The 69,520-nt window shown below is 57.5% G+C and overlaps 3 protein-coding genes across 4 annotated transcripts in view; 2 read left to right on the forward strand and 1 right to left on the reverse strand.

Annotated features, from left to right (window-relative positions):
• Positions 1 to 5,672: 5,672 nt before the first annotated feature.
• Positions 5,673 to 49,318, forward strand: PEMT (phosphatidylethanolamine N-methyltransferase; the record flags this gene model as incomplete). Of its 2 annotated transcripts, XM_080712569.1 has the most annotated exons (7): positions 5,673 to 5,744; positions 12,561 to 12,668; positions 34,451 to 34,566; positions 44,275 to 44,420; positions 46,381 to 46,492; positions 48,929 to 49,003; positions 49,261 to 49,318. In XM_080712569.1, the coding sequence occupies 6 exons, from the start codon at positions 12,576 to 12,578 to the stop codon at positions 49,316 to 49,318; spliced, it is 600 nt and encodes a 199-aa protein (XP_080568695.1). The 2 variants fall into 2 exon arrangements, with proteins under 2 accessions (XP_080568695.1, XP_080568694.1); XM_080712568.1 differs by lacking the exons at positions 5,673 to 5,744; positions 44,275 to 44,420; positions 46,381 to 46,492 and having other exon boundaries at positions 12,576 to 12,668.
• Positions 49,319 to 55,165: 5,847 nt separating this feature from the next.
• Positions 55,166 to 56,136, forward strand: RASD1 (ras related dexamethasone induced 1; the record flags this gene model as incomplete). Its single annotated transcript, XM_080712660.1, has 2 exons — positions 55,166 to 55,451; positions 55,580 to 56,136. The coding sequence occupies 2 exons, from the start codon at positions 55,166 to 55,168 to the stop codon at positions 56,134 to 56,136; spliced, it is 843 nt and encodes a 280-aa protein (XP_080568786.1).
• A 2,825-nt stretch (positions 56,137 to 58,961) lies between these two features.
• Positions 58,962 to 69,520, reverse strand: part of MED9 (mediator complex subunit 9) — a gene marked incomplete at both ends in the record, with an annotated part of 13,641 nt that continues 3,082 nt past the window's right edge. The window contains one exon of the mRNA XM_080712900.1: positions 58,962 to 59,178. Within this exon, the coding sequence (XP_080569026.1) occupies positions 58,962 to 59,178 (217 nt within the window). The remainder of the gene's footprint in view (positions 59,179 to 69,520) is intronic.

Raw genomic sequence — 69,520 nt, forward strand, 5'->3', positions numbered from 1 at the left:
GAGACTGGGATTTTTATTAGGCAAAGAGGCTTGTGATGTGGGGAGGGGAAAAGTCTCTGCTCAGGTGGCCATGTCGCGGGAGGCTCACACGGCGGGGACAGGCAGAAGAGTCAGGGCCTCGTCCCTCAGCCCTTCTGAGGGTGAACGGGCTTTCTGGGGCGGGGGGGTGTACCTCGGTGGTTAGCGCTTGCCCAAAGGCACGAGGCCTTAGCTTCTGCCCTCAGCGCTGCAAAACAAAAAGAAAACAAAAATAAAAACCAAGAACGAGCTCCTCACCTTCGGCGCAACGCTGGCCGGGCTCCATCGCTCTCGGCTGCAGGTCCTGTCCTGCGCGTGGCAAGATGGCAGCGGCGCCCATAGCCTCTGCCCACAGATGGCCGAGCGGTCCCCACCCTCCACCCAGTTGTGACACCCCACGGTGTCTCCACACGTTGCCCAACGGCCCTGGGCGGGGGTGAGTGCCAAAGCACGTCCGAGTCAGTGCCACGGGGCTGCGGGGCCGGCGCGGGGGGGGGGGTGGTGGTGGCAGGAGCTGGAAGAGAGGCTCCCATTCTCCCCCAGAAAGCAAGCCAAGACGGAGGCGCCTTTTGCAGTACTGGGGATGGAACCCAGGGGCATTCTACCTCCAAGCGACACCCCCGGGCCTATTTTTTAATTCTTTATTTTGAGTCAGGGTCTCACTGAGTTGCCAAGGGCCTCACTAAGTAGCTGAGGCTGTCCAGAACCCGCGATCCTCCTGTCTCAGCCTCCCGAATGCTGGGATCACGCGCATGCGCCACCACGCCCGGCTGCCCCCTCCTTTCTGATCCCGTTGTCTCCCTGCAGCTCCCACAGCATGCTGGCCACCCTGTGAAGCCGTGCTTCTCCTCAAAGTCCTGTTTTTTAACCCTCCTGCATCCCAGATCATATCATATCATAGAGATTCCAAAAAACAAAAGAAAGGAATGAATCTGGTTCGTGGAGGGGGTGTCATATACCCGCCTGAAAAGATGAGATTTGGGTCTGGGCCATAGGGAGCCACGGCAGGGTTTTGAGCAGGGGAGCTGCCAGCTCCCCAGGTGGCGAGGGCCCGAGGGGAGCTGATGAGGCCTGGGCAGGACTCTTTCAGAGGCACAGTTATGGGAGTTGAGGACTGATAAGTGTTGGTAGGCCAGAGGGACCGGGCGTGGCGCCCTGCCTGGGCCTCTCTACCGGATGGGGCAGGGGCTCCGGAGGGCGGGAGGAGCTGGAGGAGGCTGGGGCCTGGCAGGTGGTTGGAGCCTGGAGGGCAAAGGATAAATCTGCCGAGGACGTGGAAATTGGAAGGCATCATTCGCCCCCAGTGACTGGAAGAAAGCCTGGGTCGTTCTGATTTTAGGGTTTGGGAAAGGCACCTCATCCCAAGGGGTGCTTTGGAAGCCCCGGGCTGGGTGAAGGACAGGCCTGGAGGTTGCCTGCAATGAAGGCCATGAAGACCAAAGCCCAGGTCTCCTTTGGTGACCCAAGACAGTTGCCCTGAAGTCTGGCATCCAGTTGAAATGATACCAGTAACCAGGCGTGGTGGCGCATGCTTGTCATCCCAGCATTCGGGAGGCTGAGACCGGAGGATCGCGGTTCGCGGCCAGCCTCAGCTACTTAGTGAGGCCCTCTGCAACTCAGTGAGACCCTGTTCCAAAATAAAGAATAAGCCGGGTGTGGTGGCGCACCCTTGTAATCCCCGCGCTTGGGAGGCTGAGACAGGAGGATCACACAGGTTCAAAGCCAGCCTCAGCTACTTAGTGAGGCTCTCAGCAACTTAGTGAGACCCTGTTTCCAAATAAAGTATAAAATAGGTCTGGGAGTATAGCCCGGAGGTAGAAAGCCTCTGGGTTCCACCCCCAGTACCACCAAAATAAATAAATAAATAAATAAATAAATAAATAATAAAAAATAGGGCTGGGGGTGTAGCTTGGAGGTAGAATGCCCCTGGGTTCCATCCCGAGTACCAAAAAATAAATAAATAAGTAAAAATAAATGACACCAGTAACCGAAACCTAACTAGCCCGGTTGCAAATGGATAAGACAATCGAACAGATGTTTCTCCAAAGGTATGCAGGTGGCCCCAGGAGGGCAGAGAGTAGTGTAGGGATGGCTTGGGCCCAAAAGGCAGATAGATGCCTATAATCCTAGTACTTGGGAGGTTGACACAGGAGGATCGCGCTGGTTCGGAGCCAGCCTCGCTGGCTTAAGAGACCCTGTTTCCAAATAAAAATATAAAATAGGTCTGGGAGTGTAGCCCGGAGGTAGAAGGGTTTCCAGGAAACCCAGTACCATCAAAGAATAAAATAAATAAAATAATAAAAAATAAAAAGTAAAATAAGGCTAGGGATGTAGCTGGGAGATAGAATGTCCCTGAGTTTAATCCCTAGCACCACACACACACACACACACACACACACACACACACACACACCAAGGGCAGAGGGTAGGCATTCGTGTAGCCCTTATGAGACCCTGGGTTCCATTCTCAGTGCTATAAACCAACCAGCCAACCCTGACAAATAGATCGGGGAGTGTGTGGAGCTGGAGGCCTCTTCCTCGCTCCTGTAGCTCTTTACAGAGCATCCTTGTGTGAGCCTTTTGTGCACAGGCAGGATAAAACCGTGCGGGCACCATGGAAACCAGTCCACAAGTTCCTACAAGGACCAAAGAGAGCTGTCATCTGACTCAGCAATCGCGCTCCTGGAGAGCAAGAGAAACGGAAACATCTGTCTGTACCAATCCCGTGGGCGCCGGGCGCGGTGCCCCTCGCCTGTCATCCCAGCATGTGGGAGGCTGAGACAGGAGGACTGCAGGTTCCATCTCCAGTAAAATAAACAAACAAACAAACAAACAAAATAACACCGGGGGTGTAGTTCAAAGGTAAAATGCCCTTGGGTCCAATTTCCAGTCACACACACACACACACACACACACACACACACACCTAGAAGCCGAGCTAAGCCTGTGGCAGATCACAACAGATCCTCTGTGTGTGTGTGTGTGTGTGTGTGTGTGTGTGTGTGTGTGTAGGGGTCCACAAAATCCCAGCTTGTACTCTCTCACACCAAAAAAAAAAAAACACCACCTGTCAGTTCTTCCCTCCCTCCCCCTCCCTCCTCTGGGCTTGAATGCAGGGCATTCTACCTCTGCACTACAACTCCAGCTCTTTTTAGTTTTTGTTTCAAGACAAGGTCTTGTTAAGGCTCTGAGGGTCTTGCTAAGTTACCGAAGCCGGCCTTGAGCCTGCAAGCCTCCTGTCTCAGCTTCCTAAGTCCTGGGATTACAGGTGTGGACCATCATGCCCGGCTTCAGTGTCTTTTTCAAAGCACAAAGACAGATAAGACGGTGTTCCAGAGTGTATTGTTCCTAAAGGAAAAGGGAACGGTAAAAAAAACATCATGTCCCTGAAGGGCCTTTTCTTTCTTTCTTTTTTTTTTCCCAGTACTTGGAATGGAACCCAGGGGCATTCTACCTCTAAGCTTCACTCCCAGCTCTATTTTATTCTTATTTGGAAACAGGGTCTCACTAAGTTGCGGAGGGCCTCACTAAGTAGCTGAGGCTGGCCTCGAACTGCGATCCCCTGTCTCAGACTCCTAGGTTCTGGGATTACAAGTTTGCACCAGCATGTGGGGTTAAATGTAACTTTACTATGGGAGCCTGTGGCAAAATTCTCCAATATCCTTGCTCAAGCCAGGCCTATTAACTCCTCCCCCAAACCAGGCCTGCTAGCCCCACATTTCTGCATAATTTAGAGGGCTTTACTAATTACCCTGAACTCTGTTGACTGTCCTCAAAGGGGTAAGTACTGATCAGGCAATAGAGAGGATTCAGAAGATCCAGAAGGCTGGCCCGATACATACTGGAAATTATAAAAGACCTTGAAGCCGGGCATGGTGGCGCACACTTGTAATCCCAGCACTTGGGAGGCTGAGACAGGAGGATCGGGCAGGTTCGAAGCCAGCCTCAGCTACTTAGTGAGGCTGTCAGCAACTCAGTGAGACCCTGTTTCCAAATAAAGAATAAAATAGGTCTGGGAGAGTCTCCGGGTTCCATCCCCAGTAGTAACACACACACACACACACACACACACACACACACACACACACCAAAAAAAAAACCACAAAAAAAAAAAAAACAACCCCAAAGACCTTGAACTGTCAATGATCCAGGACTAGTTAAGCAAGAGAGATAATCTATTGGTCAGAGGACAAAGGTCACACAAAAGCCCAATCTCCTTGGACATTGCTAGCCATTACACCAGTGCATTGATTCAACAACAGAAGTCTACTCTCCTTGGGCCCCATTAGCAGTCCCCCAAGAGTTGGAACAAAAGAGAAAACCTATTTTTTTTTTTTTTTTGCAGTACTGAGGATGGAACCCAGGGGCATTCTACCTCCGAGCGACACCCCCAGCTCTATTTTTTATCCTTTACTTTGAAACAGGGTCTCACTGAGTTGCAAAGGGCCTCACTAAGTAGCTGAGGCTGTCTGTAAACCACCTGATCCTCCAGTCTCAGCCTCCCGAATGCTGGGATTACAAGCGTGCGCCACCACGCCTGGCCAAGAGATAACCTATTGATAAGAGAGTGCTGGTCTCATCAGCACCCAGAAAAACATCAGGACACCCTAAATTGTGCGGTGTCCTAAACTGTCTCGTGATTACTGGACTGATTTCATCCTCACATACCTCCTGCTATCCACCCATCATGACTGTCTCTTATGAAGAGCCAAGAGATGTCGCCGTCCAAAGGCACTCTTATTCTGGACAGGCCTGCAACCGCCCTTGGGGGTCTTGAGTCCCCCCCCCCCCCACCTTCCCCTACTGAGAATTCTTCTGGACCCATTTTCGGTGACAACAGTATGAGTTATAATCCTTTGTCTTTTATCTTGTTAGAAGACCAGTTAAGAGCCGGGCGTGGTGGCGCACACTTGTAATCCCAGCATTCGGGAGGCTGAGACCTAAGCATCGCGGTTTGCACACAGCCTCAGCTACTTAGTGAGACCCTGTTTCAAGATAAATAAAAATAGAGCAGGGGGTGTAGCTCGGGGGTCAAAGGCCCCTGGGTTCCATCCCCAGACCCGCAAAAAAAAAAAAAAAAAAAAAGACAGGTTAGGGCTCATGCATCGTTCACCACCCTACCCCCAGCACATAGAGGTGTTTCAGCAAACGCGGGGAATGCATTCAATGAATGAATGGACGAATGGAGGAAAGGTCTCTGGCTGAGCAAAAATACCCGGGGCCAGCTCAAAGGGGGAATCTCAGAACTGGGAATCTCAGGCGTTTGCCGGGGAAGGTATTTATACCCATGACCCCGCGGCCGCCCGCCTCTAGCCCAGGACACGGAAGCCAGATCAGTCGGAGAGTCTGGAGCAGACGCTGGGGACCAGAGAGAGACACCGCCGCTCGCCGCTTGGGGACTAGCCGGCTCTGCAGTGATGCACCCTGGGACTTGTAGTCCTCGGCTCCACGAGACGCCGCGGCGAGCCCCGCCAGGCGGGGACCGGAACTACATTTCCCAGAAGGCCGTTGCGAAAGGGAAACCGTGAAAGCCGTCCGTGCGGCCGCGCATCCCGGGCGCGATGGGGCCGGCTCCGGGGGCCGGCGGCTGCGCGAGGCCCCGCGTGGTCCCTCCGGAGTCGGCCCGACGGGTGGGAGGGTCTGCGGGCCCGGGGGCCGAGCCCAGGAGCAGCTCGGTGGCGGGGCTGGACTGCTGCGGAGGCCTCGGCAACATCGACTTCAAGCAGGTACCGCCGACGTCGGACAAGCTGCGGGCGGCTGGACCAGGCTGGGGAAGGCCGCGGTGGGCGGGGCGCCGTCCCCAGCGCAGTGGGCGGGGCCACGCCGTTGCCAGGCAACGGGGGCGGGGCGCGGCCGCCCGCGAGTGGAGGGCAGAGGGCAGGGGTTTCCTGTGGCTGCGAGTGTGCAGACCTGTCTCTGGGGTTGTGAGTCTAGGGCTGCGTGGTCGCTGCAGCCCTGGAAGTGTGTCCGGGTCTGAGGCTGTGCCAGGGTTGCGCAGCTTTGGGAACGCGCTGTGTAGACAGAGCGTGTGGATGTGTGGGAACCATCGAGCAGTGTTGGGACCCCAGCCCTAGGGCTGTGGCCCAGCTCCTCCTTCCTGGACCACAGGGATGGCCGGCGCTCTGCTGGGATGGGTGGGTGGGCCCCGGTGCCTGGGACCCAGTTTCAAAATAAAGAATAAAAAATAGGGCAGGGGGTGTAGGTCGGAGGTCAAATGCCCCTGGGTTCCATCCCCAGACCCGTGAGAAAAATAAATAAATAAAAAATAAATTAATAAAAAATAGGGCAGGTAGTGTAGCTTGGAGGTCAAATGTTCCTGGGTTCCATCCCAGACACACACACACACACACACACACACACACACACACACACAGAATAAAAAATAGGCCTGGGAGTGTAGCTGGGGGTAGAATGCCTGGGAAAAAAAGATGATCACGTGGTCTTGTATTCCATGAATCCTTAGAATTGGCTGCAGTCAGGAGCTCTCAGGGGTCTCTCGACCCAGATGGCCGGGGCGGGCCTCTGATTCATGTTCCCTCCTCCTCCTCCTCTTCTTGTGCTGTTGGGGGTCAATCCCAGGTCCCGGAACTTGCTGAACAACAGCTCTACCCCTAAGCAACCTCCCCAGCCCTGCGATTCTTGTTTGCTACCCTCAGCACATGTTGGGTAGAAGGGGTGCTGGCCGGAATGGCGGGTCGCCATGAATGAGGGGCGGGGAAGCCTTGTGATCCTCTGCCATCAGGGCAGTAGAAGGGAGGCCTGTGTTGCAGATCTGGACCTCAGCAGGAGGAGGTGCTGCGGTGGGGAAGGCCCCGCAGAGCTGAGCTGAGCAGGTGCACCGGGGCTTTCCCGCCCTGGAGAACCGGAGCGCTCAGGGTCAGGTCAGCGTGACCCTCTGCACTGACCTTCTGCTTTTTTTTTTTTGCTGTAACTAAGGCTCCTGCTGCCAAGGAGTTTTTCCTTAAACAACGAAAACCAGTAACGTATAACGTCACATATGTGAGATAGCTCCTTTAATAAAAATCTCTGGGTTTAAAATATGTCCTTTCTAGCCAGGCATGGTGATGCACGCCTTCTGATCCCAGTGCCCGGGAGATTTGGGGTCGGCTTAGACAATGTGATGAGACCCTGTTTGGGAATAATAAAATAGGACCTGGGGGTGTAGCTCAGACGTCGCACGTCCCTGGGTTCAGTGCGCACACAAACTTAGTTCCTGGTCCGAGGGGAGTTTCAAGTTTCTTCTTTCCCCCGTGAGCATCTGAGCTGCAGATTCTCAGATCTGTGCGTGGAAACATCACGTGTCCCGTAGATAATTTTGTTGGGGTGGTGGTACTGAGGATTGAACCTAGAGGTGTTCTACCTTCAAGCTACATCCCCAGGCCGAATTTATTTCTTATTTGGAAACAGGGTCTCACTAGGTTGCCGAGAGCCTCGCTCAACTGCTGAGGCTGGTCTCAAACCCAAGTACTAGGATCACAAGCGTGTGGCACCATGCTTGGCTCTGGTAAATGCTGGAGATCAAACCCAGGTCCTGGGTTTGATCTCCAGCACTGCAGACCAACAACGCTTTTTAGTAACCACACTTTTTTTTCTGGGTTTTGGGGGATGGAACCCAGGGCCATTTGACCTCCGAGCTACACCCCCAGCCCTATTTTTTATTCTTTATTTTGAAACAGGGTCTCACTGAGTTGCAAAGGGCCTCACAAAGTAGCTGAGGCTGTCCGCGAAGCGCGATCCTCCGGTCTCAGCCTCCCAAATGTTGGGATTACAAGCGTGCGCCACCACGCCCAGCTAGTAGCCACATTTTTGAAAAAGAAATAGAGAAACGATCTTACCTATACACAGTGAGCCTTATGTACCCGTAATTTCCGCATCCACGTACTACACCCACTGCGGATTGGGAAAATATTTCGTCCATGCTAAATGTGTACAGGCTTTTTTTCTTGTCATGATGCCCAGATCAATATGTATAACAACTCTTAACATAGCATTGACATTACCGTGAGCAGAGACCATGGGAGTCATGGGAGATGTTCATAGATTCTTCATAAATACTACAACATATATACGGGACCTGAGCAGCCAAAGATTTTGATATTTTGGGGGGATCTTGGAACCAACCCTCTGTAGATACTGAGGGATAGCTCTGTTTTACTGCTATCAAGGTATATATGGGCTGAGTGTGGTGGTGCACGCTTGTAATCCAGTATTTGGGAGGCTGAGACAGGAGGATCTGGGTTCTCCGCCAGCCTCAGCTACTTAGTGGGACTCTATTTCAAAATAAAGAAGGGTTGAGGGTGTAGCTCAGAGGTAGAATGTCCCTGGGCTCCATCCTCAGGACTACAAAAAAAAAAAAAAAAAGGCCAAATAAACAAAAAAAATAAAATTTTTATAAATATAAATGTAATGTATATATATACACACACATTCATATAGAAAAATATATGTTTTCAAGGTTATACATTTTTGCCTGTAGAATTTAATTTTTTTGGTACTGGAGATTGAACCCAAGGGCGCTCTATAGACTCTGAGCTACACCCTTAGCCCTATTTTATTTTTTAATTAATTAATTTATCTTTTTGCGGGTCTTGGGATGGAACCCAGGGGCATTTGACCTCTGAGCTATACCCCCTTCCCTATTTTTTTTTTTTTTTTTTTTTTTTGGTGGTACTGGGGGTGGAACCCAGAGGCGTTCTACCTCCGGACCATATACCCAGACCTATTTTTATATTTTATTTTGAAACAGGGTCTCATGGAGTTGCTGGGTCTCTCTACATGCTTCATTGTGAGGCTGTCCTTGAATTCGTGATCCTCCTGTCTCAGCCTCCCAAGTACTGGGGTTATAGGCATGTGCCAGCACGCCCAGCACCATTTTGCTGTATGGTGATTTAGGACGGCCTCACGACATGGGTTCTTTCCAGGAACCACTCGCAGCTGATTGGTCTCAGAGACCTGTCACATTTTGACCTTCTAGCCAATGGCTTCACACCTTCCGCCTTGAGATTATAAAATGATCTCTGCAGCCCAGGGGTCACCTGTGGGCTCCTGCTTCCAGATGCCCGAGGGGGGGCCCCCAGGAAGCCAGAGAAGCGCCACCCACCTCTGTCTTTATTTGTTAAGACAAAGCCACCAAGGACGGGACCTGGGCACCCTGAGGGTCACCCCGCAGGCCCCAGCGCCCCATCTCAGAGGCGGGAAACCTGAGCTCAGACCTGTCAGGAGCCGCTTGCCTCCGGTCGCTTGTTGGGGTGCCTGCTCCCCGCCCCGACTGTGGCTGTCAAAGTCCAGAGCCCTCCTGGGAGCCAGGCGGCCCCTGAGGCGGGAATAAAGGGTTGGAGGGGAGCCCCCGGGGGTCACGCCTGCCCTTTGAGATGAGTGACCCCTCCGTCAGTGGCCGGTGGCTGGCGAGCCGGGATCGATGCGGTTTGGCTCTGGGGCTCCTCTGTTTGCTCGGATTTCACAAGGTGGCCTGCGCCCCGCCTGCACACAGGACCTCGCCCTGCGGACTCCCCGGGCCCCTCGGTACCGCACGGAGCTGCCATGAGCCCCTTCCTTACCAAACCTGCGGGGTGTCGGTAGCTGAACCCGCTCCTCCGTGGTGGTCCCGGGTGACCTATCACCCCTGGAGTCAGCCGACGTTTGCTCCTGGCCCTGGTAGGTCCCGCCTTCCCTTCGGGGCCTCTAGGGTCCCACAGCCTGCGAGCTGAAGCTTGGGGGGTGTGTGGGGGGGTCCATGCGTAGCGTTTCCTGGCAGCAGAGAGCTCAAGGGAGGCAGAGGCAGGGAGAGGGGTCCTCTCCTTTAGTAAAGGTTGATCATAGGTGTGGGAGTGACCCAGGGAGCTCTTTGGGGCGGGTACTAGAGATCAAACCCAGGGTTCTGCCTCTGAGCTACACCCCCAGCCCTTTTTACTTTGAGCGGGGTCTCGCTAAGTTGCCGAGGTCAGCCTCGAACCCAAACCCAGGGTTCTGCCTCTGAGCTACACCCCCAGCCCTTTTTACTTTGAACGGGGTCTCGCTAAGTTGCCGAGAACGGGGTCTCGCTAAGTTGCCGAGGTCAGCCTCGAACCCAAACCCAGGGTTCTGCCTCTGAGCTACACCCCCAGCCCTTTTTACTTTGAACGGGGTCTCGCTAAGTTGCCGAGATCAGCCTCGAACCCACGATTCTTCTGCTTCCGCCTCCCACGGACTGAGATTCCAGGTTTGTGCCAGGCTTGTACCACTGCCCCCCAGCTTTGAGTTGAACATCTTTTTTTTTTTTTTAATTTGCAGTACTGGGGATGGAACCCAGGTGCATTCTACCTCCGAGCTATACCCCAGCCTTATTTTTTTTATTCTTTATCTGGAAACAGGGTCTCACTGAGTTAAGAAGGGCCTCACTAAGTAGCTGAGGCTGTCCGCGAACCGGATCCTCCTGGCTTTCAAGCCTGGTGCACCACCACGCCCCGCCGAGTCTTTAAGATTGTGAGGCAGCCAGGCGCGGTGGCGCAAGCTTGTAATCCAGGAGGATCCGGAGGCTGAGACAGGAGGATCGCGCAGGTTCGAAGCCAGCCTCAGCTACTTAGTGAGGCTCTCAGCAACTTAGTGAGACCCTGTTTCCAAATAAAATATAAAAAAGGTCTGGGAGTATAGCCCGGAGGTAGAAAGCCTCTGGGTTCCACCCCCAGTACCACCAAAAAAAAAAAAAAAAAAAAAAAAAAAAAATTGTGGGACAGCAGCATTCTCCCCAGGACCCTGTGACTAAAGAGGGAAGAGTCCCCTCCTGTTTCTGAGGTGGGGGAGAAGCCTAGGGGTTCCCCTTGTACCCCTCTCTTGTCCGGTCACCGGTCCCCACCTGGCTCCCCAGGCCAGCACTTCTGGGGAGCCGCAGCTTCTGAGGGCCCCCAGATGCAGGGCGGCCCAGTGTCTCTGGCCTTCCCTTCGGTCCGCTTTCTCTGGAGTCCACTTTCCCCGCCCAGTCTTCTTTGTCTTGGCTCAGAGCATCCTGGCCCTGCGGCTCAGGGTCAAGGTCCTGGAAACCCCAGGGACGGCCTAGTGCCCAGGGCCCAGCCCAGTGTCCTCTGTGGGGAGTTTCAGGGAGGCTGGCACAGGTGCCCCCGGTTTCTGGCAGGAAGGAAGGTGGCGGCACTTGGAGGCAGGCAGGTCTAGGCCCCGGGCTCGGGGGTCAGCACGACAATTTCTGTGGGTTCTCAGATTCCTTCTGTGATGAAAAGAATTTTCTTTTTTCTTTTCTTTTCTTTTTATCTTTTGTGGTAGTGGAACCCAGGGGTATTCTACTCTGAGCCCCAGCCCTATTTTTTATTCTATATTTTGGAATGGTCTCACTGAGTTGCAGAGGGCCTCACTAAGTAGTAGCTGAGGCTGGCCGCGAACCACGATCCTCCGGTCTCGGCCTCCCAAGCGCTGGGATGACAAGCGTGCGCCACCACGCCCGGCGCATCCCTCCTCTTGCTTCTAGAGCAGAGGGTCTCACCGCAGGAATTTTGCTGCAAGGGGACCCTGGGAAGTGTCTGGAGACCGTTTGGCAGTCATACTGGGAAGGAGCCGCTGTCACCTAGGGGTCGAGGCCAGGCGTCCCAGAATGCACAGCTCAGCCCCAAGGGACCATCCAGGCCCCGCTGTCAAGCACACCGGGCTGAGAGGCCCTGCTTCCAGGGCTGCTGGTTTCATGATCCTAGCACATTGCAGGATTTTTGTTTTTTGGTTTTCGGTGCTGGGGATGGAACCTAGGGATACTCTCCCTCTGAGCTATACCCCCAAGCCCATTTTATTTTTTATTTGGAAACAGGGTCTCGCTAAGTTGCTGAGGCTAGCTTTGAACCAGCCATCCTCCTGTCTCAGCCTCCCAAGTACCGGGATGACAGGTGTGCACAACCATGCCTGACTTTTTTTTGGTAGTGCTAGGGATGGAACCCAGGGCCTTGCGCGATGCCAGGCACGCGCTGACCACTGAGCCACAGCTCTGATGTCTCTGACTGCCCCTGTTTCGCTGCAAGCTGGCACGAACAATCTAGCAGGATCCCCTGGCACTGTGTGCAGGAGACCAGGACGCGGGGTCACACCGCAACACCTCAGTTCCTCAGACTCCGCACACAGCAAGACTGGAGAGGGTCCTCTGCTAAGTCTTGGCACGTTTCAGTTGCTTTTACCTGGTGTGTAGTAAAGCTCAAAGCTCTTCTACGCAGGGCGGCTGCAGGAGCTTTTTCCTTGGGGCGTCTGGGAACCCTCATCCTGGGGGGCCCCTGGTCACATCGGGTCTGATTGTCGTTTCCCGCCGAGGGAGCCGGATGCCGGTCTCCAGCATCCCCGATGCCCGGTCTAGCACCTGCGCGCGCCTCTGCGGCCGCTGGACACAGCTGATTAGATTTCAAAAAAAATTTTTTTTTTAATCTTCCCGCCTGTGAGACCTCATCTGGCCTCAGATGTTTCTTTCTCACGCCTCCAGTCCCCGGAGGGTAACTTTGTCTCCGAGTTCTGGGGCTTCCAGGTCCTGGCAGCCTCCGGGCTCTGCCAACAGACGCCAACCCTGGACTCTGTCCCCGCAGGCCGACCTCTGCGTTATGACCCTGCTGCTGGGCTCCGTGGACCCCTGGGACCCCAGCTTCGCGGCGGCCATCCTCACCATCATCTTCAACCCGCTCTTCTGGAACGTGGTAGGTCTGCCGGCCCCTGGCACCACCCAGCTGGGTGAGCCTGGCGTGGCGGGCTCAGCTGCCTGGGAGACGGACAGATGGACGGGTCACGGCAGTAGCCTGCCCACGTTGGCGCCCCATGGAGGCACACGGTGGCAGGTTTCTTATGTTGGGGGTCCGGGCCAACAGGATGTCCTGGGCTGACATCAGGTGGCGCAGGGTGGCGGGGGTGCCCGGCTACTCCTGGGTCGTCTTCATTATGTCCACTGCCTAAGGGGTGGGCGTGCTGCCCTTTTTACCTGTCACACCAGAAGGCTGTTTTTTTTTTTTTTTTTTTTTTCATACTGGAGATGGAGCCCAGGGTCATTCTACCCCCGAGCTATACCCACCAGCCCCATTTATTTATTTATTTATTTATTTATTTATTTATTTATTTTTGCAGTCCTGGAGATTGAACCCAGGTGCAATCTATCTCCAAGCTACACCCTCACCCCCGCAGCCCTATTTTTTATCCTTTATTTTGTAACAGGGTCTCACAGAGTTGCAAAGGGCCTCACTAAGTAGCCAAGGCTGGCCGTGAAACGTGATCCTCCTGTCTCAGCCTCCCGAATGCTGGCCACTGTGCCCGCAAGAATCTTTAATTTTAAAGATTTAATTTTAAAGATTTAATTGCAAAGGGCCTCACTAAGTAGCCAAGGCTGGCCGTGAAACGTGATCCTCCTGTCTCAGCCTCCCGAATGCGCCACTGCGCCCGCAAGAATCTTTAATTTTAATCAGGACCTCACTAAGTGGGTGAGGGTTCTGCTAAGTTGCTGAGGCTCGCCCGGAACCCGTGATCCTCCTGTCTCAGCCCCCCAAGAACTGGGGTTACCGGCACGTGCCACTGTGCCAGGCTGGCACCTGGGTCATTTAAGGGCGCAGGCGATGTCTGGAGGGGTCTGTGGTGGTCAGGCTGTGTGGGCAGTGGTCTGTGCAGGGGCTGCCCGTGCCCCCTTTGACACTGTAGTTAGGTAAAGCCCTTGGGGTCTCTGGCTGGCTCTGCCATGGCCATCTCTGGGTCCTGGGGCCCAGGCCGACAAATGGACACCCTGTGACCACCCTGGAGGCTAATGTGCAGAAGGCCAAGGTCCGTGTCAGCAACACACTGTCCCCGCTGTTTACTCTAAAGGTGAGCCTCGGTCCCGGGCAGAGCCCGGCCTGTTCTTGGCTTGGGTTTTTCTCCATCTGGAGAGGGCGGCGGTGCGTGGGAGCAGGTCCACCCAGCTCAAAGTGACCGCGTTCTGAATGTGCTGTTCCTGCCGCCCTGAACATGCCGGATCTGCTTCGGGAGACAGGCCAGCAAGCGGGGTGTGACCTCCCTCTGCCTCTGGAGCCTGTGGCCCTGACCTCCCGACGCCCCGGTCAGGGTGGGGGTGCTGCGCTTTCTCTCCCCATACTGCGTTCCACCAGACCACCTGTGCGCGTGCGGCCAGCGCACCCGGGTCCCGGGCTCCGGAGGGGAAAGATCCCCAATTCAAGTTTCTGGCATATCGAACCACCGAACCCAGGGGTATCGTACCTCTGAGCTATATAGCCTCAGCCCTATTTTTTAGTCATTTTATTTTATTTATTTATTTATTTATTTTTGCGGGTCTGGGGATGGAACCCAGGGGCATTCGACCCCCAAGCTACACCCCCTGCCCTGTTTTTTATTCTTTATTTTGAAACAGGGTCTCACTAAGTTGCAGAGGGCCTCACTAAGTAGTTGAGGCTGGTTGCGAACCGCGGTCCTCAGGTCTCAGCCTCCCGAATGCTGGGATGACAAGCGTGCCCACCACGCCCGGTTTAATTCCTGTCATTTTTAGTAACCACATTTAGGGTGGTTTGTCCAGGAAACGCATGCAGGATAGTTCAAAAGGCTGGTAAGGCCTGTCGTGATGATTATGCCTCTAATCCCACAACTTGGAGGCCGAGGCAGGAAGATCACAAGTTCAAGGCCACCCTCGGCAATTTAGAGAAAGCCCCAGCAACTTAGTGAGACACTGTCTCAAAATAAAAATTAAGACGGGGAAGCCAGGCGTGGTGGCGCACGCTTGTAAGCCCAGTACTTGGGAGGGCTAAGACCTGAGGCTTAGTGGCCAGCCTCGCAGTTTAGTGAGGCCTCTACAACTTAGTGAGATCCTGTTTCAAAATAAAGAATAAAAAAATACGGCTGGAGGTGCAGCTTGGAGGTAGAATGCCCCTGGGTTCCATCCTCAGTACCACAAGAAAAAAAAAAAGGGCAGTTGGTTGGGGGTGTCGGTCAGTGGTAGAATGCCCGAGTTGAACCCTAGTACCACGCACATACTAAGTAGGCTTGTCGAGCCCGGCCAGGGGGAGCCGCAGTCCTAACTAACGGGTACGGGGGTGTGGCTGCGTTCCTGGCCATGGCCTCTCCCGGGTCCCCATGCTGGACAGGACCCGTCCACTGGCTCCCGCAGGCCTGGCCTGACCCACACGCGGACCTCCTGGCCCTGGGCCCGGCTGGCTGAGCGCAGAGCGCATCCGGGGTCCCCTTACCCACGCAGAAGCCCCCGTGGCCACTTTCCCCCGCTTTCCAACAGGGAGGCCCTACACGCTCCACTTGGGAGTTGCGGCTGGTCCCCGCGGACACCCAGAACACCCAGGGGCTTGGGATGCAGTCGACTTGGAGGCAGGTGGCTGCATCTGCATCTGTCGAAATTGGTTTTCTTGGGGGAGGTCATTCCTTTTTTAGATTTGCCTCATTTTGAAAGAAAAAGAAAAACACTTAACTGGAACAGCTTGTGGTCCTTAGTGGGAGAAGGAGCCAGCTCTTCGGAGCTGTTTCAGAACAAGAAGTGACGCTCTGCGGAGGTTCCGTGGGCTGCTACCTCGGGAGGGCCGCTGTGTGCCGGGCGGAGGGCGCACCACCGTGGCCCTCGGGAGCGGCGTTCTCAGAGGGACAGCGGGTGGGAAGGCACGGATAGCACTGTCCCTCGGTGACGAAGCGGGTGAGGGAGAGATGGGGGGCGTCGGGGAAAGGGGTGACCTTGACCAGAAACCTGCCCCGCACGTGTCTGTGTAGCGCTTCCCAGTTAGAGGAAACAGCACGCGTCCCAGGGGCGGCGTCAGGCAGGGGGCTATAGAGGGCAGGTGGAGAGCAGTGGGGGGGGATTGGGGTGCCCCCCGAGCTGGGACCCACGGCCCAACAACCCAAGTGCGGGGTCCAGCGTGCCTGTGGCCCAGACGGCGGCCTGCACGAGCGCCCCACAGCCCCACAGCCGCAGCTGATGGCAGCGAGTCTGGGGCCAGCACGGGGCCTCCAGCTCTTTTTGTCAGGAGCACCGCGGTGGAGCTTTGGGTTCTGGACACTAGGTGGTGCTGTGGACAGGGGCGCGAGCCATCCTGGACCCAGGAGTGGGGGGAGGCAGGCGCAGGAAGGGGGGGCGGTGCTCCTGGCCAGCTAGGCTCGGCTGTCCTCCCTGGGGCGCTGTCAGTGTCCCGTTCGCCCTCCCTGCCTCCAGGGTGCTGCGGCGGCCTCTGCTTGAGGCCTCAGACCCTGGCCCTCCAGGGATCCTAGCAGGTGCGGGGACCGCTCACCCTGAGTGCGCTGCAGAGGTCAGATCTGCACCCCCAGGTCCTTCACAGCCCTCCCCAGGCCTCCCTCAGCCGAGGTCCTGTCCAGCTCCGACACCTCGGAAGCCCTGGCTTTACCACGGCTCAGCCTGGGGTGGGCGGCCTGGTGCAGGGACAGCCCTCTGCCCTCCTGGAACTGGCGCTGGGTGGGCAAGATGGGACATCAGAAGTGAAGTAGGACAGGGAGGACTGCCGATGAGGGAGCACCTGGGGAGTTCAGGAGAGGCTGTATCCAGGTGCCAGGCTGGGAGGGGAGGCTTGGAGGGTTGGTGGAGGGCAAGATGCAGGGTGGGGATGGGCAGCCTGGGAGATAAAGGAAGGCGGTTGTGAGGTGGCCACGTACCCACTGGGCTCGCCGCCTATGGCTGGGCCAGAGCACAGCACCCCCACCCCCCGCAGGGCCTGTCCTGAGCTGGGTGGACTGCCCGGACCCCGAGCAGGAAGCTTCCTGCCACCCGAGGGAGCTGGACACTGGTCCCTTCGGACCGAGGTGTCCCCGGGGTGCGGGGCGCCTCTCCCTGCTGGCCTGGCTGGGCTCACAGCTGGCTTCCCCCAGGCTAGGGGCAGGTCCAGCTTGGCCCCATGCTGGGCAAAGGGCCCAGGCTTGCTCCCCTGGCCCGGGGGGGGGGGGTGGCGTCAGTGGAGCCCCTGAGCCAGGCCGCGGGGCAGTCCCCCACTGCCCTGTGCTGGGCCTCCTGCGTCCATGTGGGGCGACAGGTCCCGCCCGCCAGCTGGGTTCTGGTCCTAGCTGCTCACCTGGGGGCGCTCACGAGGCAGGTGGGCCTGGGGAGGCGTTGAGAGCCGCGGGACCCTGCCGACGGGGCGGGGCGCCAGAGGAGGTAATCGCTTTTTACTTGGAGTTCCCAGCAGATCCAGCCTTCCCGCTTCAATCTCTCCCCCTCTCTCCGCTCTCCTGTTTCTTGTGGTGCTAGGGATGAAACCCAGGGTCACACAGATGCCAGGCAAGCGCTAACCACTGAGCAGCACCTGTACCTACCTTCTTTCTTTCTTTCTTCCTTTCTTTCTTTCTTTCTTTCTTTCTTTCTTTCTTTCTTCCTTCCTTCCTTCCTTCCTTTCTTTCTTTCTTGTGCTTGGAATGGAACCCAGGGGCATTCTACCTCCAGGCTATGCCCCCATTTATTTACTTATTTATTTATTTATTGGTACTGGGGATGGAACCCAGGGGCATTTTACCTCCAGGCTATACCTCCAGCCCTACTTTTTTATTCTTTTTTTGGAAATAAGATCTCGTGGAGTTGCGGAAGGCCTCACTAAGTAGCTGAGGCTGGCCGCGAACCCCGCTCCTCCTGTCTCAGCCTCGCAGATGCTGGGATCACAAGCGTGCGCCACCACGCCCGGCTTTTATATTTTGAAACAGGGTCTCACTGAGTTGCAGAGGGCCTCAGTACGTAGCTGAGGCTGTCTGCGAACCCGCGATCCTCCTGTCTCAGCCTCCCCAGCACTGGGATAACAGGCGTGGGGCACCACGCCCGGCTCCAGGGCATTACTCTGTCCACCATTGTGGCCCCTACTCCTGCTACCATGTGTCCATCATCCCTGAACCGACTCCTTGGCTGGCCCTGGGGGGGGCACCCCGGATTTCACACAAGTGGCTGCTGAGGGTCAGAGAGGTTCCTTGACTCGCCCAGGCCACACAGCTGCGAGCACAGAGCTGCCCCTTACACACCCACTGGCATATCCACACGTGCACACACACACGTGCACGGGTGTGCGTGGGGTTGGGAGGAAACTGGGCCCCTGCTGCCCTCGGAGCACCTGCCGCCACCCAGGCCGGCTGCCCTCTCCCAAGGGCGCCCGGGCCCCACCTGCCCCGCCAGCCTCCCCGCAGCTGGGCTTCCGCCCGGCCGCGCCTCCCGTGTCAATATTTTGACTGTGTGCACGTGCAACTTCCTGTGGCCAGGACCACGTGCGGGCGGCCACGTGAGGCGGCCCCGTGGCGGCCGAGTCTGTGCCCTCAGCTCCCGGATCTGTGTAGGCACTGTCCATCCTGACGCTGCCCGGGGCCTTGGTCTTCTCATCCATCAAATAGGCAGGTGGCCTGCCGGACGCGGTGGCCCACGCCTGTGATCCCAAGTACTCGGGAGGCCGAGACAGGAGGGCCGCAGGCTGGGGGCTGGCCTCAGCCATCTAGTGAGGCCCTCGGCAGCCTAATGAGACCCTATTTCCAAATAAAACATCAGCCGGGCGTGGTGGCGCACGCTTGTCATCCCCGCGCTTGGGAGGCTGAGATAGGAGGATGGTACAAGTTCAAAGCCAGCCTCAGCTACTTAGTGAGGCTCTCAGCTACTTAGTGAGACCGTGTTTCCAAATAAAGTATAAAAATAGGTCTGGAAGTATAGCCCGGAGGTAGAAGGCCCCTGGAGTTCCATCCCCAGTACCACAAAACAATATATAAAATATAAAGACAAGTAATATATATAAAATATAAATACATATAAAATATAAATACAAATATAAAATATAAAAGTAGATCGGGGAGTATAGCCTGGAGATAGAAGGCCCCTAGGGTTCCATCCCCAGTACCACAAAACAATATATAAAATATAAATACAAATAAATATATAAAATATAAAATATAGCCGGGTGTGGTGGCACACACTTGTAATCCCTGCGCTTGGGAGGCTGAGACAGGAGGATCGCGCGGGTTCGAAGCCAGCCTCAGCTACTTAGTGAGGCTCTCAGCAACTTAGTGAGACCCTGTTTCCAAATAAAATGGAAAAAAGGTCTGGGAGTATAGCCCGGAGGTAGAAAGCCTCTGGTTTCCACCCCCAGTACCACACAAAAAATAATAAAAATAAAATATATAAATATATATAAAATACAAATACAAATATAAAAAATATAAATACAAATAAAATATAAAAATAGGTCTGGGAGTGTAGCATGGAGGTAGGAGGCCCCTGGGGTTCCATCCCCAGTATCTCACACGCACACACATGCACACACATGAAGGGGTGTAGCTGAGTACAGATAAAAAAGTAGGCGCGTGGCAGGTGGCCCCTTGGGAAGGGTCCGGCTAGAACGTGCCTGCAGCCCGCCCGCAGCCGCGATGCCCGCCTCCCTCCTCAGACGGGTCCCCCTCGGGCTTCTGCTGGGCGACCGGCCTGTGGCTTCCTCTGTGAGCCCCGGTGGGCGCAGGCCCTCTCCCTATCCTGGGCCTCACCCGCCTCGGTTTCAGTGTGGCGGCCACCCGTTCTGCCAACCGGGCAAGGCCCTGAACCTCGGCCCCGGCCCTCAGTTTCTTCATCTGTGAAACAGGCCAGCCGGGCGCGGTGACACACGCTAGTAATCTGAGTACTTGGGAGGCTGAGACAGGAGGACCTGGGTTCACAGCCAGACTCAGGTGCTCACTCAGTGAGGCCCTTTGCAAATCAATGACACCCTGTTTCAAAATAAAGGAGAAAAATGGGCTGGGGGTGTAGCTCGGAAGTAGAAAGCCCCTGGGTCCCATCCCCAGTAACCCCCCAAAAAAAAAAACCCACCACCACCACCAACAAAAAACCAGGCTGCCGTGGGGCTGTGCTGAGGGTCACTGCGGTGCCTCGAGTAGCACCCACAGAGTCCAGGCGTCAGGTGGAGCGAGCGGTGGCCCCGGGCAGTGATGTTCCATTACTGGGGCCCCTGGTCCGGCCCATCAGGTGATGCTCCTGGGTCCTGGGGCAAATGGTGTAGGACTGCGGAGTCCAGAGGTGTGCCAGGAAGTTGTACAGGGAGGGAGGAGAAAGGGGAGGGGAGGATGCAGGGTCCAGGCCTCCTGGGTCACGGAGCCCCGACAGCGCCGGGCGGGGCCTGGACGCAGGGTGCGCAGAGACAGCCAGCCGAGGGGCAGCTAAGGGGCAGCACCAGGCGGAGCTGAGAGCCCTGGCGGGAGGCGCGTGGGCTCCCGGGGCGCGCTGGAGGGCCCCGCCGGGTGGTGTGCTGGAGACGTGGGGCTTACCGCAAGGGCTGTCCTGGGTAACAGGTGCAGGCCTCTGCGCGGATGTGACCCCGTGTTCACCGCTTCTCCTCCTGCCCGTCCTCCCCGGGAGGAGAGAGCAGGGCCGTGAGCCTGCATGGGCTGGCGCTGGTCCAGCCTCTCCTGCTTATTAATCTTATTTATTTATTTATTTATTTATTTATTTATTTATTTATTTTGGTACCAGGGATGGAACCCAGGGGCATTCTACCTCTGAGCTACAACCCCAGCCCTATTTTTTTATTCTTTTTTTTTTTTTTTTTTTTTGGTGGTACTGGGGTTCCTGGAAGCCCTTCTACCTCCGGGCTACACTCCCAGACCTACTTTTACATTTTTATTTGGAAACAGGGTCTCCCAAGCCAGCGCACACGGTTGGCTTCGAACCTGCGCGATCCTCCTGTCTCTGCCTCCCAAGCGCGGGGATTACAAGCGTGCGCCACCACGCCCGGCTTATTCTTTGTTTTGAAACAGGGTCTCACTGAATTGCAAAGGGCCTGTCTCAGCCTCCCGAAGGTTGGGATTACGCCCGGCTCCCCCGGCCCTATTTGTTATTCTTTATTTTGAAATGAGGTCTCTCACTAGTGGCAGAGGGCCTCCTAAGTAGCTGAGGCTGGCCACGAACCTGCGATCCTCCGGCCTCAGCCTCCCAGGTTCTGGGATCACAGGCGTGCGCCACCACTCCTGGCTTATCCGCCATATCTATGCCTTTGACGCTAATGATCCGCTCCCCAGCAGGACCTGGGGGTGTGCAAATGTCTAGGGTGTTGATCTCCTTGGCCCTTGGGGGTTGCCTGCCCCTCACCCGTTTATGAACAGTGGTGGCCTGGCTGCACACGGCGCTGCAGCTGGATGCACCCCAGGACTGTTTCTCACTCTGGAGGCTGGGCCCCCGGGCACCCGAGAGAAACAGCCCTGGAAGGCAGCGAGGGTACCGCAGAGGGCACCCGCTGGCCCTGAGCCCCTCCCATGGCCTCTGCCGGCCTCTCCTGGCTCTCCCTGGACCGGCTTCTGCTTGGAGGGGCCCCATGGCAGGCCCAAAGCCCCTTCCCAGGGAAGCTTCTGGACCACCCCGCGTAGAGCGGCCCACCTACGGCGGGGCTGGGTGAGTGCTGGGTGGGAGGGAGGGGCGAGCGGTTCCCCACCTGGGCTGTTCACCTGCCTAGCATTTCCAGCACCAGCAGAGGAGATTGGGGCGGGGGGACCCAGAAGAGGCCCCCACAGAAGTTTCTAGATGTACCGAGTTGCAAGGGCCCCGGGGCCCTGCTGGGTGGTGAGGAGCGACGGAGTCTCTGGAGGACACACGAGGGGAACAAGCCGTCAGGAGGACATGGGCCCTTCAGGGGCCTGGGGACACCTGGGGCTTAAAGGGTGCAGGATCGGGGTGTCCCAGAGTGGGGGACCGGGGCGTGGTATCATTTGAGGGATCCCTGGGAGACAGGGGCCCCAGCAGGAGTCCCAGGTGGAAGCCAGGCGTGGTGGCGCACGCTTGTAATCCCCGCGCTTGGGAGGCTGAGACAGGAGGATCACATAGGTTCAAAGCCAGCCTCAGCTACTTAGTGAGGCTCTCAGCAACTCAGTGAGACCCTGTTTCCAAATAAAATACAAAATAGGTCTGGGAGTATAGCCCAGAGGTAGAAAGGCCCTGGGGTTCCATCCCCAGTAACACACACACACACACACACACACACACACACACCCTCACAAATAAAGAGTCCCAGGTGGCCGCGGCACAGTGCTCACTTCCCCAGTGCTCACTTCCCCGGGGAAAGGGAGTCTGGGTGGGAGCGCCCAGGGCTGGCCTGGGGGTGGGCTCAGGCCTCAGTGGAGGGAGGTTGCCAGTGACATTAACTCCTTCCTGGCTGTGGGCGCCTTTGTAATCCCGGTCCAGCACCTTCGCGGCAGAGCCGGCCACCTGCACCTACCTGGCTGCTGTGGGGGCTTCCGGGGGACAGGCGGGGCCGGGGCATCGCGGGGGCAGCGCCCCCCAAGCCCGCCGTGGGAGGGCCGCCAGGCAGGGAGCAGCATGTTCAGAAGCCGCTGTCCCCGAGCAGGGATTGACACCTCGGCCCAGAGGACAGGTGTGATGTGGAGTGGTCTAATTTTAGACCTCGGGTCTCCATGTCAGAGCTGCAGCAGGATAATTACAAAGTAGGAAGAGGGGGCGCGGGCAGGGCCTCCACCCCTCCGTAGTTTATGGGTCAGGACGGTTCCGCGACGGAAGGGTGCGTGGGGGGCCGTGGCTGCCGACTGTGGCGGGGTCTCACCTCCGAGCGACACCCCCAGCCTTATTTTTTATTCTTTATCTGGAAACCGGGTCTCACTGAGCCGCAGAGGGCCTCGCTAAGTAGCCGAGGCTGTCCGCGAACCGCGATCCTCCGGTCTCAGCCTCCCGAGTGCTGGGATGACAAGCGCGCGCCACCTCTCCCGGCTCCAAGTCTTTTTCTTAGTTGATAGTCTTTTTATTTTATTTATTTATTTATTTATTTATGGTGCTAGGGATCAAACCCAGGGACATTCTACCTCTGAGCTAAGCACCCCTAGCCCCGTTTTTTGTTTTTGTTTTGAAACAGAGTCTCTCGCTGGCTGAGAATCTTGCTGAGACCGTCCTTGAACGTGTAATCCTCCTGTCCCAGCCTCCCAAGGACTAGGATGGCGGGTGTGAGCCACCATGCATGGCTCCTTTGAAAATTTTCTATTTTAAGCCGGGCGTGGTGGCGCACGCTTGTCATCCCAGCATTCGGGAGGCTGAGACCGGAGGATCGCGGTTCGCGGACAGCCTCGGCTACTTAGCGAGGCCCTCTGCGGCTCAGTGAGACCCGGTTTCAAAATAAAGAATAAAAAACAGGGCTGGGGGTGTCACTCGGAGAGAGAATGCCCCTGGGTTCCATGCCCAGTACTGCAAATAAATACATAAATAAATAAATATAACCATAAAACCCAATTCAATCAGTGGCCCGGGAGTTACCCAGAATCTTCTTGGAGCCCGTTCGGCTGGGCCCCTGGGACCAGAGAGGATCATGCCGTCCTGTCTTGTCCCTTGGGTCACAGAGAACCGTGAACAGCCCCGTGCGCCAAGGTCACGGGGAGCATTCGGGCTAATGAGCCCAGAACGTGGTATTTTGAATCCAGTCTGTCCCCAGAGAGGAGCGAGCGTCCCCGTGCCCAGGCGGGCTGTACCCGCGCCGGCTTCAGGGACAGGACAGTCACACCACCCTGCGAAGCGGGGCGGGAGGGGCGGGCTTCTGTGGGCGGCCTGGGGTGACGCGGGTGCTCCCCTCCACCTGCGGGGCTGCGCGCCCCCCGGGCCCAGCCGAAAAGCACCGCTCCCCGGAGGGCCTGCCTGGTGGTCACGGCTTGGGTGCCCAGGGGAGCCGGGTGGAGGCAGAGGGGACGCTCCCTGCCCTTCAGCTGCTTTTCTGGACATCTCCAAGTATTCCAAAATAAAAGCTGTGTGTGCGTGTGGGGGGATGGAACCCAGGGGCATTCTACCTCCGAGCTACACCTCCAGCCCCATTTGTTTATTCTTTATTTTTAAACAAGGTCTCAAAGGGCCTAAGTAGCCGAGGCAGGCTTTGAACCTGCACGATCCTCCTGTCTCAGCCTCCTAAATGCTGGGATCACAAGCGTGCGCCACCACGCCCGGCTTTTATTCTTTATTTTGAAATAGGGTCTCACTGAGTTGCAAAGGGCCTCACTGAGTTACTGAGGCTGGCCGCGAACCGCGATCCTCCTGTCCCAGCCTCCAAGGCTATGTTTGTTTGTTTGTTTATTTACTTTTTGCGGGTCTGGGGATGGAACCCAGAGGCATTTGACCTCTGAGCTACACCCCCTGCCCAATTTTTTGTTCTTTATTTGGGGTCTCACTGAGTTGCAGAGGGCCTCACCAAGTAGCGGAGGCTGTCCGCCAACCATGATCCTCAGGTCTCAGCCTCCCAAGCGCAGGGATTACAAGCGTGCGCCGCCACGCCTGGCTCAAGGCTACGTTTTTAAAAAGCGCCTTAGTTGCTCATCAGCCCAGGGCCTGTCCAGGGCCCGCCTGGTCGCCTGTCTCAGCCTCCCAAGGACTGGAATTACAGGGGCGCGCCACCACGCCCGGCTTCCTGCTCTGTCTTTGGTGGCCGACTGTGTTGAGTAACTGCGGGCTGTTCAGATCTGTCGCCGCGGAGCAGCGGGCTGGGCCATGGCGCAGCGTTCGCACCGTGATGTTCACACAGCGGCGAAGTCAGCCGGTGGTGCCGTGTGGCTCAGGTCTGGCCCCCCTTCAGTGCTCGACGCCTTGCTTGGCTGTGTCTCCCCGCAGCGTGTGAAGGGCGCCCCCCCCCCGACCACCCCCACCCCGAGCGATTCTCCTCCCAGCACCCCGTGTTCTTCTCAGCGCCCGCCCCGGTGGGTGCACGCTCGCTGCGCAAGACCTTGCCGCTACCCTGCCGGCTTGCGAATGTTCCCCTGCCTGCTCTGCAGGTGTGAATAGCAAGCTGGATGGAGCCGGCGCCTGCTTAATTACTTCCCATTGACTTAATTATTTTGCATTAACCGCCGAGCTGCTAATAGGGAACATTGGGTGCCCCGGGAGGAGCGCTCTTTGCTGGGCGCCGGCTGGGTTGCGCAAGGGCACGCCTGGCCTCTGCGGCTTCTCGCTGTCGCCACGGGAGGCGCGGGCAGAGCCCAGCTGGGGTCTCTTCTTTCCTTTCTGTCCCGTTAAGGTCAGGAAGCCAGGCCCAGCAGTGCACGCCTGCCATCCCAGCTCCCGGGAAGGCCGAGACAGGAGGATCGCAGGTTCTAGGCCAGCTTCAGCAACTGAGACCTTGTGTCAAAGTCAAAATAAAAAGAGTTGGGGAAGCCGGGCGTGGCGGCGCACGCTAGCTTGTCATCGCAGTACTTGGGAGGCTGAGACAGGAGGGCCCGGGTTCAAGGGCAGCCTCAGCAACTCGTGAGGCCCTCGGCAACTCAGTGAGACCCTGTTTCAAAATAAAGAATAAAAATGGGGCTGGGGATGTAACTCGGTGGTAGAATGCCCCTGGGGTTCCATCCCTAGTACCACACACACACACACACACACACACACACACACACAAACACACACACAGTTGGGGGTTTAGCTCAGAGGTGGAATATCCCTAGGATCGATCCCCAGTACCAAAAAGAAAAAGAAAAAAGCCCCATCAGGCAGATGGGGACTTTAAAAAAAAGGACAATTTCAAGCACAATGAAGATGGGAAGAGCGACCCCCGGCAGGGTCACCGGCTCGCAGAACATCCTGTGTCTGCCGACAGCACAGCCGATGCCCCGGCGCGGTCGCCTTCGACACCCATCACGCAGGCCCACAACTAAGGACATCGCCTCCTTGAGCACAGCCTCATTATCACGGAAGGGAACATTCTGAGCAAGTTTGGGAGCGAGCGAGAGCAGAGCAGGGCTTGTTCTGGAGTGGAATGAAGGGCTGAGTCACGGGCAGGCCAGCCCCGCCGAGGGCCCGCAGCGCCAGCGGTGGTCTGCTGTTGAGAGGCTGAGCGTCCAGCCCGGCGCCGTGGCCCAGGGCTTGGGAGGCTGAGACAGGAGGATCGCAGCTTCGAGGCCAGCCTCAGTGACTTCCTGAGGCTCTCAGCGACCTAGCAAGACCCCGTTCCCAAATAGAAAATAAAAAGGGCTGTGGGTGTAGCTCAGAGGTAGAACGCCCCTGGGTGCCCTCCCCAGCACCAAAAAAACGAGAGTGGCTGAGAATCTTCTGGAGGAACGGAGGCCAGGAATCAGAATAGGAGACAGGGCCGGGCCCAGGAGCCCTGGCTGCCCCGGGAAGTGTCCCCGGGGCGGGGCCTGCCAGGTGGGCAGATACCAGGAGCTCACTGCATCACGGGATGCAGGCCGGCCGAGGGCAGGGGACAGGCTCCTCTAGGTAGAATGTTCTGGAGCCCACAAGGTGCTGGAGGGTGAGGCTGGCAGCAGGTGCCGTGGTTCAGAGGAGAGTCCCAGAAGCCCGCGAGTCACAGGCTTGGTTCCCAGCTTGGTGCTTTGGGGAGGCGTGGAGCCTTTAAGAGGCGGAGCCTAATAGGAGGTCTTTAGGTATTTGGGGCGGGACCACAGCCCCTTCCTCTCTCCTCCTTCTGAGCCCCCGCCAAGATGTGTGGTCACAGGCCCAAAGCCACGGTGCCCACCGAACCTGGCCTGAAAACTCTGGAACTCTGAGCCAGAGTAACCCTTCCCCCCCCCCCCTCTCTCTCTCTCTCTTTTTTTTTGGTGGTACTGGGGGTGGAACCCAGAGGCTTTCTACCTCTGGGCTATCCTCCCAGACCTATTTTATACTTTATTTAGAAACAGGGTCTCACTAAGTTGCCGAGAGCCTCACTAAGCAGCTGAGGCTGGCTTCGAACCCACGCGATCCTCCTGTCTCAGCCTCCCAAGCGCGGGGATGACAAGCGCGCGCCGCCGCGCCCGGCTCCTTTTCTCTTTTTGTTAGTGATGACATCTGATATTTGTTATAGCGATTGGAAGTCAATGGATGCCACGCAGTTTAGCCTGCGAGGACAGAGGGGGACCCTGCTGTGCTGTGGTCGCTCCCCACAGAAGGCCGAGGATGGGCCGAGAGAAAGGCTGCTGCCAGTCCCGGGGCTCCCGGAGCAGGAACCTGTGGCCGGCGGGTGGATGGAGATGGCGCCGCGGTGAGCCCAGGACTCGGGTGCGCCCCTGGGCCTTACCCGAGCTGGCCCTCGCTGCCCCAGCAGGACACCGGCCGCAGATACCGCCCCAGCCCAATTCGGGATTAACTGCGAGGACTCACAATTAGCCAAACCACTTTGCTGAGCTCAGGGCTGGCCTTAAAGCATAACAAGCTTAGCTGTGCCCTTCGGCCCCGGGCTAACATCCAGGTAGTTGCGTTGGCCCCAAAGGACCTTCTCAGAGGCAGCACCGGCGGCCCAGGTGACCAAGACCGGGCCGGCAGCTCCGCCTCTGGGCCGAGGCGTGGCGGCGCACGCTTGTCATCCCAGCATTCGGGAGGCTGAGACCCGAGGATCCAGGTTCGTGGCCGGCCTCGGCTACTTAGCGAGGCCCTCTGCAACTTAGACCCTATTTCAAAATAAAGAATAAAAAATAGGGCTGGGGGTGTAGCTCGCAGGTAGAATGGCCCCGGGTTCCATCCCCAGTACCGTAAAAAAAAAGAAAACCTGAGTGGAGACCGAGCGGCCCCAGGTGCAGCCCCCCCACACACACAGGCGGGGGGCTGTGCGTTTCTGGGCAGGTTGTTTCGTGTCTCTGAAGCTCAGAGTCCTCGCCTGGGAAAACAAACACCACCATTGCCTCTGGCGGCCTCCAGGGGCCATGCCGGCTGTTGTAGGGGCCCAAGTCAGCCCAGGGCCGGCAGGTATCCTCTGATTAGAGGGGCCGGGGGCCAGGCCCCTGGGATGCGCCTGTCCACTCCCCACCGCTGCAGCTACTAACCCTGGGAGCCCTTGTTGGCCTTCGTCCTGGTTGCTCGGCTTTGCCTGCCTGGCTGAGTGGGGACAGGCGTGCTTCTGTGGCCCCATGCCCGGGCCCTGGCACCCCACGGAGGGCTCCACGCTGCTCCCTGGGCCCAGATGGCGAGCCCCAAGCCACCCGGGGAGCAGCCGGGAGCCTGGGCTCTGCACAGCGCTCAGCTGACTCCAGGTGGCCCCGGGAGGCTACCGCGCCCACGGGTATGGGAAGAACGCCCTCCCGCAGGGTTCTGGGAGGTGATGCCCGGCCTGGCGCCTGGCACCCTCAACTCTTCCTGCAGCGCCCTTCAGAACACACTCCACCAACACCGACAGCCCCGGCAGCTGGTGTGCTGCTGTCCCCGGAGCCTCAGCGCCTCCCTTCCCTCCTCCTTTCCTGGTCCTGGGGCTTGAACCAGAGGCATTCTACCTCGGAGCTACACCTCCCTCCTTCCTTCCTTCCTTCCTTCCTTCCTTCCTTCCTTTCTTCCTTTTTTTATAATTTTGAAATAGGATCTCGTTAAGTTGCCGCGGCTGGCCTCAAACCTGCAATCCTCCCGTCTCAGCCTCCCAAGTACTGGGGTTATGGCTGTGCCTGGCTAGCTAACAGTTTCTGAACTCTGTCAGCAGATTCCATGGTAGCAAAGAGGGAAGGAGGCTTATTTTTTATTTTATTTTTTGGTGAAACAGGGGGTGGGACCCAGGGTTTTTTCTACCGCCGGGCTATACTCCTAGACCTGTTTTTATATTTTATTTGGAAACAGGGTCTCACTAAGTTGCCGAGAGCCTCACTAAATAGCTGAGGCTGGCTTCGAACCCGCGCGATCCTCCTGTCTCAGCCTCCCAAGCGCGGGGATGACAAGCGTGCGCCGCCACGCCCGGCTCACACTACTAATGTTTAAAAGCTGGTGGCAGCAGGCTCGGGCGGCAAGGTGGTGTTGGGGATGGAGAGGGCTGTCTGTTGCTGCTCGTGCACCGGGTGTGCCCATCAAAGGTCCCACTTGGAAACCCAGCCCAGCTGCTTCTCAGGAACCTGTGTTTCCAGACAACCACCCTGCTACTCGCCAAATACTCTCAAATTTCCTTTCTGAGCCAGGCTGAAGTCCATGTCAATATTGACCAAAGAAGGAGGCCTGGGGTTTGCACTGCATTTTATTAATAGTTGAAGAGTCACCCCTGGCTTATTTTTCTAGTACCTTTGAACAGGTGGGTCTTCTTTTATTTAAAATAAAAATAAAAAAAATTGCTAAAATCAAACAGGATACATGCAGCAGCAGAAAGGTGCAGATTTCATAGAGGCCCAGAGCAAACCTTTATTTTTGTTGTTTGTTTGGTACTGGGGATGGAACCCAGGGGCATTCTACCTCCAGACTATACCCCAGCTCTATTTTTAAAAAATTTGAATCAGAGTCTTACTAGACAGAGTCTTGTGGGTGGGTGGGTCGATGGACAGATAAGTGGATGGATGAAGGAGGCCTATGTGGATAGGTGGTTGGGTGGATGATGGGTAAGTGAGTGGATGGGTGGGTGGTAGATGGACGGGTGGATGGGTGGGTAAGTGGATTAGACAGACGATGGGCAGGTGGGTCGATAGGTGGATATGGAATGGATGGGCGGGTGGGTAGATGGATGGTTGGGTGGTTGAATGGATGGGTAGATGGATGAATGGATAGATAAACGGAGAGTTGGATAGGTGGGCCGGTGGGTAGATGGATGCATGGGTGAGTGGTTGGGTGGCTAGATGGATGGTTTGATTGTGGGTGCATGGGTGAGTAGGTGGCTGGGTGGATGGATAGCTGGATAGATGCATGGGTGAGTGTACGGATGGATGGGTGAGTGGGTAAATAGGTGGGTGGATGGATGGATGGTTAAATGAATGGATGGATGGGTGGGTGGGTGGATGGATGGATGGATAGATGGATGGTGGATAGATGGATGGATGGGTGGATGGATGGATGAGTGGGTGGGTGGATGGATGGATGGATGGGTGGATGGATGGATGAGTGGGTGGATAGATGGATGGATGGATGGATGGTTGGATGGATGAGTGGCTGGGTGGATGGATGAGTGGGTGGATAGGTGGATGGAAGCGTGAGTGGATGGATGGATGGATGGATGGGAAGGCATATGGATGGATGGATGGATGGATGAGTGAACAGGTGGGTGGTATGGAGAGATATTCCTCACAGCCTTCTTGAACTGGACAGATTCTGGGCTTCCGTGTGTGGGCACTGGGAAGATAGTCACAGGATTCCTGCAGATTCCAGCCTCCCTGGTTCCACCGAGTGCCTCTGGGTTGTCAGGGCCCCTGCACACTTCATCCCCTGGAGGGGCCGGGAGCCCAGAGGGAGGGGAGGGAGGCCCGGGCTGGCGGGCACGCGGGCGCCCTTAGCACAGTGGGAGGCAGAGCCGGGCGACTGGCTCTGCTGCCCGTGTGTGGGATTTGCACATCTTCTGGATTCCCAGGATCCCTCCCGTGCCCAAACTCCTCCTCTCTGGGGTTGCCAAATATGGGATGCCCCCGGTGAGCTGGAACTGCAGGGAGACAGCAAGTAATCCTTTAGTTTAAATTATTCCAGATGTTGCATGGGACTTTGTGCATGCACGAGTGTGTGTGTGTGAGTGTGTGTGTGTGTGTGTGTGTGAGTGTGTGTGTGTGTGTGTGTGTGTGTGTGTCACGCGTGCTTATGCTGGGTGCCAGGGATTGAACCCAGGGATGTTCTACTCTGAGCTACACCTCTAGCCTTTTTTTTTTTTTTTAAACAGGGCCTTGCTTAGTTGAAAAAGTCTCACTAAGTAGCTGAGGCTGGCCTTGAACCTGGGATCCTCCTGTCTCAGCCTCCCAAGTACTGGGATTACAGGTATGCACTACCATGCTGGTCCAGTGCACATTTTTTTTTTTCCAGTATTGGGGGTGGAACCCAGGGGCATTCGACTACCAAGCTACACCCTCAGCCCTATTTTTTATTCTTTATTTTGAAACCGGGTCTCACTGAGTTGCAGAGGGCCTCACTAAGTAGCTGAGGCTGTCCGCGAACCGCGATCCTCCTGTCTCAGCCTCCCAAGTACTGGGATTACAAGCGTGCACCGCCACGCCTGGCTAAAAGTAAATAAATAAATAAATAAATAAATAAATAAACAAATAAGTTAATAAATGGCAAAGGATTTGAGTAGGAGTCTCTCTCAAGCAGGCATCTCGATAGCCAAAGAGTCCAAGGGAGAAACTGGGACCCTCGTGTGTGGCTGCCGGGAGTGAGGCTGGGGTCGCCACCGTGAAACCCCGCCTGGCGGCTCCTCAGCGACTTAGGCGTCGTGTTACTGTATGATCTAGCAGTTCCGCTCCTCCGTAGGTGCCCAGGAGAGATGATAACGTGTGACATTTGGATGGATGCTTCTTGGCAATTATGAATTATGACCCAGTGAACAGCTGTGCATGAGGTTTTTTTTTTTTTTTGCAGATACACGTTTTCATCCAGCCAAATGTCCATCACCAGCCGGGCGCGGTGGTGCACGCTTGTCATCCCAGCCTTCGGGAGGCTGAGACAGGAGGATCGCGGTTCGCGGCCAGCCTCGGCTACTACTTAGACCTTTTGTAACTCAGTGAGACCCTGTTTCAAAATAAAAAATAAAAAAGAGGGCTGGGAGTGGAGCTCAGAGGTAGAATGTCCTTGGGTTCAATTTCCAGTACCCCCCACACACACAAAAGGAAAGTCCATCACCTGGCGATTGCCTAGAGGAAAGGTGATGTCTTGATATAATGGAGGAGTTATTCTACCACAAAGAGGGCGAGAGGATGGATAGATAGATAGATAGATAGATACTGTAACACGGATGAATCTCTCTCTCTCTTTCTCTCTCTCTCTCTCTTTCTCTCTCTTTCTGGTATGGGGGATAGAACCTCTGAGCAACACTCAAGCCCTTTATATTTTTCCCTTTAAGACAGAGTCTTGCTAAGTTGCTGAGGCTGGACGCGAACCCGCAATCCTCCCGTCTCAGCCTCCCGAGTACTGGGATGACAGGTGTGTGCCACTGTACTCAGCCAACATGGACGGCTTTTGACAGGGTTTTGCCAAGCGAAGGGGGTCAGACGCAGCGGCTGACTGCTGTACACTTTTGTGCACACGATATGTGCAAAACAGGCACAGCCACAGAGATGGGATTGGTGGTTGCCAGGGCCCGGGGAGGACCGCCGGGGAGGACCGCCGGTGCATACAGGGTTCTCTTTGGGGCGGCAGAGTGTTCATCACAACGGCCACACAGTTGAGATCCGCTTTGAGTTTTGTCTCAAAAATTAAAAGGAAACACCTGCAGGGGCCCTGAGGCGTGTGACCTCTGTGGCCCGTGGACCCAGCAGGCCGTGGGTGCAGCGACCCCGAGTCCTGCGCTCCCAGCCCCTCCAACGCTCAGCCCCACCTCCTCTGAGTGAGGACTGAGCTTCTCTTGACCCAGCCGAGGCCAAAGGGCTGTTTAACTTCCAGAACAGGGCAGCTGAGCTAACTGCTGATTGAGGGCAGGCCAGGAGCCCCCCTCACTCGCCTCCCCAGGAACACGGGCCAGCGCTGCTCCCCAGAGCCCGGGTCTCTGAGGACACGGCCAGGCAGGACCTGAGCCGGGGAGGTGGTCATCACTCCATCTATGATTAGCTTCCGGGAAGGGCAGGTCCACGCTAGGCGGCCCAGGATTGCAACCTCGGACTTCTTGGATTTAGGATGGGGTCACGTCCTGATCAACTCATCGGAAATTGAAAATATCTGAAGTAAGTCCAAACTGCAGCTGGGCACAGCGGCACACACTGTAATCCCAGCCCTCGGGAAGCTGAGACGGGAAAATTGCAGGTTCGAGGCCAGCCCGGGCAATTGAGCGAGGCCCTCGGCAATTTAGCAAGACCCACCCTGTTTCAAAATGAAAACAAAATGAAAACTATAAAGGGCTGAGGGTGTAGCAAATTAAGACACCCTGTTTCAAATGGAAACTAGGAAGGGCTGGGGGAGAGCAGCCCTGGGTTTAATCTCTAGGTTTAATAAGAAATAAACAAACACGGTGCATTTAATACACCCAATCTGTGCAACGCGGTCTCCCCCGTCCAGACGCGCTCACCTTCACCCACGGTCCACACAGTTTTCCAGCACAAAGCCAGTGTGATCCTCGAGCGCTGGGCAGTCCTGCCATTTACCAAATACCTGTGTCCAGCCGAGGACAGAGGCCCAGTGGTTTCTCCTGTGACTGGGGCTGGGACCCGGCATCATGGCAGAGACCCGGGCCTCAGGTCCTTAGCCCCGGGAAAGCCCCAGAACCAGACCTGAAAGTACATATCACTTTGGCGCCATCGTTAAGCTGAAAAATTGTAAGTCCAAGCGGCGGGGTCCCTGTGAATGCACCCACATGTAGTATGGGTGGTTCGCATCCAGGGCCCAGCCAGGCGGCCTGTGCACACGATCGGGACCCCCGGCTGCTCTGCGCCGGTTCAAGCTCCGGCATCCTTCCAGAGCGGCGGGCCAGGCCGGGCCAGGCAGAGCCCAGTGGGGCAGCGGGCGGCTGGGCCTGGGCATCCCTGGGCGCCTCCTGCCTGCTACCCCCCCCCCACCACCGCTGGTGGCTAAAATTTGAAATTCTAGATGTGATTAATTAGAAGAAACCAAGGATTGGTGGCTGAGGTGGACGCATCTGGAAGCCTGAGCCTTTTAGGGAGCACGGGGTGAGGGTGAGGGTCTCCTTTCTTTAGTCCACCCCTTTTAGGGTTTTTATTAATTTTGTTTTTGGCGCTACTGGGAATTGAACCCAGGGACACTGGACTTCTGAGCTATACCTCGAGCTTTCTTATATTTATTTTTTGGTACTGAGGATGGAACCCAGGGGCCTTCTACCTCCAGGGTATACGTCCAGACCTATTTTATATTTTATTTGGAAACAGGGTCTCACTAAGTTGATGAGAGCCTCACTCAGTAGCTGAGGCTGGCTTCGAACCCATGCGATCCTCCTGTCTCAGCCTCCCAAGCGCGGGGATTACAAGCGTGCGCACCACCATGCCTGGCTAGCTTTTTTAAAAAATTGAAACAAGTTCTTGCTAATTTGCTGAGGCTGGCCTTGAACCCACAACCCTCCTTTCTCAGCCTCCCAAGTACTGGGATTACAGGCATGCAACACCACACCCCACTCTTAGTCACTGTGGGCCCTGCTCGCAGAGGCTTCTGTTCCTCTGAGGGCTCATTCGGCACCCTAACGCTTCTTGTCTGTGGCTTCTTTTAGAATTAGATTTGGGAGCCAGGCGTGGTGGCGCACGCTTGTAATCCTAGCATTGGGGAGGCTGAGACAGGAGGATCGCGGTTCATGGACAGCCTCAGCTACTTAGTGAGGCCCTCTGCAACTCAGTAAGACCCTGTTTTAAAATAAAGAATAAAAAATAGGGCAGGGGGTGTCAATCGGGAGGTCGAATGCCTCTGGGTTCCATCCCAAGGACCGCCAAAAAAAGAATTACATTTGGGGTTGGGGCTCTGCATTTTTCAGAATGTGCCATGTGCTTCTGGGAGCTCAACTGGTGAGCTGACAGTTCTCCTAGGAGCCTGGGTCCATCCAGATGGGACCCAGCGGGCGTGGAAATCCCGGGGGGACTGCTCATGAGTTTTATATCTGCCTGGGGAATCCTCCCTCCTGGACTGGGAGACTCTGGAGCCTGGAACGCAGACAGGTGTGCCTGTCCCCGACCCCACCGTGCCTGGCACGGATTTCCCAGCATGCACCGCACCTCCCTCTCGTGCTCTCTGCAGGTGGCGAGATGGGAGCAGAGGACTAGACAGCTGAGCAGGGCCTTCGGGTCGCCGTACCTGGCCTGCTACGCCCTGGGCTGCGTCATCCTGCTCCTCAACGTCCTGCGCTCGCACTGGTAAGCCCCCTGAACCCCCGCAGCTGCTGGCGCCCCGAGGACGCAGGGCCCTGCAGGTGGAGGACCCGTCGGGGCCCCCAAGCGCGCTGCGTCTAAGCACAGCGGGCCCCTCTGCACACCCTGTCTTCCAGCTCCTGGCCCTGGGGCTGGGCCTCCTGTTAGCCACGAGTGCCACCCGGGTGGGCAGGGGTCCTGCCTGGTCAGCCTCCCTGGGGTCTTGGCTCCTGCCTGTGCCTCGCGGTCCTTCAGCCGGGGGCTGCCCACTGTCCCCAGGCCAGGTGGGCACCCAGGTTCTTGGTCCTCAGGGTAAGGATTCCCGTGGCACCTGCTCCGGCATGCTGACCCCCCACGGGGCAGGAGCTTGGCTTGCGGCCCCAGCTCCAGGCCTCGCCCCGCGGCAGGCCCCAGGCCTAGGGCTTCCTCCAGTTTTGTGTTCTCGGGCAGGGAGCATCCCGTTATGGGGACGAGAAAGTGAGGCCTGCCAAGAAGCCGTGGTCTGAAGAGCTGGGCGTGGGGACGCACGCCTTGTCATCCCGGCCTTCGGGAGGCTGAGGCCGGAGGGTCGCGGTTCAAGGACGGCCTCCGTTCTCTGCAACTCAGTGAGACCCTGTTTCAAAATAGAGAATAAAAATATAGGGCCGGGCGTGGTGGCGCTCGCTTGTAATCCCCACGCTTGGGAGGCGGAGACAGGAGGATCGCGCAGGTTCGAAGCCAGCCTCGCTGGCTTAAGAGACCCTGTTTCCAAATAAAAATAGAAAATAGGTCTGGGAGTGTAGCCCGGAGGTTGAAGGGTTTCCAGGAACCCCAGTACCACCAATAAATAAATACATACATAAATATAAATAAATAATAAAAAAAAAAGGGCAGGGGACATAGGTCGGAGGTCAAATGCCTCTGGGTTCCATCCCCAGACTTGACCCAAAAAAAAAAAAAAAATGGGGGTGTAGCGCAGAAGTAGAATGCCCCTGGGTTCCATCTACAGTACCGCATAAATAAATAAATAAATAATAAATAAATAAAGGCTGGGGGTGTAGCTCGGAGGTAGGATGTCCCTGGGTTCCACCCCCAGTACCACAAAAGTGATCTGCCAGTATGTGGGGGTCACCTAGGCCAGAGGGATGAGCTGGTCCCAGCTCCAGTGCCCATGCCAATGCCCGTGGCCCAGAGGAGGTGGTCTAGCGTGGAGGGACACGGGTCTCTCCCCAGCCTGCCACCTGGAGGCCACCGTCCCCGCGCACTCTGTCCGCAGCAGCCCGGGTTGGGGTGGGGTAGGAGGGACTGTGGCTGCTGGCCACTTGGGCTGAGCTCCCCGGGCCTCGTAGCCCCAGCACCAGGCTTGGGCAGCCGTCCAGCCGGCCCTGCCTCAGGACCTCTCTGCGGCCCTTTAACCCTGACTTCTGGCCCAGTCCCCTTGCAGGAAGGGGGGCCTCACTTAAGCCAGGAACCTCGGAGGCGTCTGGAACGGTTTCCCAACAGCCGCCTGTCTGTCTGTCTGTCTGTCTGCCTCAGATCCACAGTCAGCCCTTCCCCGACCCTTGGCTTCAGTCCAGGCCTGCACACAGCTGCAGGGACCACACCTTCACTCCAAGCCGGGTGTGATCACGGGCGCTTGAAATCCCAGTACCTGGGAGGCGGAGACAGGAGGATCGCAGGCTCACAGCCAGCCTCGAGGATGTAACGAGTCCCTGGGAAACTTACCGAGAGACCCTGTTTCCAAAGAAATAAAATCGAGCCCGGCGTGGTGGCGCACACTTGTAATCCCAGCGTTCGCCAGGCTGAGACGAGAGGATCGCAGTTCACGGCCAGCCTCGGCTACTTAGGGAGGCCCTTGGAAACTCAGTGAGACCCTGTTTCAAAATAAAGAATGAGAAATTAGGCTGGGAGTGTAGCTCAGAGGTAGAATGTCCCTGGGTTCCATCCCCAGTACTGCAAAATAAATAAATAAATAAATGAATGAATGAATAAATAAATAAATAAATAAATAAAATCGGGCTGGGGGATGGAGCTTGGAGACAGAATACCTCTGGGTTCAATCCCCAGTACCAAAAAAAAAAAAAAAAGCCTGTCACTCTGAGCACCTGACCCATGCAGGACCCGCCTCTCACAGCTTAGCCGGCATCGCCAGAGCCGTCCCGACTGCAGACAGCTCCCCTCGGCTCCCCAGACCAGCAGCACCCGCTCGGTCCTTATCCGACTCCCATACCACGCAGCCCAAGGACCCGTCGCGTCAGTCTGGTTGCCCGGCGTGTCCCCAAGGCCCCAGGAGGTGGTGATGCCGTGTCTTGAGCCCGAGTGCGGAGTGGGCAGTCACAGGGCAGAGGGGAGCGGGGGGCTGGAGCCAGCCTTCTCTTAAACCTCCCGACGCAGAAATAATCGCCTGGCGGCTGCTCCATCACCTTATTCTTCCCTGGCCTTTCTTTCCATGGTGCTCAGGCCCAGGGCTTCTGGCGTCGGTGTCTGTCTGTCGGGCTTTCCCTCTTCTGTGGGGAAGAGACGCAGCTCGACAGGCCCACGGCCCCAGCATCCACTCCGCCCGGTCCTGCTTCTTGGTCTAAGTCCCCAAGGCTCCGCGTCCTGAGCCCTGGAGGAGCGGGATGCGGGTTACATCCCCGCAGGGTCTCCTCCCGCTGCAGCCCGATGTCGCCAGGACGCCCTGTTCCTGGCTGCTTCAGCCTGACGGTCTCAGGAGAACAGCCCAGGAGCGTGCACGGTGCCGGCGCCTACTCCCCAGAAATCTATTTTGATACTTGGTACTGGGCATTGAACCCAGGGGTGTCCTACCTCTGAGCTACACCCTAGCCCTTTGTATTTTCTACTTTGAAACAGGGTCTCCTTGCTAAGTCTCTGAGGCTGGCCTCGAACCTGCGATCTCTCTGTCTCGGCCTCCCAAGCGCTGGGATTGCGGGCGTGCGCCACCGTGCGCCACCGTGCCCGGCTTCGAGCCTCTCTTTCCTAATCCTCAGCAAAGGCAGATGGCTTCGGAACCAGCCGGATGTTGGACTGGTTTGGGGGCTGGCAAAGCTGGCACACACCTCCTTTTTTATAGCTCCAGAGGGAAGAATGGCTTTTACATTTTTGCATGGGTACATTTTTTTTTTTAGCTGTAAAATACATAAATATAAATTTTACCTTTTCAAGTGTGTGTGTGTGTGTGTGTGTGTGTGTGTGTGTGTGTGTGTGTTTGGGAATTAAACCCAGGGGGCATTTGTGGTTTTTTTTTTTTTTTAATTTTGAAACAGAGTCTTGCAAAGTTGCTGAGGGCCCAGCTAAGTAGCTGAGGCTGACCTCCAGCCTGCGATCCTCCTGTCTCAGCCTCCTAAGTACTGGGATTACAGGTGTGTGCCACTGCACCCAGCTCCTTTTATTTTTATTTTTTTTATTTTTTATTCTTATTTTTTGCAGTACTTGGGATGGAACCCAGGGGCATTCTACCTCCAAGCTACACCTCCAGCCCTAGTTTTTATTTTTCACTTTGAAACAGGGTCTCACTGAGTTGCAAAGGCCTCAGTATGTAGTAGCTGAGGCTGGCCTCAAACCTCAACCCTCCTGTTTCAGCCTCCCAAATGCTGGGATTACAAGCGCGGGCCACCACGCCTGGCATCCAGCTCCTTTTAACTTTTTTTGTGGGGGGTTATTAGGGGATTAACCCAAGGGCATTCTACCGCCAAGCTGCACTCCCAGCCCTATTTTTATACATATTTTTATTGAACATAAATGGTATACATTTAAACTATACTTGGTGCCCTCTCCCCCCGTCCCCGTTTTCCCTTCCCCCCTCCCACCAATGATCGTCCAGGGGGGAACCATGCCATATTCATACTTTTACACATACTCGGATGTGGACCTTCGTTAATCAAGTTCAGTGTGTGTACATGTATGTACACACAAGTTTTTTACCCCAATATGATGTATGTAAATATAATACACCGATAAAAAAATTAAAAGAAATCAAGTTCAGCCTTCCTCCTCTCCTATCTTTCCATTCAAACTTTGCTGAGGTTTCCCCTCCATCATCTGGAGTCCCTCTGGTATCCCCAATACCCCCTCGTTTGGGCATATTAGAGAAAACATGTCCCTTCTCTCTCTGTGCTCGGCTGATCTCACTTAACATAATGCTCTCCAGGTCTTTCCATCTTCTTGCCGATGGCATGATTTTGTTCTTCTTTATAGCTGAGTAGAATTCCATTGTGTGCATTTCCCATAAGTTTGCAATCCATTCCTCTATTGATCCAGCCCTATTTTTAAATTTCTATTTTTTAACAGGGTCTCACTAGGTTGATGAGAGTCTCACTACTTGCCGAAGCTGTCTTTGAACCTACAATCCTCCTGCCTCAGTCTCCCAAGTACTAGGATTAGAGGTGCAGGCCGCCACGCCCGGTCTCCTCCAACTTTTTTTTTTTTTTTTTTGGTCAATACTGAGTTTGGAACCCAGGGGCATTCTACCTCTGAGTTATGCCCTAGTCCTACTTTTAATTTTTTAATTTTTTTTTTTTTTTTTTTTTGGTGGTACTGGGGTTCCTGGAAGCCCTTCTACCTCCGGGCTACACTCCAGACCTATTTTATATTTTTGAAACAGGGTCTCTTAAGCCAGCGCGGCTGCTTCGAACCAGCGCGATCCTCCTGTCTCCGCCTCCCGAGCGCGGGGATGACAAGCGTGCGCCACCACGCCCGGTGACACCTCACTTTTGAGAAGAAGGAGAATGTGATATCCGGGCTGAATGGGGACAGGGACGGCGTCGCAGAAACCCACTCGAACAACTTAGGGAAGTCTCTCTCTCTCTCTCTCTCTCTCTCTCTCTCTCTCGTGTGTGTGTGTGTGTGTGTGTGTGTGTGTGTGTGAGAGAGAGAGAGAGAGAGAGAGAGAGAGAGAGAGACGATTAAACACGGGGTATTTTAACTCACAGCTATACCCCCAGCCCTTATTTATTTATTTATTTATTGTGGTGCTGGGGATTGAACCCAGGGACATTCTCTCTCTGAGCTGTACCCCCAGCCCTATCTTTTATCCTTTATTTGGAAACAGGGTCTCACTGAGTTGCAGAGGGCCTCATTTAAGTAGCTGAGGCTGTCCGCAAACCGCGATCCTCCTGTCTGAGCCTCCCGAATGCTGGGATTGCACGCATGCGCCACCACGCCCGGCTTTTATTTATTTACTTATTTATTTATTTAGTGGTACTGGAGATGGAACCCAGGGGCATTCTACCTCCCAGCCCTATTTTTTATTCTTTATTTGGAAACGGGGTCTCACTGAGTTGCAGAGGGCCTCGCTAAGTAGCCGAGGCTGTCGCAAATCGCGATCCTCCTGTCTCAGCCTCCCAAATGCTGGGATTATTTTTTATTTTAAGACAGGTCTTACCAAGTTGCTGAGGCTGTCCTTGAACCTGTGACCCTCCTGCCTTAGCCTCCCAAGTACTGGGCTTACAGGCGTGTGCCGCCACACCCAGCTAGGGCAGTGTTCTTGTGGGCTGCAGGTGGGCAGGCAGGCCAGGCCCGTCTCGGGGCTGTGAAGACCGTGTGGCCGCGTGCTACGGCCTGGGGCGAGCCCCCTCCCTCCCTCCCTGCACCCCAGGTTTCCGGGATGTCAGGAGAGCAGAGGCCAGGCAGCCTCGAGTCACACCGATGACCGAAAACCCAATCCAGGTTTTAAAAATAGAACCCAAGGCCCTCGAGCAAGTGTGCAGCCACCCCCAGCCCGGGGCCGAGCATTTCCAAAGGAAATTGCTCCTAATACTTGATTCTGCTGTGCGGCGGCCGCGGCCACAGAGCTGCCGTCCCTCCGCTAATTCTCCCTGTGGAATGGACTGTGCTTTCCTGACTTATTGGAGGAGCTGGAACACCGGGCGCCTAATTGGGCATCGATTCCGGTAAGGCTGCTTGTTTGTGTCACCGCTCGAGGCCCAGATGAGACCTCCGGGGGCCCTCGCTGCGGCTCTCACCGATACCTGGGGCAAACGACCTTCAGAGCACTTTTTGGGGAGTCCAGGCCTCCCCCAAGTATTGGCCAAGGAGCTGCCGGCCAGACCCGGGACAGGACGGGGCTCCTGTCCGCTCAGTGTTTCCCTGCCTGGCCATCCCTGCTGGGAATCGCGGTCCTCAGTCTACCAAGCCGCCTTCCTGGGAAGTGCTCCCTGCCCCCGGCGCCGCCGTGCTGGCCCCAGAAGGTTCTCTCTCCTCTGCTGTTTTCTGGCTGATAAATCCTGCAGAGGGACTCGGGAGATGGCTCTGTGTGGAGCAGGAAACTGAGGCTCGCCAGCCGCCAGCCTGCTCTTTGCCCCTGGAGCGGGGCAGGGGGCATCAGTGACCGCAGGGGCTCCCCCAGAGGGACCCTCCGGCCTCTGGCTCCTTGAGGCCCAGCCTCGCTCCCATCCTGCACTGCACTGAGTTTCCAAGCATCCAGCCGGGCGGTTCTTCTTTCTGAAAGCTCTCCCTGCCCACCTCCTTCCCTGCACCAATTTGCGGAACTGGGAATGGATCCAGGGGCATTCTATCGCTGAGCTAAAACCCCCAGCCTGATTATTTATTTATTTATTTATTTAGCAGAACTGGGAATGGATTCAGGGGCATTCTATCACAGAGCTACACCCCTAGCCCCATTTTTTATTTTTTATTTTGAAACAGGGTCTCACTGAGTTGCAAAAGGGCCTCACTAAGTAACTGAGGCTGGCTTCCAACCTGCCTGATCCTCCTGTCTCAGCCTCCTGGGTTCCATTCCCAATACTGCAAAGTAAATAAATGAATGAATGAATGAATGAATAGCCGTGATCCTCCTGTCTCAGCCTCCCAAATGCTGGGATTTCAAGTGTGCGCCACCATGCCCGGTTATTCTTTTATTTGGAAACAGGGTCTCGCTGAGCTGCGGAGGGCCTCCCTAAGTAGCTGAGGCTGGCCGCGAACCGCGATCCTCCTGCCCCAGCCTCCCAAGTAAATTCTTTCCTCGTAGCTCAGCTGAAGCGGCCCTCCCTCACGGCAGCTGCCCCCACCCCAGCCTCGGTTTACCCCTGTCCTTCCTGCTGCCCGCGTGCGTAGTTGCTGGGCAGCAGCTTTGTACAGGAGGCAGCCGTCCTGAGGGCCGGGGGCTCACGACCATCTTCATCCAGGGCTCAGCAGCCTTTACAGCTGCTGCTGCTGAGCCCCGAGGACTCCAGGCTGGTGGCCTGGGGTGCCTGCCTGAGTTCTCAGGGGTCAGGGCAGTGGGGAGCTACCCAGGCTGGCCACCGGAGCAGAAGGGGGTCAGGGCCAGGGCCACCTCGCTGGACACACCGTGGCAATGCTGCCGGCTCCATGGCAGGCTTCCATGGGCACCAATCCCCTGGCTCCCCCTGGACCTGCAGGTGGCCCTGAGCCCGGGCAGCAGGAAGGCAGGGGAGGGGGGAGTGGGGGCGTGGGGGCGTGGGCAGCGTGATCTGACACCCCTGTGCCGCCGTTGACAGGCTGCCCCTCTCCTCCGCCTCGCCCTCAGGCCCATCTGCCGGCCTGAGCTGGGCGGGCTGGATGCGCTGGGTGCCTAGGAGAGGCCGAGGGAGGGAGGGAGGGGGCCTGTTTCCCGAGAGCAGAAAGTCTGGCCGGGGGAAGGAGTCCCGGGGAGGCAGCGTGTGGTGCAGCCCAAGGATAGAGGGGCAGCAGTCTGTACTTGCCAGCGGAGAAGTGAGTGGCTGAAGTCAGGACATGCTGCAGAAGGATCCTGGCAAACAGACGTTCCATGGTGGGCGTGTGGGTGGAGAGTGCTGTGGATGGTGGATACGGAGGTGGCCGGCAGAGAGCAGAGGTGCACACGTGGAAGGCTTGGCGGGTGGACGCATGGATGGACGAATGGGGGGTGTGGTTGGATGAATAGATGTATTGATGGAAAGGTGTGGATGGACAGATGGATGGTGGATGGGTGGGTGATGGGTGGATAAGTGGATGAGTGGATAGATGGGTGGGTGGATGAATGGATGGATGGATAGATGGATGGGTGTGTGTGTGGGTGGATGGATGGATGGATGGATGGATGGATGGATAGAAGGGTGGATGGATGGATGGATGAAGGGTGGATGGATGGAGGGATGGATGGATGGATGGATGTGTGGATAAATGGAGGGATGGATGGATGGGTGGATGAGGGATGAATGGATGGATGGGTAGGTATATGGATAGATGGGTGGATGGATGGATGGGTAGATGGAGGGATGGGTGGGTGGATGGATGGATAGATGGAGGGATGGATAGATGGAGGGATGGATGGGTGGATAGAGGGATAGATGGGTAGATTGATGGAGGTATGGATGGATGGATAGATGGAGGGATGCATGGGTAGGTATATGGATAGATGGGTAGATGGATGGAGGTATGGATGGATGGATAGATGGGTGGATGGATGGAGGTATGGATGGATGGATGGATGGATGGATGGATGGGTGGATACATGGGTAGGTATATGGATAGATGGGTGGATGGATGGATAGATGGGTGGATGGCTGTCTGGATACATAGGTGGATGGATGAGTGGATGGATGTGTGGGTGGATGGGGGGTGGATGGTGGTGAGCTGCCCTTGCTGCTGGGTACCTGCTGCAGTGAGTGTAAGTAGTTATGTGAACGACAGCTCTCCAGGCGTCTCCTGTGCGGCACAACCACGAGAAGACCGAGAGGTGTGGGTGTGGCACACGAGTACTTGTCCCCCCTACCCTTTCCTTTGTGTATGCCCCTCTAGAGCCCCACGCTGCCCACTCGCTGGTGCCCGTGCCTTCCTAGCGAGGCTCACACCTCACCCCACCTGCTTCAGCCTTCCAGTCTAGGAGAGGCTCACTGGGGAACCTACCCCACTCCTCCTGACCCACCGGTGTGCCATCACAGTCCTCCACTGCCCATGAGCAAGGCCTCCAATGGTTTGTCCCCAAGGGACCCCCATGCGGGTACCAAGGAGTGGACATACAGGAGCCTTTGAGGTGCCTTAGAATTCAAGCCAGCTGCCCAGACGTGGCCAGGTCGGCGCCCGGTCACTGGGAGCCAAGTGGGCAGTGCGGAGCCCACCCCAGGCCTTGGAGACTGGGGGCCCAGTCGCGAGCAGCGCAGAGCAGGCCCCGGGCACGTGGTGCAGGGCCTGCCACGCAGCTGCTCCAAGTATGTGCCTTTCCCTTCCCACCCTGGTCTTCCTCCAGGGTACACGCTGCTTGCTGGACAGGACTGGGGTTTGCCAACTGGTGGCCCTCGGGTAGAGCCCTGCCTGCACGCGGACCTCCCCAAACAGCCTAGTTCTAAACCATGGGAGGAGCCGGGTGTGGCGGCGCACGCTTGTCATCCCAGCATTCCGGAGGCTGAGACGGGAGGATCACGGTTCGCGGACAGCCTCAGCTACTTAGTGAGGCCCTCTGCAACTCAGTGAGACCCGGTTTCAAAATAAAGAATAAAACAATAGGGCAGGGGGTGTAGCTCGAGGTCGAATGCCCCTGGGTTCCATCCCCAGACCTGCAATAATAATAATAATAAATAAATAAAACATGGGATGCTCTACATGCAAGTCAGGATGTCTGGCTTCTGTAGAAAAGTCAAACGCCCTGGGAGGCCTGGGCCCCGTCCCTGTCACCCCCACCTCGGGGCAGGGAGGACCGGAACGTGCTCACCAGGGGGCCCGGACCCCTCAGTGGGCACTGGTCCTGAGGCCCTGGGGGCGGGACAGGAGGAGGCACCCGCCCCACCGCGGGTGACACACTGGCTCTCCCGCCCGCAGCTTCACACAGGCCATGCTGAGCCAGCCCAGGATAGCGGGCCTGGACAACACCGCCACCTACCACCTGGGCCTGGCGCTCCTGGCCGTGGGCTTCCTGTTCGTGCTCTCCAGCTTCTTTGCCCTAGGCTTCACCGGAACCTTCCTAGGTAAGAGCCCGAGGGCCGCGTGGCCTTGAGCAGGCCTCAGGGAAGAGAGGGCTCCGGGCTTGGCCTGTGAGCCTTAGGACGGGGGCTGGGGCATCGCTCGCCCAGCCCTGGCCCTGAGGGCGCCAGGTGGTCTCCAGACCCCCTAACAGAAGCCCCCAGGCTCTATCTCCATGGAAAGGTGAGGTGGTTAAGTGCCAAGTCACAGCGAGGGGGAGACCCTCCACCTTCAAGGCCAGGGCTGGGCTTATCCTAGCACGCGGCCTGGCCGGGTGTTTTCTTGGCTTGCCTGTGCAGGGCTGGGCGGGTGTGCAGTGGAGGGGCGGCGTCCCTTCTCCGTCAGCCTCTGCCTATGGCTCTGGTGCTCTGGGGCCAGGGGCTCACTCTCATGGTGGAAGCGGCTTCCAGCTCCCTGGGAGCTGAGTGGGACGCAGTCGCAGGTCAAAGGGGGACATTGGGGACAGGGACAGAGAAGGTGGCTGCACCCTTTCCGCAAAAGAAGCCCCTCCTGGTGCGTCAGGCACAGCGGAGTTGGCAGCGCAGGGTGGGAGCCCAGAGGCCTGGGGCCTCTATCCCTTTTGGTTCCTGGCCAGAGGCCAAGACTCAGCGAGACTTGGGCCTCAGCCTCCATGGCGGGGGTGTGTGTATGTGTGTGTGTGTGTGTGTGTGTGGAGCCCCCGGCTGGCCTGGGCCCCGCCAGAGGTCACGCAGAGGGCATGAAGGCCACGAAGAGGCCCTGAAGGCCACGCAAGGGGCATAGTGAACTGTTAGTCCTTTCATGCTCTGGGCAGCGAGGAGGGGGAACCTGGGGCAGGACGTGGTTCTCCTGAGGGCCGGGGTCCACCAGTGGGGGAGGGCCGGGGGGGCCGGGGCGGCAAGGCCAGAGGGTGTGGACACGGAGGGTTTTGGGGAGGAGGGGTGGCAGAGGTCTTTGGGGTGGGTGGGGCGGGGGGCCGTGAGCAGGCAGGCTGCATGGGGAGACTTGTCTGGAGGCGCAATGGCAGCTGTGTCTCAATGGCCCTCAGCAGCGGACATGGCCTAGAAATACCCGAGTGGCCTGCAGGCTTGGATGTGGGGTGGGGTGGTCACTTCCTGCAGGAGCCAGCCCAGGTGGGGTTCCCCGCTAGCCTCCAGGCCCCGCTGCCCCCGCCTGCTGCTTTCTGGGAAGAAAGAGCCCCCTGCGGTCCCCGGGGGTTCCTCCGCCCCCGGCGTCCTCCATCCCCGACAAAGGTCCACTCTGCGCCCAGGGCCCCTCCTGCAGCGGCTGCCCATTGTCCAGCCTCTTGGCCTACTTTCTGCTGGCGGGAGATGAAGAAGGTTTCTCTCCCAGACTGGGACAAAGAAAGCCGGGGTGTCGACGAGGAGGAGGAGCCCGGAAGGGCGTGGCAGCCTCTTCTGTGGGCTCTGCACGCAGGGGCCTGTGCTCGAACCTTTGTACCCAGGTCGCCCGGTCACTTCCTCCTCTGGGAGCAGCCCTGCAGGGGAGGCCTGGTTGCCAGTTGGCGGGTAGGCAGGCTGTCTGGTGACCTCTGGCCTCTGGGTCAGCCCCCTGGGGCCACAGGGGCGGGGGCTATGGGCCAGGGGGAGACTGCGAGCCTGGGAGGGGCCACTGGTGCGGGTGGAGTCGGGAGTGGGCTCCAGAGGTACGCACAGAGGGAGAAAGGCCCAAGGAGAAGAGGAACTCTCTGGGCCGGGCGCAGGGCCAGCATCCCAGGACAGGGAACAGCGTATACAAAGGCTCAGAGGCAGAGGCCAGCGGAAGGCTAGCATGCTGGGTCTGGGGGGCAGCGAGGAGTGGTGTTGGCAGAGGAGGCGGCCTGCTCCCCGTCCCTGGGGGCCGGCAGGCTGGGGGCCTCTGACCCCGGATGCGGTTGAACCTGCCCCCGTGCAGCCCCCTGGAGGCCAGTGTGGTGTGGCGGGGACAGTGCCTAGAGACCGCAACCCTGCCCCGTCTTGTCCACAGGCGATTACTTCGGGATCCTCAAGGAGGCGCGAGTGACCACCTTCCCCTTCAACGTCGTGGACAACCCCATGTACTGGGGGAGCACCGCCAACTACCTGGGCTGGGCGCTCATGTGAGTACGGCCCCTCGGCATGGCCGTCCTCGGCACGGCCTCACTCGGCTACTTAGTGAGGCCCTCCGCACCTTAGTGAGACCCTGTTTCAAAATAAAGAATAAAAAATAGGGCTGGGGGTGTGGCTCAGAGGTAAAATGCACCTGGGTTCCATCCCTAGTGCCCCCCAAAAAAGAAAGAAGGAAGGGAGGAAATGGCTGGGGGCATGGCACACACACATGCAGCCCTTCTGCCCAGAGTATTCCCCGCTCTCGTCAGTGGTTCCAAGCCCAGCTCGAGAGGTTCCCTCGTCCCGGGAGCCCCCGCGGCCGGCCCTCCTGTGCCCCGAGCCCTGTGCTGGGGTCGGCGGTGGTGACCCTCCTTCTCTCTAGAAAGACTGCGTGAGTGTGTTACTAGTAGTGACCTTCCCAGTGCCCGCGTGTGAAGGTCATGCCCGGCCAGGGTGGCTGGGCTCGGGCTCTCGGAGACAAATGGTACCAAGATGTCATCATGCAATGTCGAGGCGCGGCCGCTGGGTTGGGGACAGCCCTTGGTCTTATTAGAGACGAGCCATTAGCTGGCCGCCAGACGCTGACCCAGCAGAGCTCCTCTGGTCTCCAAGCCCATCTGTCCCCAACCCCTGACAGAAGCCACCTGGCCACGTTGGTTCCGGGCCGCCATGGCTCCCTGGGAACTCGGCCTCCCTCCCGAGCAGGGACGCGCCAGACCCAGGGACGCATGGCCACAGGGCCCGGCTCTTGGCCGCCTTCTCCTTGGGGTGCCCAACGCATGCTGAGAGACCCTGCTCCTTCCAGATGACCGTGACCATAGTGGGGCAGTGAGGGCAGATCTCACGTCTGCCATGGGCATGCGTGTGCGTGTGCATGTGTGTACTTGGTGTCGTGTCTCCATGAGGTGGTCAGGGAGGATGCTGGGCCTCTCTGTGGCCACAGTAATAATGGTACTGGCCCAGCCCTTTGCTGTCCCTGCCTCGTCTCAGAGCCAGGCAGACGGACAGACCGGCCAGTGTGAGGCCGTGGATGGACACCGGGCCCCGCAGTGCGTATGTGTCCTAGCACCCCCCTGGCCAGGGAGCCGGTAGTGGCCAGGTAGGGACAGGCAGCAGGGGCCCTGACCACTACCCCCGGCTCAGGCGAGCCTCTCCGGCAATCCCTGCTCTCTCCCGCAGCAGCCCAGGCCCTGCGGGAGCCCAAGGGCTCAGAGGTAACTATAGAGATAGACTGGGGGACAGCTGGACAGCGGCTATTTCTGGAAGCCCGAGGCGACACGCTCCAGCTTCTTGCTGCCGTCACTAACGAGCCGCCCGCACGGCAAGGTTAGAGGCTGGTCACCAGCGTGTAGCCGGCCACGGAGGCGCTGCCCGGCTTCTGTCCTCTGGGTCGCGCCGCGGGCACAGGTGCCCGGTGGCCAGGGCCTGGACATAGCTGTAAAGTGTCGCTCACAACAAGTGCTCCCAGGACGGTGCCCTGGGTGACAGACCCTGCCCCTCTGTGCTCACAGGCCCGGACTGGCTTTCTAGAAAAGTCTTCTTTCCTGAGAACATTGTCCCTGGAGGGCAGGGCCGCATTTTCTGTGAGGCGCCCTTCAAGCCCGGCCGAGAGGAGGGGGGCAGTGAGCAGCGCCACCCCGGGGCACCAGCCAGGCGGGACACAGATGAGGAGGGCCCCTGAGTCAGCACCCTGAGGGACAAGGACCTCACTAGAAAGCCAGGCAGGACAGCCGGGCGAGGTGGCGCACCCTTGTCATCCCAGCATTCGGGAGGCTGAGACAGGAGGATCATGGTTCGCAGCCAGCCTCAGCTACTTAGTGAGGCTCTTTGCAATTCATTGAGACTGTTTCAAAATGAAGAATAAGCCCAGCGTGGTGGCGCACGCTTGTAATCCCCCCTGCCCCGTGCTTGGGAGGCGGAGACAGGAGGATGGCGCAGGTTCGAAGCCAGCCGCATTGGCTTAATAGACTGTTTCCAAATAAAAATATAAAATAGGTCTGGGAGTGTAGCCCGGAGGTAGAAGGGCTTCCAGGAACCCCAGTACCACACACACACAAAAAAATCTAAAAAAAAAAAAAAAAGAAGAATAAAAAGTAGGGCTGGAAGTGTAGCTTGGAGGTAGAATGCCCTTGGATTCCATCCCCAGATCTGCAAAAAGGAAAGAAAGGAAGGAAGGAAGGAAGGAAGGAAGGAAGGAAGGAAGGAAGGAAGGGAAAAAAATAGGGCTGGGGTGTACCTCGGAGGTAGAATGCCCCTGGGTTCCATCCCTAGTGCCGCAAAAGAAAAAAAATACAATGCCGAGTTCAGTTCCCAGTAACACTCACACACACACACACACACACACACACACCCCACACACACACGCTCACGCTCACACACAGCCTGGTGGTGTTGGTCGCCCCGTGGCAGGAGGGGCTGGGCCCCCTGACTGCACGCTGTCCCCACAGGCACGCCAGCCCCACAGGCCTGCTGCTGACGGCGCTGGTGGCCCTGGTCTACATGGTGGCCGTCCTGTATGAGGAGTGAGTAGGGGTGGTGGGTGATGGCGGGGTGGGTGACCCTCAGCCTTTCTCTGGGGCCTGCAGGCACTGGCTCTTGGCTCACAGGTCGGGAAGTTCAGTGGGCATTCCCGGGCAGGTGGGCAGGCGGCCCCGGCCCCGCCTGGCCGCTCCTGCTCCCTGGAGGCTCCAGGCAGCTCGGGGCTTGAGGGGATGGGCCTCATTGGCCCCAGGGTTGACTGGACCAGGGTCCAGCTGAGCAGAGCCTCCCCGCCCCGCAGGCCGTTCACCGCGGAGATCTACCAGCAGAAGGCCTCCAGGTCCCACAGGAGGAGCTGACCAGCCTGGCTGCCCAGCTCCGGCCACTGTCTAACCAGCCCCGGGAGCCAGCTCCCCGCCTCTGTGCGGGCGCTCCAGTGCCTTGGAACCGCGGCTCTGAAAGGCCCTGGCCACCTGTGATATGGCCACCGCCCCCCCACGCCCGCCATCGCCCACCAATAAAAACACCCTGACCTCAGCACCCTCCAGACGGACTCTTCGTCCCACTCCGCTCAGGGGCTCTCGGGAGGCGGTGGGGGACATTCTGGAGGGCTCCTGGGGGGGGGCGGCCCTTCCTCTCATGGAACCTCCCACACTGAGGCGATCGGCTGTCCAGGCGTCTGTCAGGCACTCTCGGGCAGCGTGGTTCTGTCTGTCACCCGCCCTCACCCCTGCCTGGCACTCCCAGGACGTCCTACCGCCACCTCTTTCCTGGGGGAGTCCTGGCCTCCCCAGTCTGATTCAGGACATGACACCATAATTCTCGGGAGTTGCCACCCGGTGGTCAGACACACACTGGTATCCCCTGTGTCTCACAAGCTGCCGGTCCGGGGGATGTGGGCATCACCAGGCAGGCACCAGCGGCCCAGAGCCGCTGCTGGGGGCCTCCCCTGCTGACACCAGGCACCAGCACGCCCTCTCCTGTCCTGACCCAGGTCCTGGCCCCGGCAGCTGGGCCACCTTGACCCCCAGGACTTACCCAATGGCTGGAGCAGGTCAGATCCCCTAACCCCAGTGGGTCTGGGGATGATCCAGGGGTGCCAGGGACCCTTGGCCCTGCCTCGGGCCAGCCGGGCGGCCCTAAGGCCCTGTGGGGTCCAGGGCTCTAAAGGGAGGGCCCAGCCCCGCGCACCTTTATGGGGTCCCCAGGGGTCTTCTTCAGCTCTGGGCCAAGCTCCAGGGCTACGGGGACAGTATCCAGAAGCCCTTTAACGCCCTGAGCCATTGTCCAGGGCTCAGCTGGGCATTTTTTTTTTTTTTTTTGTATTAGGGATGGAACCCAGGGGCATTCTACCTTCAAGCGACACCCCCAGCCCTATTTTTTATTCTTTAGTTTGAAACAGGGTCTCACTGAGTTGCAAAGAACCTCACTAAGTAGTAGCTGAGGCTGGCCGCGAACCCGGATCCTCCTGTCTCAGCCTCCCGAATGCTGGGATGACAAGCGTGCGCCACCACGCCCGGCTATTTTTTCTTTTGAAACAGGGTCTCACTGAGTTGCGGAGGCTGGCCTGCCTCAACCTGTGATCCTGGTGTCAGCCTCTCAGATCCACCATCCTCCTCCGCTCCCTCCCCGCGGACTCAGCTCCGCTAAGTGTGCCTTTATTTTTAGGCACCGCTTGCCGGGCGCCAGGCTGTGTGCCCAGACAAGGAAGGCAAAGACCTGGGTTCCCTGGCAACGGGGCTGGGGCTGCGCGCCCCTCCCCACCGCCCCCTGCTGACCTCCCGCCGCCCACCCTGCCAAGTGCGGAAGGCTTGGGGACACCACACAGGCCCGCGTCGTCCACCCCACCAACCTGGGCTTTCAGGCCTCTGTCCTCTTCCCAGGCCTGGCCCGCCACGGCCCCGGCCTCTCCCATGGGCCGTAGACCCCCTGAGGGTCCACCCTGCGACCCCCTCTTCCAGCTGCTCAGACAATAACGTTCAGTTCTTCAATGAAACCACCAGACTCCGCGCAGCGAGCACAGCCCCAGGGCCGCCCTGGGGACGGCCACTCTCGCATGTTTAACCTCGCTGCCATCTGCGGTGTCTGGGGAGCTGTTTGACTAGTGAGTCTTTTTTTTTTGGGAGAAGGAGGTTACTGAGGATTGATTGAACCCAGGGGCATTCTACCTCCAAGCTTTACCCCTGGCCCTTTTTATTTTTCCTTTCGAGACAGGGTCTCTAAATTGTCGCAGCTGGCCTCAAACCCGTGATCCTCCTGTCTCGGCCTCCCAAGTACGAGGATTATAGGTGTAGACCATCGGGCCCTGGTTTTATTTTATTTTTTACTTTTTTAAATTTATTTTTATTGGTGCATTGTAATCATATATCACATTGGAACACAAGACTTGAGAGGATATGCAAGCACACATCATCCAATCAGCCCTCATCCAGCCCCCATCCCATTCCCTCCCCCTCCCTCGATCCCATGCTTGTTTGGTGATTAACTTTGATACATTTGTTTATGTACCTCCTGCTTTTAAAGAGGCTCCATCCTCCCCTATTCCATACCCTCTGATTGGTCACCTTAATTGCTTCACTATAGGGCCTTTTCTATATCTCGACCTCTTCCTGTTGCCCCTTTCCTCCTAGTTATTGCTGATTAGGGGAAGCATCTGGTTTTTATATTCTGTGATATTTCTCCGTGCATGCCGCGTCGCAAGTACCGATCCCACTCTTGACGGCCCCAGTAGTGGCCTGGCTATTGGGTGGACTGATCCAGACCTCGCTGGCTCAAGCAGCGGCCTTGCCTCATGAGAGGCCCCGATTCTGGCCTTGGTGGTCCCCACACCGGCCTAACCCCTCGGCTGGCTCCGATCCCGGCCTCGGAGGCCCCAGCACTGGCCTTGCCTCATGGCAGGCTCCGATGCTGGCTGCTGGCCCCGGCACTGGCCTAAGCCCTCGGCAGGCTCCGATCTTGCCCTCGGAGGCCCCAGTAGCGGGCCCTGGTTTTATACAACTCTAGTTCCCTTGGACCACAGCCCCACCCCGTGGCCTCTTTTGACTTCAGTTATCTCCCGAAGGCCTCCCCTCCGAACACCATAATTGATTGTTTTGACTCGTTAATATTTCCCAAGGAGGAGGAGCCCAGGTTCAAACCATAGTGATATCTTTTCGTTTTTATTGCCGAACAAGACTCCATAGTACAGCCGGCCCGCATCTATTTAACCACTCATTGGCAGAGGGACACTTGGGTGTGGCTACCCTGGGTTATTATAAGTAACGCTGCCGTGGATATTTGTGTACATTTTTTTGGGGGGGTGGTACTGGGGTTCCTGGAAGCCCTTCTACCTCTGGGCTACACTCCCAGACCCATTTTTATATTTTTATTTGGAAACAGGGTCTCTTATGCCAGTGAGGCTGGCTTCAAACCCACGCGATCCTCCTGTCTCTGCCTCCCAAGCACGGGGATTATAAGCTTGCGCCACCACGCCCGCCTGTTTTCATGTCTTTTGAGTATATACCTAGGAGCGGAATTGCTGGGTCACATGGTAACTCATGTTTGACTTTTTTTTTTTTTTGGTGCTGAGGACTGAACCCAGGAGCACCCTACATCTGAACTACATCCGTCGCCCTCCGCGCAGGAGGAGCCCTCGGGTGCTGAGCACCCTCTCTGGGAGCATGCGTGCATCTCCCTGCGGGCTCTGACTCAGACACTCCCCTCAGACCCAGCTTTCCAGAACCTTCTAAATTCTCCTTGCCTCTGCGCTAATCCGCATGGCCAACATTTCCTGCCTGGGGGAACAGCCCCCCCCCATCCAGGTCACCCACAACACATCTGGTGAGATGCAAACATTCCCCTTCTGTCTACAACCAGAGAGGGCGGCCTCCTGCCCCAGCACAGAAAACTGCAATTATCTGTTGCATAACAACCTGTACCGTTGTGAATGCCAGCCCTGTGGCAACAGAGGGGCCTGGCGAGACGCGGCGGCGGGGAGCTGGGAACTGGGGCGCGCTGTGCCCCTCCCAGGGCAGGCCCGGGTGTCCAGGGGGGCTGGCGGCAGGCCCCAGGGGAGGGTCCTGCTGGTCGTGCAGCCCCCAGCAGTCCTGATGAGGAAGGAGGGCTGGTCACTGTCCTTGGATCCTTTCCCGGCCAATTCCCGTCCCCCCCTCAGTCCCCTGGGAGTTTGGAAAGGGGACCCCAGCCCACCTGACCTTGGGGTGTGGCTTCCAGAGGCCCCGCCTCTCGCCTCTCCCTCTGTTTTTTCCAAAATGGTTTTTACAAAGGGAAGGAAGCTGGGCGTGGTGGTGCACCCTTGTAATCCCAGCGTTTGGGAGGCTGAGAAGGGAGGTTCGAAGCCAGCCTCAGCTACTGAGTGAGGCTCTCAGCAACTTAGACCCTGTTTCCAAATAAAGTATAAAATAGGTCTGGGAGTATAGCCCAGAGGTAGAAAGCCTCTAGGTTCCACCCCTAGTACCACACACACACACACACACACACACACACACGCACACACACACACACACGCACGCACACAAGAGAAGAAAAAAGAGGGTAGAAAGAGGGCGTCGGGAGCCACTGGAGTGGGAGCCGTGGGGGACTCTGCTTAGTGTCCTCACCTACTCGGGGAAGGCGTCTTCATGACCCAGGATCCGAGGTGGGTGGCAGCCCCAGGGACCCAGGAATTGCCACGGTCGGCCAGCAGCAGGAACTGTCACTTTCAACTAGAAGGGGCCGGGGTTGTGTTCTGGATCTGGGCTGGGCCCTCCTTTTTTTATTCTTTATTTGGAAACAGGATCCCTGGGTTGCAAAGGGCCTCATTAAGCAGCTGAGGCTGGCCGCGAACCGTGATCCTCCTGTCTCAGCCTCCCAAACGCTGGGATGACAAGCGTGCGCCACCGCGCCCGGCTTTTGCCTGGGCATTTTCCAAATCACCTGTGGCCATAGCAAGACGATAGAGCCCAGCCTGTAATCCCAGCACCTGAGGGAGGTGGCCAGCCTTGGAAACTTAGCGAGGCCCTCAGCAACTCAACCCTGTTTCGAAGCCCAAAATAAAAAGGAAAGCCTGGGTAGCTTTGCGGTAGAAGGCATCTGGGTTCAGTCCCCAGTGCCACAAAAACAAAAGCGTGGCTGGGCTGCAGCGGGATCGGGTTACTGATCAAACCCCCCCGCAGCCTCCCCCGCTGCCCGGGCCTCGCGGGTCACTCGCTACGCTTTGTTATGGTGGTGACCACGCCCGGCTCCTACAGGGTTTGCACCGTCCCACTGCAACCGCGGAGCCAGAATCGCCGTCTTCCAGACGGGAAACTGAGGCCGGGAGAAGGGAACCGGCTGTGCTGTGGTTCCTCGGCTATGAGCCCCTTCCACTCCAAAGCAGGGGTGCTGGACGGCAAAGGCTCAAAATGCTACGTGGGGTGGGCGGGCCGCTGGCCCAGGTCTGTCCAGAGAAGAGCCTCCGAGCGCCCCGAGCTGGGGTCCGGGGGCAGCCCCTGGCCACGGAGCCATCTCTGGCTGGGAGGAGGGAGCCGGTGGAGCGCGGGAGTGGGGGTGTCTCCAGAGCCCGCGGTCTCCCCAGGCCATCCTCGGGGCCTCTGCTGCCCTCTGGCTGCTGGAGAGCGGAGAGCGCCGGCCAAAGCCACCGCCGCGGGGCCACCTCCTCCGGGGAACATGTTCCGGACGGACGGGCACCGGCGCTGGGGACTTGCATCCGAGCCCTGCAGGAGAGTCGCTACCCACATAAGCACCCCGGAAAGGCTGCGGTCATCCCCCCTCCCCGGGGAAACTGAGCCCCAAAGAAAGCGAGCGTACGGGTGGGTAGTGGCGGGGTCCCCGCCCCAAGTCACAGAGGGTCAGAGGCAGAGCCAGGATCTGAAACCCCGACGGCCGCGGCGCCCCGGGGAGGTGGGAAAGCGCAGGGTCCGCGCGCCCCAGCCCCAGCCCCAGCCCCAGCCCCAGCCCGGCCCGCGGCCTCGGTGCGCCCAGGGCGCTGGAGGGCTGCGGCGGGCAGCCGAGGTCTCGCGGGGCGGGGCGGGGCGGGGCGTGACGCACTTGGGGGCGGGGCCACCCACTCGCTCTATATAAGGGCGGCGGCCGGGCGCGGAGCCCCAGAGCGAGCTGCCGGTGCGCGAGAGCCGGAGACCCCCGCCGCAGCCCGCGGACTCGGACCCGCCGCCCGCCGCGCCCGCGCTTCTCCCGGCCCCGCGTCCGCCCTGCGGCCCCTCTGCCCAATGAAACTGGCCGCGATGATCAAGAAGATGTGCCCGAGCGACTCGGAGCTGAGCATCCCGGCCAAGAACTGCTACCGCATGGTCATCCTCGGCTCGTCCAAGGTGGGCAAGACGGCCATCGTGTCGCGCTTCCTCACCGGCCGCTTCGACGACGCCTACACGCCCACCATCGAGGACTTCCACCGCAAGTTCTACTCCATCCGCGGCGAGGTCTACCAGCTGGACATCCTCGACACGTCGGGCAACCACCCGTTCCCCGCCATGCGGCGCCTGTCCATCCTCACAGGTGAGCGCGGGGCCGGGGGCGCGGGCTGGGGACCCTCCCCCCACCCACCGGTCCGGGGCGCGGGGTCTGGCGAGGTCAGCGCGCCCCCGGCCGCCGCCCTCACCTCCTCCCCTCTCTGCCCCCCGCAGGAGACGTCTTCATCCTGGTGTTCAGCCTGGACAACCGCGACTCCTTCGAGGAGGTGCAGAGGCTCAAGCAGCAGATCCTGGACACCAAGTCGTGCCTCAAGAACAAGACCAAGGAGAACGTGGACGTGCCCCTGGTCATCTGCGGCAACAAGGGCGACCGGGACTTCTACCGCGAGGTGGAGCAGCGCGAGATCGCGCGGCTGGTGGGCGACGACCCCCAGCGCTGCGCCTACTTCGAGGTCTCGGCCAAGAAGAACCTGAGCCTGGACCCGATGTTCCGCGCGCTCTTCGCCATGGCCAAGCTGCCGAGCGAGATGAGCCCGGACCTGCACCGCAAGGTGTCGGTGCAGTACTGCGACGTGCTGCACAAGAAGGCGCTGCGGGACAAGAGGCTGCTGCGGGCCGGCAGCGGCGGCGGCGGCGGCCAGGGCGACGCCTTCGGCTTCGTGGCGCCCTTCGCGCGCAGGCCGAGCGTGCACAGCGACCTCCTGTACATCCGCGAGAAGGCGGCGGGCGGCGGCCAGGCCAAGGACAAGGAGCGCTGCGTCATCAGCTAGGAGCCCCCGCCAGCCGAGCGGGACCTTTTTTTGTGCTGAAGAGTCAAATCCGCCGCCCCGGCCAGCCCCGTGCGCGCACGGGGACTGGTGTCTTCCCTCCCCAGGAGCCCCGGGCGGCGCACCGGGGAGGCGCCATTCCGCTAAGGGACAGTCATCTGTGCTGGAAGGAAAGAGAACGGGGAGGACCGGGACTCCCCCCGCCTCGGGTCGCCCCCTGCTGGGGTCCCCCACCCCCAAGGTGTTGGGGGGCCGAGGCTCAGCAGAGGGGCAGGTCTTTTCTTCTGAGAAAGTGTGTGGGGCTGGGACTGGCCGGCCACTTGGTGGCAGGGCCGGTCCCGCCTGGCGCCGTTGGAGGGTCAAGGGGCATTATCTTTTCTGCGATCCACCCCGCGTTGCCATCTGCTGCGGGGTCAGGCCACAGCCAAGGGGCTTGTTTACATGTGTGCACGTGTGATTTCTGCACAAAGGACAAACGAAACAACTTGCACTTTAATAGTAGTTCCGGTGTGGACACGGACATGAACAAACTCTCATCCAGGTGTTTATACTGTTGTGTGTGTCTCTTTAAAGTTGTGTTGGTTTTTTATTATAAAATAAAATAATTTAACATGGACAATTGGGCTTTCTTTTCTTCTAGAAAGGGCCTGCAAGGAAAGGGGAGGGAGGTGCTGTGCCCCTCTGGCCAAACCTTCCCCAGAATTGGACCACAGCCCTGCCCTGCTGACAATAGGGCAAGGGAGCGCCTAAAAGCCCAGGTGGCAGAGCTCCTGGAGACCGAGGACACAGCGGGGGAGGATGTCGAGCGGGGAGGACACAGCGGGGGAGGGCTTCGAGCAGGGAGGACTGGGAGGGGAGGACGTCGGGGTCCTCGCGAGCTTGGTCGCCACCTGCTTAGTCCCTATTATTTCTTCCCCAGGACAGGTCAAACTTGAAATGCAAACTGGCCAAGCGGTTACCAATAAAGAGCGGAGCCCGGTGAGCCAGGCTGCTGCGGGCTGCTTGCCCCCAGGGTTGCTGTGATGAGACAGTTAAGCCCCCCAGAGCCTCCGGCCCCCTGCAGCTTCCAGAGGCACCCTGGGGGGCAGTACCCCCCACCTCCTTCACTATCGCCCTACCAGCAATTAGGGCCACCTGTTGGCATCTCGTGACCCAGCTTCCCCCGCCCCCCGCCCCTCCTAACTACAAACTCGAGGCTACAGACACCTGCCAGGCCTCCGCTTCCTCACCTGAGAGATCCAGACGCCCTCTGCGGGGATTAAGTGTGATGTCTGAAAAGCACTCAGGGCGTACCTGCCACCTGGTGAGCCAAGGACCCGCAGCTCTGAGGTGGCCCTGGGAGGGCCGCTCCCTGCCGCGACCCAGTTCTTCCAAATGCCAAAAGGAAGTGTTACGGTTTTTCATTTTTGTGATACTGGGGCTTGACTATACCCCAGACGGGTTTAAATTTTAAAGTCTTGTGAGGTTGCTCTAAGTTGTCGAGCCTGGCCTTAAACCTAGTCTTCTTGTCCCAGCCTCCCACATACTCAGGGGCCATGGGCACGCACCACCGCGCCCAGCTGTGTTATTTGGTTTTTATGCTGGAAGAGAGGGAGGACCAGAGGCCCGAACATCTGCCGTCTAGGCAGAGTGGACACTCGCCTTTCGCTCATCCGACAGACATTCCACTGCGCTCCTTCGTCCAAACTCCAGGATCCCAGCACCACAAAAGTAAACAGACACGCTCAGAGGCCTGCGAGTGGAACAGACCTTCTTTTAATTATACATTGAAAAATGTCACAGGTTGAACACTGGAAACAGAGAAGGTTCGGATCAGTCCCGGCGGAGCACTGGTCCGGGTCAGCCCCCAGAAAGAGCGCGGAGCTCTTGATTTTGACGTGCTTTGTGTTTCGTGGTATTTGGTCAGAGCCTTAAAACCGGCCCGCCGGCTACTGTGAAATCTCAAGAAAATAACTGATTCAGTTAAATAACAGTCCCCAAACCAGTCGAACAGGTGACCACCCACTTACCAAAGCACCGACCCGACACAGTCCCAGGCCCCGGTGTCCGCCGCAGACACGCCTCCCGGGAGGCAGTGCGCCAGCGAGGCGGCCGGGCCGGGGCCGGTGGAGCCTGGCTTCCCACCCAGCCTGGCTGAGGTCAGGACGGGGGAAGGGGGGGGGGCACAGGCAGCGCCCAGCTGGGAGACACCAGTGGGGCTGGCCAGTTGCGCCCTGCAGGGGCCATTCCCACTGCTGCCCGAACAAACCTGAACCCATATGTTCACAGGGCACCACACACAGTCCCCCCCAGAAGGCCGGAGGGGAAATAATGTTTCACGCCAGGGCAGTGGGCACTGGAGGGCACGTCTGCTCGCCTGGAAACCTGATTGTGCCTGCGTGGGGAGGGCCGCTCGGTGCCTGGAGGAGCCGCGGGTGTGCAGTGCTCAGCTCTGCTCCAGCCCGAGGGGGCGTGGGGGTGACAGGAGAGACACCAGCGCCCAGTCAGACGGCGGAGGAGGAGGACCCGGAGCCCACTTCCCAACGGATGCGTGGTCCCGTTAGCTGTTCAAACACAGAGGATCAAACTGTTTCAGGGGCGTGGCCACCCGCTCTGGCCTTTCGAAACCACCTCCGCTCTCCCAGGCTGCTTCAGTCTCATCCAACCTGTGCCATGTGCGCGCAGGCCTAACTGGTGCAGTGAACTCTATGCCAATGCTTCTTCACAAACCGCCGCCGACGGGGCGAGGTGTCCCTGGCGCTGGTGTGGGGCGGGAGGCGCCTCCCCAGCTCTTCAGACCTGCTGCCCCGGGGTGGCCCGGCCGTCCCGGGGCCCTGGGGCGGCCGCCCCTACTCCTTGGGGATCTCGAACATGCAGAGGCTCTTGTACTTCTGCAGGAGCCCGCTCTTGGTCCGCACCTGCTCCCGCAGGCGGCGCAGCTGCTGCTGCTGCTGCTCGGGGCTCAGGTGGATGCCGGGCATGGTGCTGACGAGCTTCCGCATCTCCTGGAACTTGGCTTTGAGGGCGTTCAGGTCCTGGTGGACGTCGGGGCTGTCCTTGTCCATGCTGTGGGGGCAAGGGCAGCCGTTAGCTCAGGCCTTGCATCCACGCCGGGTTTCCCCGCTCGGCACCGTGCAAGCTCGCGCACCTAGTGCACCGTATCTGACACCCGTCCCTGTCAGGACTCAGGACTCTGGCCGTGAAAAGGCCCCTCACCAGCACACCTGCTCTCCCTCCTCGGCTCCAGGGGGACCAGGTCTGCCTGGTCACTGCATCCCCCATCCTGGTGCACGGACGCTGCAGATTCCCAAGAAACGTCCGCCCAAAGAACGAACGCTGGGCCAACACGTACGTAAGCGCGTGCTGAACGAACGGAGGACCACGGCCCGGCATCGCCGAGCCAGTGCCGGAGCCAACTTGCAGACACACTACATTCTGTGCAATCGGAGCCATTGCCAGCCAATCAGGAGACTGTGCCAGCCAGCCAGAGCTAATTTTAGACGAGATTCTGATGCTGGCTTGAACCTGTTAACGTAAGGACTCATCTCCATAGAACTGCTCATAAATTTTAAGCGGGTTACAAGCCACCAGCGGATACGGGCTTCCTCCTCCCTGGCGGGGCCGTGGGGTCAGGTTCACTCGGAAGACAGATCCCCGCTTCACCTCACGAGCCGCGCGGGACCGGCAAGCCCCATCATTACTAAATTCAAAACCAACAAGAACGACCCCCCCACACACACCTACTATCAAAGAAATGGCCTGAATGCGGCTCCTGTACATTTTTTTAGAGGTTGGTGGATGAGCTTTGGAAAACAAACATTTGACACTAAAACAAAAGGCCGCTTCGGTGAGCTGTCCTCAAAGGGAGCCACTGAGGCATGAGAGAGAAGGCTCAATGATCATGTGTTTTTTAATAAACATTCGTCCCTGGTAGGAAACTTCAACCCAGATGGTGCTAATTCAGGCTGATTATTCACTACTTCTCTGCTTACGCAGACAGAAGAGCGATGTTTCCTGGCGTTCTGACAGCTACACCTCACGCCTTGTGGGTCGGGCGGCCCTGAAGACCTGCATTAGTTATCAATACGTCTACACTCAGGCAGAATGCAGAGAAGTAGTCGTTTCTTCCAGAGAATGAAAGGCCGAGCAGCTCTTGCTGTCGCTGGGTAACTGGAACGCCTGAGATGCAATGAATGCCCTGAACTCGGGAGCCGGAGCTGGGCAACAGAATTCCAGAGAACCGCAAATGGTGTGGAAGAAAGCAAAGCAGAGGGAGGTCTTCTGCGTCGTTTTTGCAGTGCCTGGGATGGAATCCAGGTGCTGGCACGGGCTTCGCAAGTGCTCTGCACAAGCTACACGCCCAGCCAGGGGATGGCTTCTATTCTGTAAGTGTCAGCTCAGGCCCAGGGATCTCGACGGGAAGCACCTGGACGCCGGGAGCGCTACGCCGGACGGCCGTGTGCTGACATGCTGTTGGGGACTTAAGTCCCAAGGAGGTTTTGAATTTCAAATACAGTTTTAAGAAAAGCAGACCCAGACCACAGGAGTGTGGAATGACACAGTAAAAACAAACACATTAATTAAAATGCGGAAGGAAGTTACGGTAATCTAATTCTTGCAGCTAACCTAACCTGGCCTGAAAGAATATTTAATTCTGATGGCAGAAAGTGGGCCACGTCCAAGATGCTGCACCTGAGACCCGGTCTCCAGGGCTGCCCTCCCCCTCCCGTTCTCCCCTCTCTCCCTCAGCTCTGGGGATTGAACCTAGGGTCGTTCTAACTCTGGGCTACACTCCCTGCCCTATTTTACTTAAAAACAGGGTCTCACTAAGCTGCAGCGGGCCTCGTTAAATCGCTGCCACTGGCCTGAACTGGCAATCCTCCTCTCGCAGCTTCCCAGGTACTGGGATAACAGGTGTGCACCACCAGGCCTGGCAGGGGTGCCCATTCTTTGGCCAGTGACTTTTTTTTTTTTTTTTTTTTTTTTGCGGTACTGGGGGTGGAACCCAGAGGCTTCCTATCTCCGGGCTATACTCCCAGACCTATTTTATATTTTATTTGGAAACGGGGTCTCACTAAGTTGCTGAGAGCCTCACTAAGTAGCTGAGGCTGGCTTTGAACCTGCGCGATCCTCCTGTCTCAGCCTCCCAAGCGCGGGGATTACAAGCGTGCGCCTCCACGCCCGGCTGGCCAGTGACTTTTTAGGCAAGGATATGGTCTTCAGATAAGAAATAAGGAGCAGACAGAGCCAGGCGTGGTGGCGCACGCTTGTAATCCCAGCATTCGGGAGGCTGAGACTGGAGGATCGCGGTTCGCGGACAGCCTCAGCTCCTTAGTGAGGCCCTCTGCAACTCAGTGAGACCCGGTTTCAAAATAAAGAATAAAAAATAGGGCAGGGGGTGTAGCTCGGAGGTCGAATGCCCCTGGGTTCCATCCCCAGACCACCCCCCCCAATGGAGCAATGGCCGATCATGGCGGCATATACCTGTAATCCGAGCACTTGGAACGCTGAGACGGGAAGACATGTTTATGTCTGAGGACAGCCTCGGCGTCACAGTGACTCTCAGCAACCTAGGGAGACCCTGTTCCAAAACAAAAGATAAAACAGGGCTGGGGGGTATAGGTCCGAGGTAGAAATGCCCCTGGGCTCAATCCTCAGCACCACCAAAAAAATACAAAAATACAAAAATAAAAATAGAAGAAGAAGAAGAGAAATAAGGAGCCATATGAAAACCTGCCCGAGGGGACTGCGCCAGCCGCGCCTGCCCTAGTTGGAGGCGGTAAATAGCACAGAAGCCCTGGGGCGAGGAAAACACGCTATTCAGGAACTGGCTCAGCCGCGGGGAACCTGCTGCCAGGATGACTGTGAAGTACCCTGCCCAAAGAACAGCGCGGGCCCGCACACCAGGGAATGAGCGGGGCGCTCCAAGCGGCCGCCTTTGTGTTCACCGTTACTCATCGGCCAACTTTAGAAGGAAAGAAAAAGGAGACTGGGTCAAGAAGGATGGGAGTCGTTCAAACGAGGGCAGAGTCGGGGCACTCTGGCCCCACCGGCCGTGCCTCTGTGGGTGATGCCCGGGCATCCTCCAGCGGGCCACAGGACATCGCTGCCCCCAGACTCACGGCAAGCAAAGAGCAGGCGGGTGGGTGCACTCCAGAACCACGCACCCTGACTTTCTTGGCTCTCTTTTTTTAATTTTTTTGTTTTTTTTGGTGTTACTGGGGATGGAATCCTTCTACCCCACCGGGCTACACTCCCAGACCCATTTTATATTTTTTATTTGGAAACAGGATCTCTTAAGCCTGCGAGGCTGGCTCCGAACAAGCGTGATCCTCCTGTCTCTGCCTCCCAAGCGCGGGGATTACAAGCCTGTGCCTCCATGCTCGGCTCTTTTTATATTTCTAAGCATGGCCATGTTAGCGCAGATACGAGCCGGGAATGCCCGGGCAGTGTGTCTACGGGCGAGAAGCAGGCCCGGGCGGTGCCTCTTCACCCTCTGGGTGGCATCTGGCCCGGCTCCGGAGTCCTCCGCCTCCAAGCTTCACCCGTCAGCGAGGGTCCTCCCTGCCGCAGCGGCGCTCCCCGCACTAGCACCCCAGCGCTGCCTCTCCTCTCCTGCTAGCACTGGCTTCACTGGCCCAAAACAGTTTTTCCTTTTCTTTTAAATAGTAATAGGTGCTCGAGGGGGAAACAAAAATTAAAAATGAGAGGCACGAGGGCTTAACAAAGGGAAGTCCCTTTAATCCCGGCCCCGGAGATGCCGTGTGTCAACACGTGACCCTCGCCCGCTGCAGACGCTCTGTCAATAGACGGCCGCACGTGCGCGCTCGCGCTGTCTGCTGGCGCCGGCAGTGTGGACGCGCGGCTCCCCCTCGCTTTCTCCACCTGACGCCGGTGGCTGCCTTTCCGACCGCAGCGCGCAGGGTTACACGGCCTGGGATGCCTGCCACTCATCAGGAAACAACAGACATTCTGAAGCTGCATCTTTATGTACTTGTGCAAGAATTTTGGCAAAATAATTTCCGACCAGTGGGAACTCTCGGACAAGTTATATAATTTGACAGATGTGCCCGAAATGCGCTGAGCAGTGCACAGTGGCGCCGCCCTGGAGTCCCCGCGACTCAGGGGGCGGAGGCAGGAGGATTCCCAGTTGGGAGTCGGCCTGGGCAACGCAGTGAGAGCCCATCACAAAAGCCATGAAAACAACAAGGACACCCTCTCTGAAGGCCGCCCCGCACCTCCACGCGGGCGTGGACCACGCCGCCCTGGCCTGCGGGAGCTGCTGCTCCCTGCTCTAGCTCTGCCGGCATCCACACGGCCCTGGCTACGAGGTGCGCGCTCAGCATTCTTCTGCGGGAGGGGTGACAAGAGGTTGTGCTGCTACAACAAGTTAAAAAAAAATGCTGCTCTAGGAAACACCCCGCGACGTGCTCATGTACTCCCGGCTCATGGCTGCTGAGGCTGGCCTTGAACCTGTGATCCTCCTTCCTCAGCCTCCCAAGTACTAAGATTGCAGCTATGTGCCCCGGACCTGGCTACCCGCTGCTCTTAGGGTGCCAAGTGCACCTCCCCCACCTGTCCTTCCAGCAGGCTGAGCACTGTCTCTGGACTCTGGGGAGCCCACACCCACCCCACTGGGTGAGCTCCCAGGGGTGGGTCCTGCGGGCTCCACCTCCCAGAGCCGCCTGCCTGCAGACCCACTGCCACGCCTTCCCTGGGGCCCCAGGCCCCTCACCCACCTACATCTAGCCCACCTACATCTAAAAGCCCACATCTGCACACCAGTTGTTTACAACTTCCAGAGCCCCCTCCCCATAACCCAGCCTGGCGAGGTCAAAGGGAGCAGGGCCACGGGTACCACCCACAAGCACCTGCCCACCCCTCCGGGTGGGGGCCCCTGCTGGGGTGGGGACTGTGGTCTGCGGAGCCCGCACACTGGCCGGCACCAGGGCTGCAGCTGCACACCCATGCAGGCCTCAGCTGGCCGGGAGGGCTGGAGGATCAGAGCAGACCTTGCGTGGGAAGAGGCAGGTCAACACAGCCCGATCCCATCAAAGCCCAGCGGGCGCTGAGGTCTTGCTGACCTGCAGGCCAGGGCTGCCTCACAGCGAGCCAGGTGAGGGGCGCCCGGCACCCCTGGCAACCCAGGGCACTCAGAGTAAAGCACCTAATTGAAACCTGTTGTGGGAGTGCCCGTATCCCCAGAGTGACCGACTGGGCGGCCAGGAGCGAGTTACGACTGCAATTCAGAATTCCTAGGCTGGGACACTTCGTTCCGGACTCAGATTAGATCTGGTGAGTTTGAAGGAAAAACATTATAGCTTTCCCTGGTCTGCAGACCTCACTTCATTCCTCCTTTATTAGCGTGTCCTTTGATAATGTAGCTTTTGTGTGTGTGGAACTAGGGATTGGAGCTTTTATATACTCTAGACCTCAAGTTGGTATTTATAATACTTCTTGTAAGCATAGGATTTTTCCTTTCCCCTTTTATTTTCTTTCTCTCTCTCTCTCTCTCTCTCTCTCTCTCTCTCTCCCCTTTTGATTTAGAGTTCAGCCCTGGGGCGCTGTACTTCTGAACTATATCCCCAGGCCTTTTCATTTTTTATTTTGAGACAGGTCTTGCTAAATGATTGCGGCAGGCCTTCAACCTGTGACTGTCCTGCATTAGCCTCCCCGGCAGCTAGAATTACAGGTTTGTGTCAATAAACCTGGCAACTCATTCTTTAAAAATAGCATAAGCAAGTGGGGTGCAGCGATGCGTGCCTATAAATACCAGTATCCGTGAGGTTGAGACAGGAGGATCCTGGGTCTGAGGCCAGTCTCAGCAATTGAGAAAGACCATGTTTCAAAATAAAAAATAAAATAAGGGTAGGAGTGTACCTCAAAGGTAAAATGCCCCCGGGTTCCATCCCTAGTACCAAAAAGTAGTAACGACAGCAGTAGCAACAAAAACGGGGAGTTTTAATTATTCATTCAACCGTGGGGGAGACGCAGGGCAGGCTACTGAGCGGGGAGGTCCAGGCAGGCTCCCGGGTGCAGGGACCTTCTGCTGTAGCTCAGAAATGGAGTTTTTCAGCCAGGCGTGGTGGCGCACGCTTGTCATCCCAGCACTTGGGAGGCTGTGTCAGGAGGATCGCAGTTCGAGGACAGCCTCAGCTACTTAGTAAGGCCCTCCGTAACTCAGTGAGACCCTGTTTCAAAATAAAGAATAAAAAATAGGGCTGGGGGTGTAGCTCGGAGGTAAGATGCCCCTGGACTCCATCCCCAGGACTGAAAAAAAAAAAAAAGAAAGAAAGGAAGAAAGCCGGGCGTGGTGGCACACGCTTGTGATCCCATTTGGGAGGCTGAGACCGGAGGATTGTGGTTCACAGCCAGCCTCAGCTACTTAGTGAGGCCCTCTGCAACTCAGTGAGACCCGGTTTCAAAATAAAGAATAAAAAATAGGGCTGGGGATGTAGCTCAGAGGTCGAATGCCCCTGGGTTCCATCCCCAGTACTGAAAAAAGAAAGGAAAGCAGGCAGGCAGGCAGCCTTCCCTGGAGGCCTCTCCCTGCCCTGGGCACTTGGGGCAGCAAGCCCACTCTGGGCATTGTGGGGGTCTGGGCGGTGGTGGGCAGTGCCATGGAGGGCCCCGAGTTGGGGGCTAAGGATCTGGGGAAGGATAGGGAGATAGGGGAATTCTGAGCAGAGAAAGACGAACCTGACAACATGCCCAGGATGAACTGCACCAGAGAGCTTAAGGCAAAGGGACCAGACGTGAGCGTTTGTACTTTGGGCCTCGCTGAGTGGCTGAGGCCGGCTGTGCACTGCGATACCCCATCTCAGACTCCCAAGTGTTGGGGTGCCAACCGTGTTAGTACTAACCCTCCCTCAGTGAAGGTGGGCCTGGCCGACGAGACGTGCCCATAGGCTTGAGAGCAAATGAGTGGGCACGAGGCCAGCGTTCCGCAATCAGAGGTGAGCTGACCTCAGGGCCTGCGGGGGCCCCGGCGCGGACGGGTCTGGGGGTGTCAGGACGAAGCCGTAGGGTGGAGAGCAGAAGGGCCGGAGGTGGACCAGAACACCCCGGGAGCTCAGTGTGTGATGAGGCGCCCGTCCCTGTGCGGGGCGGGAGGAGGGGGCGACGGGCAGGCGCTGTGCGCCTTCACCCTTCACCAGCGCCCGCCAGGAAGCATCCAGAATTAAAAGAAAGAACTGGAGCCATCAATCATGGGGAAAGGGAACTAATATTCATCATTTTAGAGTGGTAAGGCCTTTCTAGGCAGGATTCACACTCAGAAGTACATTTTTTCTTTTCTTTCATGGCCCTGGGAATTGAATCCAGGAGAATTCTACCTCTGAGCTACATCACCAGCCCTATTTTATATTTACTTTGAAACAGAGTCTTGCTACATTGATAAAAGTCTCGCCATTTGCTGAGGCTATCCTCAAACCTGCAGTCCTCCTGTCTCAGCCTCCCAAGTACTGGGTTTCCGAGTGTGTACCACCACGCCAGACTCAGCAATCTTAAAGGAAACGCTGAACAGCTCCAACTGCCTGAGATGATGTCGTCCTGAAAGAAACGAGCCCACCATCAAACCACCATGAAAGACGGGAGAAAAGGAAGGTTCTCAGTGCGCCCGACAAGGACAGGACTTCCTTCCTGCACAAGAGCTGGGAAAGGAGGACCTGACAGAAACACGGCGCTTTCCAGGGAAAAGGAGAGATGCCCTAGGACTGCAGATGGAAAGACGCTTGTCACAGCTAATCAAAAGACCAAGACGAGCGCGTCACCTCTGACCTCTTGGTCAGCCACGGTGAAGCTGGCTGGTGGCGGCGGCGGTGTGGGGACCGCAGGCGCAGTGAGTGGGACACGAGCCGCGACTTCTCTCTGGACTCTAGCAGTCATCAAAAACGCGCGTCACGCGGCCCACCGCTGCACGAGCGCCCTGCTGCCGAGAGCCCAAGGCGGCACCGACAAAGCCTCCGCGCTGACCGCAGCCCGAGCCGGGAGAGCAGAGGGAAGGCCGCCCCGCGCCCGGCGCCCCGCACCAGTGCTGGCGCGGGCCCGCTACCTGGCAGAGCCACGGCCGGTTACATCAACAGATTTACAGGTGAACGGAAGCGGCCCGTCCACAGGACTGGATTTTGGAAGCTGGTGAGAATGATAGAGCACTCTGAACTGAGCAGCAGCTCACGAAAGAAAATATGCGCGTGCCCTCCGCTCCGGCGGTTCCCCTGCTGAGGACTGCCCGCGGGAGCTTGCTCAGACACAGCGCGCCCGCCCGGCAGCGCTGGCCACGGCAAACTGAGAAACCACAAGAGCCTCCTGTGTCAAAAGAAAGAATTAAAAAATATGCAGGGGATGGAGCTTGGAGGTCAAATGCCCCTGGGTTCCATCCCCGGACCCGTAAAAAAAAAAAAAAAGAAAGAAAAAACAGAGGATATAATATGTAAATTCTTTATGAGAACAGGAAAGGCTGTATTCAGTACTTTGATGTTACCTCTTTGCTCAACGCTCTCAGCCAAGAGCAAAGGAGTAAAGGATCTGCCGGGAAGCCGGTGCTGCGGCCTGTGTCCCCCAGAGGGCAGGCGGCCGGGCGGCGGGGCAAGGGCTGGAGAGGCCCTGTGCGCCCTGAGCCTGGCCCTCCTGCCCGCTGGCCAAGCCTACGGGCCTGCACCCACCCGCTGTCCGCCTCACCCACCGGCTCTGCTCCCGCAGGACGTGCTGCCCTCCCCTGCCTCCCGCTCAGCAGTTCATCCTGACCTGCCCGCCCCGGCCACCCCGGCCATGCGCAGCCACCAAGCAGCCGCCCGAGCCTCGGCCCCTCTCCTCCCTCAGATCTGCGACCCGCCTTTCTCTGTGGCGACAGTCCTCTCGCGGGGACTGTCCCCGCCGGAGGCAGCCGGCTCTCGCTGGTCCAGCCTTTCTCACCAGGGCCATCTTCTCGGCTGCCCACGTACTCCTAAGTAAAACGCCAAGAGGCCCGGGGGAAGCGCCTCGCGTGGGAGACACCTTTCCACTTTCTCGGAACAGAGTGCCCTGGCTTTCACTTGTGGAAGCAAAGCCGTCCCCAGGTGTCTTTTTTCCTGGGCTGGTCACACAGCCTGGAGAAGGGACCTCACGTGGGCTGCTGGGCTGAAGCCGGGTTGGAGAGAAAGGCCTCGGGGTGGGGGCTCACTATTCAGTCTGTGAACTTTCTCTTAATCCCTGTCTCACTATGGCGCCTCACTCCCCACGCCTGCACTGTGCCGCTGTCTCCCAATCCAGATATGCTCTGGCTTATTCCTACCAGAGGAAAAAATCTTGGGAAAGAGAGCCAGCCTGTATTTTTTTTCCTTTGGCACTGGGGATTGAACACAGGGGTGTTCTATCTCTGAGCTATACCCCCAGCCCTTTTTAGTTTGAAACAGGGTCTCGCTGAGTTGCCGAGGCTAGCCTCAAAACTGTGATTCTCCTGTCTCTGCCTCCCAAGTACTGGAGTAACAGGCACGCGCCTCAAGAGCCATCTTTTGATCATCTGCCAAGATGGGAAAAGGCGGTCACAGGGCTGCTCAAGCAGGTAGGCAGGACGGCGGCACCTGCTTCCGGGACTTCTAAGCAATACCCCTCACCTAAGCGCCCCTTTCACCCCCAGTTCCTGAGATCTGGGAAGGCCAAAGTCAAAGGTGTAATGGAGCATGGATCCCGTGCTTGGGAGGCTGAGACAGGAGGATCACACAGGTTTGAAGCCAGCCTCAGCTACTGAGTGAGGGGGCTCTCAGCAACTTTGTGAGACCCTGTTTCCAAATAAAGTATAAAATAGGTCTGGGAGTATAGCCCGGAGGTAGAAAAGCCCCTGGGTTCCACCGCCAGTACCCCACCTCCCAAAAAAACCCACTAAGGCGGCTGCTTCAGAGCCGGTAGGTGGGTTAGCCCTCAGCCATCTGCTGTAACAATCATCTTTTGTCCCGTTCTTTTTGGGACTCAGAGATGCTGAGTTATCTGCCCAAGTCTGCCTAGCCAGCATGCTAATTTGAACCCACTGTTTGAGGCTCATGCTGACGTATTAGAGATAGGAAAGTTACAGCCTGAGAAGGTTGTGTCCACCAAGACAAGGCAGGCATCGGCACACCGACACCGACGGCCCAGGTCCAGCTGACTGCAAGCCCTCTTCTTTCGAGTACATTCTGCTGCCCCTCTTGAAGGCCAGACACCCAAACTGCTCTACTCGGGCTCAAGATATATTCTGTGGGGGGAGGGAGCGCTGAGAGCTATCTCTGTGAATGCCAAGCTTTTTTTTTTTTTCTGTACTGGGGATGGAACCCAGGGCCATTCTACCTCTGAGCTACACCCCCAGCCCTATTTTTTTAGTCTTTTTATTTTTGAAACAGGATCTCACTGAGTTGTGGAGGGCCTCACTAAGTAGCTGAGGCTGTCCACGAAATGT

This window comes from Muscardinus avellanarius, assembly GCF_963383645.1.
Source record: "Muscardinus avellanarius genome assembly, chromosome: 16".
NCBI classification, from domain to species: Eukaryota; Metazoa; Chordata; class Mammalia; order Rodentia; family Gliridae; genus Muscardinus; species Muscardinus avellanarius.